Below are 70,237 nucleotides of genomic sequence, written 5' to 3'. Positions count from 1 at the left end.
ACTTTAGAATCTATTTTCGGCCAGGTGCAGTGGCTCACGCCTGTAATCCCAGCATTTCAGGAGGCTGAGGAGGGCGGATTACCTGAGGTCAGGAGTTGGAGACCAGCCTGGCTAACATGGTGAAACCTTGTCTCTACCAAAAATACAAAAAAATTTGCCGGTCGTGGTGGCATGCCCCTGTAATCTCAGCTACTCGGTAGGCTGAGGCAGAAGAATCTCTTGAACCTGGGAGATGGAGGTTGCAGTGAGCCAAGACCGCGCCACTGCACTCCAGCCTGGTCAATAAGAGTGAAGCTCCGTCTCAAAAAAAATAAAAATAAAAAAATAAAGTGCATAAAGGACAAAAGAAAAGATGTTCATGGGCCGGGCGCGGTGGCTCAAGCCTGTAATCCCAGCACTTTAGGAGGCCGAGACGGGCGAATCACGAGGTCAGGATATCGAGACTATCCTGGCTAACCCGGTGAAACCCCGTCTCTACTAAAAAAATACAAAAAACTAGCCGGGCAAGGTGGTGGGCGCCTATAGTCCCAGCTACTCGGGAGGCTGAGGCAGGAGAATGGCGTGAACCCGGGAGGTGGAGCTTGCAGTGAGCTGAGATCCGGCCACTGCACTCCAGCCTGGGCGACAGAGCAAGACTACTCCGTCTCAAAAAAAAAAAAGATGTTAATGTAATTTTTAAAGAAACGAGAAGATATATTAATCATGAATATATATAAACTCAACAATACAGCCTCACAATTTATAAAGCAACAAGTGAAAGAACTACAGTTAGAAATTGAGTTTTTTAAAAAATACATTTGATGATTTTTACAAACCGTCTCTCAAAAACTGATAGATAAACTAGACCCAAAAAGACAAAAAAAAAAAAAGAAAGAAAAAAAGCAGAGTTCTTGAAGAGCAAAACAATAAAAAATTATGTAAGTTCAAGCTAATTAATAAAACCTGAATAAATAAGAAACTGATAGACTCTCTCACATTAAAAATTACCAAAGAGATATGAAAACTTACCGAAATGCTTGATTCTGGATTGCAGGACAAGAGCGTGGGAGTGGCTGGAGTTATAAGGTTCTTTTTTTGGGAAAACTGGTAAAATTTGAATATGTACTGTGGATTAGCTAATATTATATCCCAGTTAAATTTTCTTAATATGACTGTTTTTCTGTGTTTATGTAAGAGAACGTCCTTGTTCTTAGGAAATACATTGAAATACTTAGCAGGAAAGGGGCATGTGTGTGTGTAACTTCAGACTTCGTAACCATTTTAAAGTAAACCATTTTTTCTCTCTAATGTTCTTTCATAACCATTTTAGAATAAGTCCCTAAAATGGACTTAGGAATATTAATTTTTTTAAGGAAAAAAACAGAGTGGGAAACAGAGACAGAGAGAAAAAGAAAGCAAATATGCAAAATGTTGCAAATCATTGAATTTGGACAAGTGTATGTAAGAATTCTTTGTACTACTCTTATAAAATTACTTCAAAATAAAAAATGTTTAAATGTCACAATAACCTGTGAGTTAAAAGAAAAATACAAAGAATACATACAATTAAATAAAAATTACAACACTGCATATCAAAATGTGTTAGATATGATTAAAGCAGAACTTAGAGGGAAATTTTTTACCTTTAAATACACTTACTAGGAAACACAAAAAAAGACCAAAATCAATGAGCTGAGTGTTCAACTCAAACGCTAGGTAAAGAGGAACAGAATACACCCAAAGGAGGAAGGAAATAGTAAAGATAAGGAGCTCAATGAAATAGAGAACTAAAAACAATAAAATAGATGAACAAAAACAAAAGCTGGCCTTTGAAAATATATTTCTATTCATTATTCCAGCAAACAGAATGAAGAACAAAATCTGCCTAGGTTGTTGTTTAGAGAAATTTGTATTACAAAAACAAACAAAGAAATACAAGAAAGGCAAGTTTTACGTCCATGCTTTATAAAAGTAAATACAACACCCTCAGTAAATATTAACTAAATAACACCAATAGTAAATGTGTAACTATAGGATGAACAAATAGGGTTTATCCCAGGAATGCAAAGATGTTTCACATTTTAAAAATCTGTCAATATAATTCACTATATTAGGAGATTAAGAAGAAAAATACAATGAAATAAGTCAATTCTGTTAAACTATTTTTTAAATGCAAAAATCCATTTATGTTTCAAAAATAAACTTTTAGAAAACCAGGAATAAAAGGAAACCTACTAATTGAGTAAAGGTTGACAGCAAAGACCTGGAAAAATTGAGTAGACATACTTTTTCCTATCTGTCTCAGTAAGTACAACTATAAACTCTGGACATTATATATAAAACAAACATAAGAAGACTCTAAAAGGTGGAGATGAGAAGGCAGAACAACTAGAATCTCAGGATCTGAGGAATGACATACTGGTGAGTTCCCTGAGCTTTCTTTTTACCACATATATGCCAGGCGTGGAGGTGAAGAAACTGACAATTTGGAAAGACCAACTGGCACAAACAAACAAACAAAAAGCCCCAACGACACTAACAACAAAAGCCCTAATATCACTAGCCAAAAGACCAACACAGAGGCAGCCTGTCGAGCCTAGAAAGTAACTGCTCAGTTCTAGGCAAATACCATAGCAATAACTGTGACTCTACTGCTGCTCACATCAGAAAGACCAAATGGGAAACCTAAGCGTTCACCCTCTTGAAGCTGTAACAAGGTGCTCCAACATCACTCTGCAGTGGTGTCCAAGAAGACCAATTAGGAAGCTAAGAATTTCATTGCTGCAAGCCAGTAATGAGGCCCCCTCTCTAAGATGTCAGTGGAGATGGGGGCGGGGGGAGAACACCTGCCCAGAAATAACGAAAATGGCTAAAAGAAGTTATCTAAACAGAATGGAAATGATAAAATAGGAACGTTGGAACATCAAGGAAGAAGAAAGAGCAAGGTAAGCAAATAGATGGGTAAATACAATAAAATTTTTCTTCTCAAGTTTTCTAAAGTATGTTTGATGGTTGAAGCAAAAATTATAACACTGATGTGGTTCTAAATGTATGTAGAGGAAACATTTAAGACAATTATATTTTCAGTGAGGAAGAAAAAGGGATGGGACATAAATTAGGAAGGTAAGATTTTTATTATTTACTCAAAATGGTAAATAATGACTCCAGCACACTGTGACAAGTTACATGTATATGTAATACTTAAAGCAACCACTTAAAAGTTATGCATCAATACACTCAAAAACACTATAAATAAAAGTGGCATTACAAAAAATGCCCAAGTAGGCCACAGAAAGTCAGAAAAAAGTTAACAGAGATGAAAACTGGAAAGAACAAACAACATAAATAAAAAAGAATTAAGCCCTTCATGTTACTACAGGCTGGATTGTGTCCCACAGAATCCTATGCTGAAGCCCTAACCACTAATGGGACTATATTTGGAGATAGGGCCTTTTTCAGAAATAATTCAGGTTAAATGAATTCATAAGGGTAGGGCCGTGATTCAATAGGATGAATTCAATAGGAAGAAAAACCAGGGTATGCTCTCTCGCTCTTTCTCCCTCCCAGCCTTCCTCTCTCTCTCTTTCTCTCTCACTCTGCCCCCAGAAGATGGCAACTCTCTATAAGCCAGGAAGACCCCTTACCAGAAGCTGACCATGCTGGCACCTTGATCTCAGGCTTCCAATGTCCAGAACTGTGAGATAATATATTCTGTTATTTAAGCCACCTAATTTTATTTTGTTATGGCACACCAAGCTAATACATATATCAATAATTCCATTATTCTTAATACAAAGAAATGATAAATCCTCGAGGTGATAGATGCCCCAATTACTCTGATTTGGTCATTGCACATTGTATGCCTGTAACTAACATCACATGTACCTCACTATATACAACGATTATGTACCCATAATAATTAAACATAAAAATTAAGAAAAAATTACACTAAATACAAATGGTCTAAATACGTCAATGAAGAAACCCAGTTCAGGTCAGGCATGGTGGCTTACACCTGTAAACCCAGCACTCTACAAAAGAAAAAAAAAAAGAAACCCAGTTAAAAATAACAGTATAGTCCAGGCTTAGTGGCTGTCAGCACTTTGGGAGGCTAAGCCGAGTGGATAATTTGAGGTAGGTTAGGAGTTCGAGACCAGCCTGGTCTACATGGTGAAACCCTGTCTCTACTAAAAATACAAAAATTAGCCAGGCATGGTGGTGCACACCTGTGGTCCCAGCTACTCAGGAGGCTGAGGCAGGAGAATCACTTGAACCCAGAAGACAGAGGTTGCCGTGAGCAGAGATTATGCCGCTGCACTCCAGCCTAGGTGACAGGTCGAGACTTTTTCTCAAAACAAACAAACAAACAAAGACACAACAACAAAACCACACAAATATAAACAGCTTAAAAGTAAAAGGATGGAAAAAGATACAACATGTTTTCCTTAATTAGAGGACTACAAGAGTGAGTGTACTATTCTCAGATAAGGTAAACTTCAGAGCCAAAAAAAAAAAAAAAAAAAAATTACCAGAGAAAGATAGGGACATTTTATAATAATAAAAGGGTCGGTCTACCAAGAAGATATTGCAATCACAAATGTGTATGCCCAAAACACCAGAGCTGCAAAATATGTGAAGCAAAAGCTGACAGAACTGAAAGAAAAAATAGAAAATCCACATTTATAATTGGAGACTTCGACACAACTCTCACAACTATTAATAAAACTAGAAAGAAAATTAGCAAAGATATAGAAGAGTTCAATAACACCATTAACCAACAGGATCAAATCCACATTTATAGGACACTCCACCCATCAATAGCAGAATACACATTGGTTCCTTTTTTGTTGTTTTTCTTTTCTGGTTTTACTAGGTGCAAGGGGTACATATGCAGGTTTGTTATATGGGTAAATTGTGTGTCACAAGGGTTTGGTGTACAGATAATTTTAAAAGAATTTGAATTATACAAATTGTTCTCTGACTATAATGGAATCAAATTAGAAATCAATCAATAACAGAAAGATAACAGAGGAAAGATGATCAGCATAATAACTGATAGGTACTTTTTCAATGGTCACCCTCCACCCTCAAATAGGCCCCAGTGTCTATTTTTCCCGGTTGTGTCCATGTGTACTCAATTTAGCTGGGTTTCTGCTCCTGCGGTAATTTGTTTAGGATTATGGCCTCCAGTTCCCTCTATGTTGCTGTAAAGGCCATGATCCCATTTTTCATAGCTGTGTAGTATTTCATGGTGTATATGTACCACATTTTCTTCATCCAGTGCACTGTCGATGAACACCAGATAAAGAAATCTAGGTTGATCCCATGTCTTTGCTATTGTGAATAACGATGCGATGAACATGCATGTGCATGTGTCTTTATGACAGAACAATTTCTATTCCTTTAGGTATATACCCAATAATGGAATTACTGGGTTGTATGGGAACTTTGCTTTAAGTTCTTTGAGAAATCTCCAGACTGCTTTCCACAGTGGCTGAACTAATTTACATTACCACCAATACCATGCAAGTGTTCCCTTTTTTCCAAAACCCTGTCAGCACCTGTTGTTTTTGACTTTTTAACAATAGCCATTCTGACTGGGGTGAGATGGTATCTCATTGTTTTGATTTGTATTTCCCTAATGATTAGTTATACGCAGCATTTTTTTCACATGCTTGTTGGCTGCACAGAATATACATTCTTTTCAAGTGCCCATGCAATATATGCCAAGTTGGACTATATCCAGGGCCATAAAACAAAAGTTGATAATTTAAAAGAATTTAAATTGTACAGAATGTGTTCTCTGACTACACTGGAATCAAACTAGACAGAGGAAAGTCAAGAAACTAAGCAAGCACTTTTAAATAATCTACAAGTCAAAAAGTAAATCTCAAAGGAAATTTAAAAATACACTGAACTGAAAGAAGATAAGAATACAACATATCAAAAATTTCTAGGAGAGACATCCCACAGAATGAGAGAAGATATTTGCAAACTACCCCTCTAACAAAGGATTAATAACTAGAATATATAAGGAGTTCAGACAACTCTATAGGAAAAAAAGTCTAATAGTCCAAACAAAAAATGAGCTGATTTGAATAGACATTTCTCAAAAGAAGACATACAAATGGCAATCAGGCTTATGAAGGGTGCTCAACGTTACGAATCATCAGAGAAATGCAAATCAAAAGTGCAACGAGATATCATCTCACTTAGTTAAAATGGCTTGTATCCAGGCTGGACACAGTGGCTCACACTTGTAATCCCAGCACTGAGGGAGGCCAAGGCGGACAGATCACCTGAGGTCAGGAGTTCAAGACCAGCCTGACCAATATGGTGAAACCCTGTCTACACTAAAAATACAAAAATCAGCTGGGCATGGTGGGACACGCCTGTAGTCCCAGCTATTCGGAAGCTGAGGCAGAAGAACCGCTTGAACCTGGGAGATGGAGGTTGCAGGGAGCAGAGATTGGGCCACTGCACTCCAGCCTGGGCAACAGAGTAAGACTGTCTCACAAACAAAAACAAACAAACAAAAATGGCTTGTCTCTAAAAGAGAGGCAATAACAAGTACTGGTGAGTATGCGGAGAAGGCTTTGTACACTGTTTGCAGGAATGTAAATTAATTCACTGTGGAGAACAGTTTGGAGGTTCCTCCAAAAAAAATTAAAATTGAGCTACCATATGATCCAGCAGTTCCACTGCTGGTTATATACCCGAAAGAAAGAAAATTAGTATTTCAAAGAGGTATTTGCAGTCCAATGTTAATTGCAGCATTGTTTACAATAGCTAAGACTTGGGGGCAACATAAGTGTCTATCAACAGATGAATGGATAAAGAAAATGTGGTACATACATACAATGGGGCACTATTTAGCTAGAAAAAAGAATGAGATCCAGTTATTTGCAACGACACAGATGGAACTGGAGATCATTATGTTAAGTGAAATAAGCCAGGTACAGAAAGACAAACATCACATGTCATTTATTTGTGGAATCTAAAAATCAAAACAATGGAACTAATGGACATAGCGAGTAGAAGGATGGTTACCAGAGCCTGGGAAAGGTAGTGGGTAGCTGAGCGGGGAGGTGGGGATGGTTAATGGGTACAAAAAAATAGAATGAATATGACCTACTATGTGATAGCACAATAGGGTGACTATAGTCAAAAATAACTTAATTGTATATTTTTAAATAACTTAAAGAATGTAATTGAATTGTTTGTAACTCAAAGGATAAATGCTCAAGGGAATGGCTACCCCATTCTCCACGATGTGCTGATTTCACATTCCACGCCTGCATCAAAACATCTCATGTACCCCAGAAACATATACACCTACCATGTCCCCACAAAATATTTTCAAAATAATAAAAAACATTATAGGACACAGCTAAACCTGTGCTGAAAGGGAAATTTTAGCATTAAATGCACACATTAAAAAGAAGAAAAACTGGGTGCTACTTGGGAGGCTGAGGCAGGAAAGGATCACTTGAGCCCAGTAGTTCAAGGCCAGCCTGGGCAACATAAGGAGACCTTGTCTCTTAAAAAAAAAAAAAAAAAAAACCAGTACTCAAATTAATAATCCACACTCTCATCTCAAGAACCCCGAAAAAGAAGATCAAAATACACCCAAAGAAGAAAGGAAGACCGAGCGCAGTGGCTCACGCCTATAATCCCAATACTTTGGGAGGCCAAGGCAGGTGGATCACTTGAGCTCAGGAGTTAAAGACCAGCCTGCCCAACATGGTGAAACTCTGCTTCTACTAAAACCACAAAAAATTAGCCGAACGTGGCGGCAGGCGCCTATAGTCCCAGCTACTTCGAAGGCTGAGGCAGGAGAATCACTTGAGCCTGGGAGGTGGAGGTTGTAGTGAGCTGACATTGAATCCTGCACTCCAGCCTGGGCCACAGAGTGAGACACAAAAAGTTGCTTCTTTGAAAAGATCAGTCAACAGATGAACCTCTAGCAGACTACACTGAAAAAGAAAAAAAGAAAGAAGGTAGAAATGTCCACAGGGAATATCACTACACACCCTGCAGATATCAGAAAAACATAAATGGTGCTGGAACAATTGAACATCCAAGGGCCATAGGAGGAGAGAAAGACAACGAGGAGGAAGAGAAGGAGGAACAGCAGCTTAACCTAAGTCTCATACCTTCTGCAAAAATTGACTCAATATGGATTACAAACTTATATGCAAAATGTAAAACTATACAACTTTTAGAACAAGATAGGGGGAAATCTTCTGAATCTAGATCTGGGCAACAAGTTCTTAGATTTGACACCAAAAACATGATCTGTAAAATGAAAAAATTAATATATTAGACCTAATTAAAATTCAAAACTGTTGCTCTGTGAAAGACTTGTAAAGGAATGGAAAGGCAAGCTACATAACGGAAGAAAATATTTGCAAATCATGTATGCAACGCAGGACTAGTATCTAGAATATATAACAAATTATCAAAACTCAGGCCAGGCCCCGTGGCTCATGCCTGTAATCCCAGCACTTTAGGAGTATGAGGCGAGTGGGTGACTTGAGGTCAGAAGTTTGAGACCAGCCTAGCCAACGTGGTGAAACTCTGTCTCTACTAAAACTACAAAAAGTTAACTGGGCATTGTGGCATATGCCTGTAATCCCAGGAGGCAGAGGTTGCAGTGAGCCAAGGTTATGCCACTGCACTCCAGCCTGAGCGACAGAGTAAGACTCCATCTCAGAAAAAAAAAGTAAAAAAATTCAACAGTAAAAAAAAAAAAAAAATTTTAATTAGAAAATGGGAAAAATTCATGAAGAGATATCTCATCAGAAGGGTATACAGATGGCAAATAAGCACATGAAAAGATGTTCAATATCATTAGCTATTAAGGAAATGCAAATTAAAACCACAATAAGATCTCACCACACGTATTAGAATGGCTGAAATAAAAAATAGTGACAATAAGCCAGGCGTGATGGCTCACGCCCGTAATCCCAGCACTTTGGGAGGCCGAGGCGGGCGGATCATGAGGTCAGGAGATCGAGACCATCCTGGTTAACACGGTGAAGCCCCGTCTCTACTAAAAATACAAAAAAATAACTGGGCATGGTGGTGGGCACCTGTAGTCCCAGCTACTCAGGAGGCTGAGGCAGGAGAATGGCGTGAACTCAGGAGGCTGAGCTTGCAGTGAGCCGAGATCGCGCTGCTGCACTCCAGCCTGGGTGACAAAGCGAGACTCCGTCTCAAAAAAAAAAAAAAAAAAAAAAATAGTGACAATACCAAATGCCTGTGAGGATGCAGTAAAACAATCACTCACACATTGCTGGTGCAACCACTCTGGAAAACAGTCTGACAGTTTATTTAAAAAACTAAAAATTAGAAAATGGGAAAAATTCATGAAGCGACATCTCATCAAAAGGATATACAGATGGCAAATAAGCACATACAATTCAGCAACCACCATACAATTCAGCAGGTATACTCCTGGGCATTTGCTCCAGAGAAATTAAGACTTATGTCCACACAAAAACGTATATAAGCCAAATCTGGAAACAACCCAGATGTCTTCAATGGGCAGGTGGCTAAACTAACTGTGCTATACCCATACCATATAATACAACCAGGCAATAATAAATTATTCATATATGCAACAACCTTGTATGATCTCCAGAGAAATACACTGAGAGAAAAAAAGTCAATCCCAAAAGTTTATATACTATATGTTTCCATTTATTAAACATTTGTCTTAAAATGACAAAAAAAATTTGTCTTGAAGTGACAAAGTCATAGAAATGGATAACAGATTAGTGACTGCTAGACATTAAGGGGGATATGGGATGGTAGGGAAGTGGGTGTGTCTAGAAAAGGGCAAGGTGAAGAATCCTTGTGATCATAGAAGTGTTCTGCATTGTGGCTGTATCCATGTATCCTAATTGTGATATTGTACCATAGTTTTGCAAAATGTTACCATCAAGGGAAACTGGGTAAAAGATACACAGGATTGTTTTTATTATTTCTTACAACTGCATGTGAATCTACAATATACAGCAAAAAGTATACTTAATGGAGAATATTTAGGTTTATTTCCTTTAAGAGTAATGCTCATTATCACCCTCCTGTTTGACACAGCATTGGAGATCCTAGTCAACAACATGAAAAAGAAAACACTAAGGATTAAGAGGGAAAACACAAAACTCAGTGTTTGCAGATGATACTATTATCTACCTGGAAAAAGAGAGAGACAGAGAGAATATCAATAACAACGACGACAACAACAACAACAACAACAAAAACCCCACTATAACCAATAAGAGAATCCAGCAAGGTTGTCCCATATAAGATCAACCTACAAAAATTGATTAATTTCTAATACTTGAAAACATATATCAATATTTGAATATCATACATCAAATAAAGGGTTAATATCCAGAATATATAAAGAACTCATAAAACCCAACAACAATTGTTTATACAAACAATTAAAAAGGGGGCAACGAACTTCAATAGACATTTTTCCAAAGATGATATACAAGTGGCAAACACATATGAAAAGAGGCTCAGCATTACTTATTATTAGAGAAGTGCAAATTAAAACCATAACATCATCTAACACTCATTAGCATGGCTACTATAAAAATGAAAGGAAAAAGGAAAGAAGAGAAGGACTGAAGGAGGGAGCAAATGAAGGAGGAAAGGAAAGAAGGAAGGAAGGAAGGAAGGAAGGAAGGAAGGAAGGAAGGGTTGGTGAGGATGTAGAGACATTAGAACCTTTATATGCAATGTTCGTGGGATTGTAAAATGCGTAACTGCTATGGGAAACAGTATGGCAGTTCCTAAAAAAATTAATAATAAAACTACTATATGACCCAAGAGTCCCACTTCTGGGTATAAACGCAAAAGAATTGAAAGCAGAGACTTAAGCAGGTATTTCCCTCCATATTCATAGCAGCACTATTCTCAATAACCAAGAGGTGGAAGCAACAAAAATGTCCATAGACAGACGAGTGGGCAAACAAAATATGGCATATACATACAGTGGCTTATCATTCGGCCTGAAAAGGAAGGAAATACTCTTACATGCTGCAACAAGTATCAATTTTAAGGACATTATGCTAAGTGAAATAAGCCAATCGCCAAAAGACAAAAACTCAGTGATTGCACTTGTACGAGGTATCTAAAGTAGTCAGATTCATAGAAGCAGAAAGTAGAGTGATGGTAGCCAGGGGCTAGAGGAAGAGAGAAATGAGGAGTTGTTGTTTAATGGGTGTAGAGTTCTGGTTTTGCAAGGTGAAAAAGAGTTCTGGATATTGGTTGCACAAAAATGTGAATATACTTAACATTGCTGAGCAGTACACTTAGATTGAGTACATTCTTCTACATCAGAAATTACTGATTCAAAAGTAGAATTGCAATAAGATACCAATCACAATAGCAGCAAAAGCTATAACATGTCTAACAATTAACTGAGCATACTCAGGACTACTATGAAAAAGTAAAATTTAAAAACCATAATAAAGAGCAAACAGAATGATTTGAATAAATGAGAAAACAGTCTGTTTTTGCATGGTATGATTTAGTAATAAAAACAAGTCAGTTAACCCCAAATTTCTATAAATTCAGTATAACCACAGTCAAACTTCAAGTGGGAAAGACAGAACAGAAGCGAGTGTCCTCCCAAATTCCCCAGTAGGAAACTGCAAACTTAGTTTCTGTTGCTACTATGCGTTCATCGTTGTCCAAGGCCAAAAGAAGCCCAATTTTTGCACCTCTCTCTCCATCCCGCAACATTGACATTTTTCCTTCTTGTTGTGAATGTGCTTCCTGTCCTCCATCTGTGCTTCTGGACCCACTCTCAATACTTCTGCACCTGGGGTCTGCCTCAGGCGCTGACCTGCATGGCATTAACTGCCTCCCATGCTCCCTGGCTGCTTCTTGCTTCCAGCATCAGCCTAAGAGCAGAGGGAGGAGGGGAGTGAGGTCAGTGTTTCTAATCCCTTGGCTTCCTCCCTACAAGGTCACCTTAAGCTGTTGTGCCCCTTGACTGAAGGGCACTGCTCTTGGCAAGGTGGTGACTGTACAGGGCTTGCCGTCCTTCTGAGTCCTGATAACCCCTTCTGTCCCTGGCCTCTTTGGACCTTGAGGTAGTAACAGCTATCCTCCACCCACTTCTTTGTAAATACTTTCCTAATGAATAAACTCTCCTTGAAATGTCCTACTTCGAGTATGCCATCTGTTTTCTGTTGAGACTCTGATACAATAAAAGCCATTTCTTTATTCCCTGCCCCAGACCAGCGTGGCCAGGGGCCCCTTGGAAGCCTCATATGAAATGGAAGAGGAAGGGTCTGGAGAAACAAGGAGCCCCCCCATCTGGGAGTAGTCTCCATAGGTTTGGGGCCTCTCCACTCTCTGAAACCCCTGGAGACTGGTCTGGCCAAGTAGCGGCAGAAAGCATCATGGAGAAATCCCCCATGCCTTGCTTCAAGGCAGTTGGAGGGCTCTTGGGAATGACAGACACTCAAGCCAAAAAAAAAAAAAGGCTTTGAGGATGGGGTTGAACTCCACCCTCATTTGCATCTAATTTGCCCGATTTTACTGTGGAAACAGAAAAACTTGAGAAAATGGCCTAAAGATAATTTTCATAAATAGACACTGGGATTAAATGTCAATTTTGTCCGTTTCTTTCACACGCATGTGTGCATGGGCAGGGAGGCAAAGAGAACCTGGAACCCAGGAGCATACTCTCCCTCAGGGAAAAAAAAAAATGCCAAGGATACCACCTCCCATGGTGTATTTGAGATTTATTCTCACTGTCTTTAATGGTCAATAGAAGAAGCTCAAATATGGGGTCAACACATTTCTCTAAAATATTGTTATCTGCCCCAAGTGTTGGAGGAACTCCCCGCACTGTGTGTGCCCTCGTTAACACAGGCCCAGTTCTTTCACGGGAGGGCAGTGGGACTAGATGACCTTTAAAACCAATTCTAGCTCCGAGTTCAGCTTTTAAAACAACAAGACATGGAAGGGAGAAAACAATTCTTTGTGCAGCTTGGATTATGTATAACCCAAAAGTCCAGCTCTCTCTCTCTTCCCTCCTTCCCTTCCCTCACTCCCTCTACGTGTCTCTCCTTCTTTCTCCTACTCCACTTCTCTCCTCTCGCCCCTTTTCTCCCTTTCTCCTACTCTCTTCCACTCCTTTTTTTTTCCTTTCTCTCACATGTGCTCAAGTGCGCGCGCACACACACGCACACACACCCCCGCATGCACTCCTTTTTTGGCAATCCATTATGTTTGACATTCCATTCTCTTCATGCGGCATCCATTTTCTTCTCCTCATCCTCCTACAGTTTAGTCCGCCATTACCCTTCTTCCACCTTCCTTTCAAGTATCACTCATTCCCCTGTGTAAAGACTCCCCTTTCTATCTATAGTATTCTGACTGACTGGATCGTAGGAGACCTACATATACTTTTCCCTCTTCCTTACCTGGAATGGTACAGCCTTTCCTATAAAACAAAAAACCTACAAAGTTAGGGCAGAGAAAAGCCTGCACTGGGAATTTCTAGAAAAGGAACTGGAAGCCGTCTCGTTAGCTAACTCTCTACTTCCTTCCTCTGGGGTCCTGTCACTTTGATTCTCACTGCTGTGACTAGAACTAGACCCTTCAGATCTGCAGCTTCGCCTTTAAAACTGTCCAAATAGGCCGAGTGCGGTGGCTCATGCCTGTAATCCCAGCACTTTGGGAGCCGAGGCAAGTGGATCACTTGAGGTCAAGAGATCGAGACCAGCCTGACCAACATGGTGAAACCCCATCTCTACTAATAAAATACAAAATTAGCCAGGCGTGGTGGTGCACGCCTGTAATCTCAGCTACTTGGGAGGCTGAGGCAGGAGAATCGCTTGAACCCGGGAGGCAGAAGTTGCAATAAGCCGAGATTGCACCATCGCACTCCAGCCTGGGCAACAAGAGCAAAACTCTATCTTGAAAAAGAATAAATAAATAAAATAAAAATAATAAATAAAACTGCCCAGTTATAGACAAGGCCCAAAGCCCCATTCCTAGACTAAACTAGAATTTAAAAAGGAGTTTGCTTTGTCAAACGAACAAAAATAAAAACAAAAACAGTGAATAGAAAAAAATGAATATGAAACATAAAAATGATAAAATATAGACATTAACTTCCTTCCACTGACTTCTGTTAACCCCTTCCAGAAGAGATGCTCTAATTCCAAGGATCCGTCTGAAGAAACTATGGATGTGTTCCAGATCAACTCATTTCTGGTTTCTTTTTCTTACCCACATTCTAGTACCTAACTCTAATTCCAAAAACAATTCCACACCCTAGCTTTCTGTGTCCAGCAGGTGTCGCCTTTCATGGGACAACAAACCACCAGCCAGCATCCTTTCTTCCATGGCGTGGAGTCCATTCCCCCAAAGGGTTCTCCTTGGGCTTGGGTTAGAAGGGAATAGAACGGAGGCCCTGAAGAGATGTGTGCTCACCAGCATGAGGGTCTTCAGAATAAAGTAATCTGCTACTTCCAGCTCAGGTAGACAAACATCCTACAGAAATCTGTTCTTTGACCTTGGACAAGTCACTTAAATGTCTCTGAGCCTCATATCCTTTGTCTGTAACATAGAGGGAAGCAATCTGTCCCTTGTGGGGTTATTGTGAGAAGAGAAGGAGCTACAAATATAAAGGTCTGAGCCCAGTGCCTAAGATAAAATAATCACTCAAGCTATGTTCCCTTCTGCATTCAGGGTATGGAAGAAATAACTGTCTAGAACTCAATCCAGAGTTAAACTCTGTTCCCTGAATCCTGAGGGGTCTGAGGGGTCTGCCTTACGGTTGTGATGAGGATCAAAGTACCTGGTACAATGCCTGGCCAGAAAGTTGAATAACTGAAAATAGCTAACGTCACTATTGCAGGCTGGCTGTGTGTCTGGCAGTGTTCTTAGCCATTTACAAGTATGAACTCATTTAATCCTTATAAGATCCTGTATGGGGTGAGTAAGCTGTTAATCCCCTTCCTTGCCCATACTCCGTGACTCCATCCCACCACAGTTTAATTTCTCCTTATGAATTATTAATCAGAAAACGGCCCCAAATTCTGTCATGTCTAAGTGGGAAAATGGAAGAAGGCACTGTTTCTCCCCCACTCAAGTAGAAGAGAATTAACCTCAGCCCCTGCTTGCCCATATTCCTTCCCCAGGCCCCCAGGAAGAAGACATGGAAAAACATTATTTCCACTAAAGTTTATTTCTCCGAAACAATCACCAGTGACTTGCTGTCCTCTATGGCACGCTGAGGGCCCCAGGAGGGTCTTTAACTCCCTTCCTCAGATTATATCCATCCCAGAAATATAGCCTTGGACAATAATTTGGTTATAGCATAGTCCCAGGAATGAGGTCCCCCAAGTTGCTAAGTTTTACATAGGGGAGACTGGGAAATTCAAATAATTGGATGGAGAAACCATAGGATCCAAGATAATGTCAGAGTGTTGAAGATGTTGGAGAGGCATGGTAGCATCATTGAGTCTGAATCTCCTTCTCACTTGGAGTGGAAGTTGTAGGATTCTGCCTCTAGGAAATGTGTCATCCTACAGAATAAATAAAAGGGAGATAATGAGGCTTGAACCCAACTTGCCCCCATCATTTGCCACTGTAACTATCCCATGCCTTAATACAGTGATATTGAGAACTCCAGGGCACCAACAACTAGTACAAAGGAAACACCTTCATCCTCCTGTCTGCAGACACCCCACTTAGTGGAAGAGAAGGATGCTCCTTCCTACTCTTAATCCTAGCAATGGCAGCTTAAATCATGCCCTTGGCTAGATCCTCATGGAAGCTCACCCATATAATAAGCAAGATTAGTTGAACCCAACACTGACCCTCTAACCTGTACCCCAACCAAAGGACAAGTAGGGAAGTAGATCAACAGAGATGTTACCTTCTGGATAATTGGACCCAGGAAGAGGAGTGTAACCTAAGAGAGGAAGATACTTGATTATACCAGTCTTTGTGGATGAAAGTATCTAGCATTATTCATAGCAAAGAGGGTAGGAAGGAGAGAGTCAATCACAAACAGAAAGTAAGCAGAGACTGGGACCAAGAGTGGGGATGGGAATTCAGGGAGTCACTCACTAGAGGAGCCAGCTCTCCGCCAGCTGATCAAACCAAGAGAGAAGATGATGAGGCCCAGGCCCAGAGTCACTGCAGACACAGAAACCTTCAGGGTCTGCATGGGGGACAGCCCAGGTGCTGCAAAAAATAGAAACTTACTTGAACCAATTTCTGTTGCTCACCCCCAGGGCAATTCCATTTATTGCAGCCACCTCTCAGTGGGTTAAAAGGTCCTTTATCCCAGCTCCAAGGGTCTAGCTCGCACCACCCACTCCCAAGAAAATGATCTTTCTCAAATCAAACCCTCGTCCCATGGGCCTCTACTCCTAGAGTAAGCCTGGGGAACCCATCTCCCCAGAATTAGTATCCTGGCTTCCAGGTCCTCTCTAATACAGTGGCGCCTCTCAAGGCATCCTCTTTCCTTTCTTTACCCAAAAGGCACTCTTATCAGGATAAAGGGCTCCTCACTGTCCTCTCCATTGCCCCCACGATGACAATGTTTGCTTCCTTACTTCCTCCAACTGAGCAGCTTCCTGTTACACTGTCTTACCACGTGTCTTAACCTCCAGTGGATCCATCCTGTGAGTTATCCTACTACTTGTGTATCTTCTACATCTAGATCTCCCATGGAGCTTGTCTCCATCCCACTCCACAGCCCCCGCACTTCCTTGGGCTGGTCCTGTTCTGAATCATGTCCCACTCAGATTCTTTTCCCATGATAAAATGAACACTCTATTACCAAAGGGAGGTTCTTGTACACCCTGTGAGGAGATGTTCCCCAGGAAAGTTCAAGTGAGCATGTGATTTCCACTGTCTTCTCTGTTCTCCATTCCCTTCCCAACTGCCCAGCAGGAAACAGCACTTCCCACAAGGGGAAACCTGGTTGCAGCAGCTGATCTGAGATCCTGTTCTCTGGCTTTTGTAGACACCCTTCCTCTTCCTCATTTCTTTCTCTTTCTTTTCCAAGAATACCCAAAACTGTGTGCAACTTCTCACAATACCTTTAACTACTCCCGACACTGAGTTCGAACAGTGTTTGAACTGTAATTAATTCTTTATCCATTAGCCCCTGAGCATGCACGCCAAATGGTCTGCCAGCCGTGGCTTGACTACTCCCCTATGCTTGGTAGAGCAGGCCAAATGTAGTACTGCCCCACACCAAGAAATGTCCCCCTTCTTCAACCTTCATCATTCCTTCAGCTCCCATCTGCTTCTGGCACCAGAATAGTTGAAATCTGAGGAGGCTAGAATAGTGTATTACAATGTGGGGTTCTGAAAATACGATTGCCAAATTTACATCCTCATTTCAAAGCAAGCACACTCCCCTGCCGCCCTCAAATCTAGATGCAGCAACATCAACCACACCACCAGAGCAACAATAGCACAGACTAAATATAAATATTAAATTGGTGCAAAAGTAATTGCGTTTTTGGCCACTAAAAGTAATGGCAAAAACTGCAAATCCTTTTCACCAACCTAAATATTTCCATTTCTTTATCACATTTCCCAATTCTGGTCCTAAGCCCCCCATAAGTTCCTCCAGACTCAGTCCCCATTTTCAGCACCTTGCTGTCTACTATGTACCATGTATCGATCCACATCTCATTTTCTCTGCTTTGACCCTAATTCCATCCATCTGCCATACACTTACTCCAGTCCCGAAGGATGGGCTCAGGAGCCCCAATGTGCTCCACCACACAGGTGTAGGTGTCCCCGTAAGAGGGGGTTAAGGCTAAATAGGAGAGGGTCTGGTACGTCCAGTCTCCATTGGGCTGGGCCGTCTTCTGGCCACTGCCGTGAGGGATGACAAGATTCCCGTTCTTCATCCACGTGATGGTCACATCTGCGGGATAGAAGCCCCACACATAGCAGGCCAACATCACAGGCTCCCTCGTGTTAAAAGGAGTGGTTTGGGCTACTTGCACAGATGGTGGCCCTGCATAGGAGAAAAAACATCTTTAGGAAGGAGGGTGACATTCTGGCCTCTTCTCCAACCTGGTTTCTTTTTCTATCGCAACTCTTCATAGATTTTGCAACCCACTTCCCACCCCAGCCCCCCTGCCATGCTGCCCCTTGAAAGGGAATCGTTAGAATATATTCCTGCATTCCTCTTTCTTCTCTCGCATTCCTTCATTGCCCCTTTCTTTCTTTCCTCCTCCAGAGTTATGTTTGATTACAATTAGTAAAAACCAGATCTGAACTGCAAGCTGTTCTGGAAGTCATTGTATTATATTTCAAGTATGTAAGCTGGAAAGTATTTGAAATAAGTAAGCTAAGAGTAATCCAGAGTTGTACATTGGGTTTTTTTAAGGTGGAAAAGGAATTTTTCTCCAAATCTTGTTTAATACATTAATTTGCTAGTTAAAGCCTTTTCTCCTCACATAGTTTAAGGAAACAAGCCTAACTTAAGATTCACTCTTAAATTTGGAATGAATGTAGTCAAATTAATGAGATTGCTAATACTGCCATATTTTACTGATTTACTCTCCTAGGTGACCCTCTTGCTTGCCTCTATCTTGACATTTTTCAAACACAATCTTAAATAAAAATCCAAGAAATTATGTTAAAATGCAGATTTCCTAGCCTGTATCCCCAGATACTTTCTTTCAACAGATCTGGAGTGGTACCAAGGGGCTTGCATATTTAACAAGCACCTCCTCCAGGCAATTCTGAGAAAGGTGGTTCAGAAACCACCCTTGAAACACACTATTCTGTACTGTGGAGAGCTTCAAGTTTACTTTTACAAACTTCAAGCCATTGTCAATGCAAGAGTTTAAGTGTGAGAAAAAGCATGTGTCAGGATCCCCTAGGATTCCGAATATTCCCCTGCCTGGGCCCACGTCAGATCTAGAACACCAAAATCTGGGATAAGAAGGCATGAACATCTTGGGTACCCATCCTGAGATGCCCTGGCCTCTGCATAAGCTCCCCTCATGATTCCTCGCAGTTCAAACCTCACCTCCCCTTCTCTACTCCTGTTCCACTCAGGTCAGCCACCTTGTTCCCCTTGAGGTTCAATCCTCCCTCTTTCTACATTTCAGATCCACACATTTTCTCTTCTTTGCTGCTCAAATCTCAAACCCCTGGGCCACTGTGGGATCCTCCCTGGCCTGCCCTCTTAACTGCACTTCCTGGTAGCCCCTCTGCATCCCTCTCTCCTCACGTGTCCTGTGGGTCAGTGATCCCCAGAAGGGCTGGGTGTGTGTGGTACAATTCTGAAGCCCATTGCGCAAGCGCTGCATCAGGGTGTCCTGTTGGTTGAGGTAATGTGAGATGCCATTGGCCAAGGGATTCAGCACCCCAAATGTGCAAGGGACCATCTTGTTCTCCTCTGGATCCCAGCAGGTCAGCAGACACTTGTTGAAGGAGATACAGTATGTGAAATCCTTTGCAGTCCCATCATCATCCAGTAGACAGGTGCTTTCCACATGGGCCACAAAGCCACCTAGAGGAGCCAGGGAAGGGAGAGCAGGTCAATGTCTTCTATTGGCCTGACAATAAATAAATAATAAATATACATAAATAATAAATATATATAACATATAGACATATATTTAGGAGCTCTGCACTGAGCTCTTAAAACCCTTGTAATTTCCTGAGTGATAGGGACGCTAGGTGCATCTTTTGTTTTTGTTCTAATATTTTGTCTTTGACCCTGATTCCTGAGATATAATTGCTTAGAATTTCCTAGATAACAGGAGTGTCTTTTGTTCAAATGGGGTAACTCTTGGTGGGCTCCTAGAGGAGGGGCTGATCACCAGAAAGACCAAGCCATGATTAGAAGCCTGGAACTTTTAGTCCCTTCCCCCATCCTCCCTGAAGGGGAAGGGGCTGGAGATTGAGTTAATAATCAGTCATGCTTATGTGATGAAGCCTCCATAAAAATCCCGGAACTGTGGAGTTCAGAGAACTTCTCAGTTGGTAAACACATCCACGTGCCAGGAGGTGAAGTACCCCAATTCTGTTGGGACAGAGCTCCTGTGATTGGGACCCTTCCAGACCTGGTATTTCTTCATCTGGTTGTTCATTTGTATGCTTTAAAATATCCTTTGTTAAAGGATGCAAAATTACAATCTAGTGTTCTATACCACTGTGGGATGACTATCATTAACAATAATACATTATATCATTTCAAATCACTAGAAGAAGGATATTGAATGTTTCCAACACAAAGAAATGATAAATGAGATGATGGATATGCTAATTACTCTGATCTTATCACTGTACATTACATGTACTAAAACACCATTATCCACCCCAGGAATATGTATAATCATTATCAATTAAAATAAAATATCCCTTATAAAAGTCTACAATAGTAAGTAAACTTTTCCTGAGTTCCATAAGCCACTTTAGCAAATTATCAACCCCAAGGAGGGGGTCATGGGAATCTCTGATTTGTAGCCAAGTTGGACAGAAGATGTAGGTAACTCGGGAAGCTACTACTTGTGATTGGTGTCTGAAATGGAGGCGGCCTTATGGGACTGAGTCTTTAACCTTTGGACTCTATGTTAACTCCAGTTAATGTCACAATGGAATTGAATTATAGGATATCCAGCTAATATAGGATAATTGGTTGCTATGAGTTTAAAAAAAAAAAACCCCACACAATTGGTCAAAGAAGTGTTGAGTGTGAGCATATAGAAGAAAAAAAGTTGATTTTTCTTATATTCAGCTGAGAACCTAAGCCTTGGTGACATCCAGTTAGTCTGGCACAGATTTCCTGCTCAGGGACCATCTACTGACCAAGCTCATACCCTGAAGTTTCTGAAAGCCTGATTTGAGGGAGTCTATAGACATAGTAGATAAGTTTTTAGATCCAGTCTCCTCTTTTTGCAAGACTAAGCACAGGGATAGGAGTGGCCCCCCGAGATCATTTGCATATTTAAACATGACAATCTGCCCAGAACACAGACCTTCACTATGGCAAATTATTGAGAGAGAATAAGGGTCAAGAGAAAGAGTCAGCCTTGTACTGTGCTGGAAATATTAAATATTCAGTTTGCACATATTTGCAAAGCACTTGCTGCATGCAGGCACTGTGCTAGGAGCTGGGGATGCAGCAATAAATAAGATGAACAATGTCCTTGCCTATATTCCAGCAGGGAATATACACTGCACAGATAATTATACAGATTAATTACATTAAAATTGCTACAAAGATAAAGTACAAAGTGCTATAGGAATACATACCAGGGAGACAAACTATCCAGGGGGTCATATGCAATTACAAAACGGAACACCCTTATCCTGAAACAGGAGCAGGGGAAGGGAGAGTCCCCGGAAGAAGTGTCCTTACCTGCTCTTGTGCAGCCCAGGCTGAGCCCCAGCAGCAGCGGCAGGAATATGATCATGCTCTGCTCTGTAGAGATGCCGGGAGTTCAATCCCCTGGACCAGCTCTTCCAGGGTCCGTGGGTCCTCACCTGTCCCAGAAGCTCCAGCCTGGGTAGATGATCTCCAGACACTGAGCAGAATACTATATTGCCCGGGTCCCTTGATCTCCCCAAATGAGTGATTTGGGGATACCCAGCCCCTAGATATTAAACCTGTTCCTCCCAGCTCACGGGAGTCCAGTGTTCCAAACAGGGACAGATTTGCTAGGTAGGCGGGGACAGATGTAGAGACAAATCGCTGAGTGCCTCAGCCTAGCGTCATCAGTTACTAGGTAAACCTCATCCTGCCTTAGGCTTAGACAACAGGTCTCCTGTTCTCTCTTAATTCTTTTTCTGCAGAACAACCAGTAGATTTCCCTAGATTACTGGATAGAATAATCACAATATTCCCAGGATGTATGCAGCCTGGGCTGCCCACTGGTTTAACTTTTTCCTCTCAATGCTCTCCCAAAAGACCAGGACCAGATAACCTCTCCTATTCCTTACAGAGAGGTTACCCAAGAAGATAATTACAAAAATCTTTGTCTGTCCTGAGATGAGAGGACCCAGAGCCCTTCTGGGGCAGGTGGCAGAGGCAGGGCTGCTGAGAAGGAAGGAGGCACAGACAGAGTACAGAATTGTCTGGTCTCAAAGCAAGACTGCAGAATAAGGGAAGCAGCGCCACTTTAGAGATCAGGAATATAAGGGAAGCAGCGCCACTTTAGAGATCAGGAATAGGGGCCTGGAAAATCCCTCCATGGGCCTCCATTGTTGCTTCTGTTCTAGCCGGTCAAGCTTCATTTCCTCCTCAGTTATAATAGCTGCTTTCTGGAGCCAGTAAACCATATCCTCCTACACTCTGAGCAATCTCACGGGGTAGACTGCAGGTTAACACCACTCAGACTCCTTGAAAAATAGCTGGTGACGGGTCAGTGCCCAGAGCTCACCTGCCTTCCCCCAAACTCTAAACACCCCTATGTGTTTCCTCTACTGTACCCTGTTTCCTGGGGGCAGGTCCCTGCATTATGAAGCCACTAGGAAAATGAGATAAAGCTTTCCTACTTTTCTTCCCCTGAAAAGACAGATTTTGTTTTTTATTTTTTGAGAATACCAAGTAAGATTTTATATTTTATTTATTTTTAATTATTTTAACCTTTGTTTTAGGTTCAAGGGTACATGCGCAGGTTTGTTATATAGGTAAATTGTGTGTCATGGGGATTTGGCATACAAATTTATTTCATCACCCGGGTAATAAGTATGGTATCTGATAGGCAGTGTTTTGATCCTCTCCCTCTTCCCAACCTCCACCCTCAAGTAGGGCCCAGTGTCTATTATTCCCTTTTTTGTGTGTCCATGTGTACTCAATGTTTAGTTCCCACTTATAAAAGTGAGAACATGTAGTATTTCATTTTCTGCTCCTGTGTTAGTTTGCCTAGGATAATGGCCCCCAGCTCCATCCATGATGCTGCAAAAGACGTGATCTCATCTTTTTTTGTCTGTGTAGTATTCCATGGTGTATATGTACCACATTTTCTTTATACAATCTACTGTTGGTGGGCATTTAGGTTGATTCCATGTCTTTGCTGTGATGGATACTGCTGCAGTGAACATTTATGTGCGTATGTCTTTATGGTAGAACAATTTATACTCCTTTGGGTATATGCCTAATAACGGGATTGCTGGGACGAATGGTATCTCTGCTTTAAGTTTCTTGAGAAATTGCCAAACTGCTTTCCTCAATGACTGAACTAATTTATGTTCCCACCAGCAGTGTATAAGCCTTCTGTTTTCTCTGCAACCTCTCCAACATTTATTTTTTAATAATAGCCATAATGAGATGGTATCTCACTGTGATTTTGATTTGCATTTTTCTAATCATTAGTAATATTGAACATTTTTTCACATGCTTGTTGGTCACGTGTGTGTCTTGAAAAGGCAGATTTTATGTATTTGCGTATTTATTTTTTCACGGCTTTTTTTAAAGAGTCTCACTCTGTTGCCTAGGCTGGAGTGCAGTGGAATGATCTTGGCTTACTGCAATCTCTGCCTCCTGGGTTCAGATGATTCTCATGCCTCAGCCACCCAAGCAGCTGGGGTTACAGGCATGTGCCACCACGCCTGGTTAATTTTTGTAATTTTTTTTTTTTTTTTTTTTTTTTTTTAGTAGAGACGGGGTTTCACTATGTTGGCCAGGCTGGTCTTGAACTCCTGACCTCAAGTGATCCACCCACCTCAGCCTCCTAAAGTGCTAGGATTACAGGCATACATTGTGCCTGGCCTGAAAAAGCAGATTTTAAATGGCAATTCATTCTTCTATCCCATTGTGAACTATACAGTTGATGGATTTTCCATTACTAACTTGAAACTCTAAATTGGCTTCCTTCTGCTCCTCAGTAGGTTTCAGGGCTGCCTCTCCACATCTTAGTTTCTGAGGACTCTTGGATTTCATTAAATAGTGAGCTAAACAAAAGAAGATGTGGAGGGGTCCCCTTGATACCACACTTAGCTGCCCTCCCCCAAAGTCCCTGATCTCAGGAAAATCTAATACCTACGGAGAAAATGGTTAGAAAAAAATACATACAAAGATCATTACCAAAAACAAAAGACTCCTCGTGTAACTAATTGAGATTAACTGAAGCTCTGCCATAGCTCCCAGCCACTGCCCCCACTCACCTTGATTATATACTCTAACTCTGCTAATGAACTGTCAAGTGTGTTGGAGTGGGCAGAATATGGGGTGGGGAGTGCATAATTTGTAGAGCTTCTACTTTAGAACAGATACAATGCTAGGTAGGTCCATTATATACTATCTCATCTCATCTTAAAAGACTTGTTGGCCAGATGTGGTGACTCACACCTGTAATCCCAGCACTTTGGGAGGCCAAGGCAGGCACATCGCCTGAGGTCAGAAGTTCGAGACCAGACTGGCAAACATGGTGAAACTCTGTCTCTATTAAAAATACAAAAATTAGCCGGGCATGGTGGCGCGTGCCTGTAATCCCAGCTACTCTGGAGGCTGAGGCGGGAGAATCGCTTGAACCTGGGAGGCAGAGGTTGCAGTGAGCTGAGATCGTGCCACTGCACTCCAGCCTGGGTGACAGAGTGAGACTCGTCTTAAAAAAAGAAAATCACACACACAAAAAACTTGTTAATTGTCCTCATTTCCCAGGTTGGAAAACAGGTCCAAAGATTCACACCCAAGGTCTAAAGGTTGTAACTCCTCTTCTTATACAGCTCTTACACATGCATGTGCGTACACACACACACACACACTTGAGCATGCCCACACACTCACTACATCCTGGAACTGGGATGGCTCAGATAAAGGGAGTCACTGAGGCCTCTGCTGAGAAAGGGAGAAAGAGAAGAGTCACAATCCATAACCCAGTTCACCCAAGTCTTATCTTTCCCGTCCTCAGAGTTCCTTCTGCTCTGCGAACCACCGTCCCTTCCACTTTCTCTTTTGACAAGTTTTAAAACTGAATTTTCCCCTGCGCCCCCCACTCCATACATTTCCCCCTCACATTCCTCCCCATCCTGTCCAGGTAAGCTGTTATCCTAACCTTATAGGAACCAAGTCCTGGGATCCTTTTCAATGTCTACAAAGCCTAGCCCTGGCAAGGGGGCACTGGCTGTGTGGTCCTGTGCCAGCACTGAACATGGCCATAGCCAGTAACAGTGAGGCTGAATGTAGTTCCCTCTTATGTCTAGATCTCTGCTCCAGCAGTCAAAGGAGATGTGAAACCTTCTGTGAGGCCACAACAGGAGATGACAGGAGAAGATTTCACTTCTCTATTAATTCAAACACTGAGGGAGCTTTTTAGAATAAAGAAGGACAGAAAACCCAGACACCTGTGCTCAGCAGTGTTTTCCTTCCTCTCCTCCTCCCAACCCTTCCATTTTTACAGCTATAGCTCTGTCTTCCCACCTCCAGCCAACCCAAAATAACATCTCAATTGCTCTGTCCATTGTTGCTTTTTGTTAATTATTGATATAGCACCGGGACTGAAGAGGCATGGAGCCCCAACCAGGTTCCCACATGTTGCCTTTCTTTTACTGACTCTACACAACCACCCAAAGAGTGAGTCCTCTCCTTTCCCACTGCCTCTGCCCTTAGCCTGGCCACCACATGCCTGCAGTGGACTAGTCCCAGGGTCTGTGTGCAAAGCATTACTGGGAACATTCAGAATGAGAAGATATGGATTCTGCTCCCGTATCACTTTGCTTGTAGGTCAGTTGGGGAGTGAGAACAAACACTTTAAATAGTTTATATTAAAGCAAGTAAGCAATAAGAGAGCAATAAGGCCAGTGGTCTTAAAAAAGAAGAGAGAAATCACCATGGGCATAGTAGACAGGGAGTACTCTCAATCAAGAGGACCTGGAATGAGCCTTGAATACTGGGCTGGATTTGTGCTGGAGAGGAGGAAGGCAGTTGGCATCGTAGGTCTGGTGTATAGCTTCACAAGCTTGACAATGCTGTGAGGTGCCATCAGGGAGGAGGTGTCCTACGAGGAGCTTGGGGTAGCTAAAACAAAGACAAGCTACAATAACATCACTGGCACTGCACATTGGAGGAAGTCACAAATGCAATCTCTTGTGTTTTTCTGAGAGTATGGCCATAATAATAAATCTCTTCTAGGCACTTCCTAAAGTTGCTCCATGTCAGTTCTCAGGTTCCTCTTTGGGGCAGATGGTTTTAACTGAAGTCTCCATTTTATAAACACAAAATTGCTCAACCAGTTAATCATGCCTCATAGCATAAGACCACATTCGTGACTTTGGTGTCTTTTCAAAACTACCCACACCTACATCCTGCCAAGATTATATTACTTGCCCAATCTGTCCAATCCCCACCCGACTCCTACCATCTACCCCTTACCTCACCTCCACCCACACATACACCCTCCTACCCTGTCAGGATTCACTGCTCTAGATCTGACCTTTGGATTATAGTTTCTGTAGTCAGTTCACCATCCTTCCATCCTACAGCCAAATTACTTGAACTACTAGGGGATAGTCTATCTGATTTGCCACCACAACTATTTTTCCTTTTTTATTTTTATTTTTTAACACCACAACTATTGAAGAATGCTATCTTCATCTTACCCATGAGAAAATGGAGGCAGAGGGAGGTTAAGTGGTTGCTGAGGTTTACCCAGATACTAAGTAATAGAATCATTACTTGAACTCAGGATTTCTTACTTTAAATCCTGTATTGCTAATAATCAATTGGAAAATAACTGCAAATTGCCTTTTATAATAACAATAAAAACCATAGCATATTTATGAATTAACATATCAAATATAAGAATTTTAAGAAAAAAGAAAACTTTATTGAAGTGCACAAAGACCTGAGAGGTGTAGAGATATACCATATTCATGGATAGGCCATGCTAACATAACGACAACCTCTCCCCACATCTCTAACCTAAATGCTACCCCAATTAAAGTAACAGTAGGATTTCAGGAGAATTTAACAAACTGATTATAAAATGTACATGGAAATATAGTCCAAGAGTATCTTAGAATATTTTGATAAAGAAAAGAAAAATAAGTTTTTTGGGAAGATGGTAAAGGAATGGAGACTAGTTCTACTAAATAGTAACACATATTAAAAAGCCAAAATCATCAAACAATGTGATACTGATTAGTAATGACAGAAAAGCAAATTAAAACAACAAAATACCACTCTATACCCACCATGCTGCCAACATTTAAAAGTCAAATAATTACAAGTATTAGTGAGCATAAAGGGAAATGTGAACTATCTTGCTCTGTTGGTGAGAGTATAAACTGTTTATGATCCCTGAATTACAGAAATTATAAACTAGTTGGGTGAAAAAAAATTAACATAGGAAATAAAGCGGCATATCCCAATCCTTAGGTTGAGTGCTTTAAGTCTTGGAAGATTTCAGTAAAGAGAAATTAGGGGCAGGTTCATGGAATAAGTTGAACTGGAGTTGGACCTATGGAGTGGGTTAAGACAGGAACAAGACAAGCAGAATAAAGAAGGCATTCCTGTGAGAGGAAAGAGCCTGGGCAAATGCCCTAAACCAAAAACAGATATAATACCTCAAGAAAGAGTGAGGAAAAAAGATTCATTCAAGAACATAATTCCTGCTGGGAATAGTGACTAATATTTTTTATTAGAAAAGGGGCACCAGACTAGAGAGGATACTGAGTGCTTCTAGAGTACTTAAGTAACAGTATCATAGAAGGTTTGTTCAGAGAGCATCTAATCTAAGCCCATCATTTTATAGATGAGGACTTTGAGGCCCAGAGAGGGGAAGTGACTTGTCTAAGGTCACACAGCATAATAAAACACTTTTAAAGCTTGCCTGACAGGAAATATCTAGATAAGTTGGAAAATAGAGAGCGAGAGAGAGAAATTAGGAAGAACTAGAAAGCACCATATCTAGAATTAGTAAAGTAAGAATAAAAAGAAAAACATCTAAAATGGAGAAAACACAATACTTGAAGCTAGTATTAAGGTGTATTTCAGAAAAGAGAAAGAAGTCTACAAAGCAACTAAGTTTTCCTCTGAAGATCAAGACAAGTAATGATAAGATTAGGTTATTGAGCACATTTTGTATGTGCCAAACACTATTGTAAGCATTCTATAGATATTAACTTATTTAAGCTTCACAGCATGAGGATATGCTGCCTTATTTCCTATATTAATTTTTTCACTCAACTAGTTTATAATTTCTGTAATTCAAGGGTCATAAACAGTTTACAATCCCACCAACAGACCAAGATATTACAGTTCACCTTTCCCTTTATCCTCACTAATATTTATTTGACTTTCAAATGTTGGCAACATGGTGGTAAGGTGGACACCATTGTTATCATCATCCTTTTACACAAAATGATACCAAAGCACAAGTTAAGTAACTTGCTCAAGGGCTCACAGCTAAACGCTGACAGTTACAATTGAATCCCCAGCAGTCTGGTTCCAGAGCCGGTGCTTCTTAACCGGCACACATGATGCTGTTAGAAATGAGATGGTTCAGAGACAGTGCTAACTTCTTTTAGGGGGAATTTTTATTTTAGATTAGACTCTAATACAATGCCAAGAACAGAAACTCCCTCACCAAGTAATTGCCCTCTCAACTTTATTGCCACCGTGTCATCCAAAGCAAATCCCAGACCCTAAGGAATGCAAGAAAGAAAGCACATGCAAAGCAATTTACCACCAGTGGTCATGTGCCACCAGCTTTCATTATCTGCCCAGGACAGCACCTGTGCAGTTCTCCTTGGACAGTTCACTCAGGCCAAGGACAGATTGTCAGGAAAGACATGTGAATTCTTTGCCCTTCCAGGCTGTTTTCACTTCATGTTAGGGGCTTCATGATACTGTTTTCCCAGAACTGACATGACTGGAATTGCACCTGGGGGCTTACTCTACCCATCCCTGAGCTTCCGTTTCCCAGTTACGGTGAGGGTTGAAGGGAGTTATATGTTCCTCAGGGCAGCCTATACAAGACATAAACATTTTCACAAACAGTAAAATACTCACACACACACACACACACCCCCCGCACAAGCAGCTTCCTTAGCCATTTGGTAAGCAGATTATTAGAAAATAACTCTTCCTTCATTTCTCACATATTTTCCACAAACCGATAGAAGGAAAAGCATCATGTACCGCCGAGACCAGGGAATAAGAACTCAGCCGGCAAATTAGGGGTTTTCGCTATTTCCCTCCCTAACGAGGGCAAGCTGTGTTCAGGTTAAGGCATGCTGAATTTGAAACGACAACCCACTAAAATCGAGCTATCCAGAAACAAATACTGTGAGTTAAGAAAGAAGCCACCCTGATATAAAGAAATGAGATGATTTATTGTCTTGTGCAGGGAAGGGATGTGGTTGTGATAGGCAGGCCACTCTGGGATCCCTGGGATGCAAGCCCAGGGATAGCAGAGTCCCCAGGTGGGAAATCTACACACACACCCCAGGGATGTCCCAGAGACTTCTTCTACCCTGAGAAGAAGAGATCCTGAGAAACCTGAGCATCCTCTGTTTGGATGGCCGAAGCTGTTGGCATCAAACTCTGGTCTGGAAGAATCAGTCTGGGGAGAGACAGGGATGGAGGAAAGGCATCAGGGGATTCCTCCTCCTCCTCCTCCCCCTCCTCCTCTACCTCCTTCTCCTCCTTCTCCTCCTCCTCCTCTTCTTTCTCCTCCTCCTCCTTCTCCTCCTCCTTCTCCTCCTCCTCCTCCCCAAAGGCTTTGCTCGCCCTGCCTTCAGCATACCCTGCAGAGGCTGATCTCTCCTTGTTCCCAGATCATCTCCAAGCACCCTTCCTACAGCACCCCATGATTCCTTTTTTCACTCAAAGCCATTCTTGTGACCCATAACTGTATGTGTGTAACTGGGTCCCCAACTGGGAAGATGTGCTCCCATGGTGCTGGATACAGGCCCCCACACCCAAGAGCCTGAGGATCGCTATGTGTCCCCCCATGCCACAAAATAATGCTGACACATGCACACATGCACCACCGTATCTGGCTCCCACGGCTCACCCGCCCCCTCCAGATGACATACCACCTGAGCAAGGCTTCCGGAAGTAGATGATGAGAACAATGCCCACGATGATGCCCAGCACACCTAGACCAAAGGCCACGCCACACAGCACATTCTCCAGCAGATCTGAGGGTAGTGCGTTCTGGGGCACTGGAGGAAATAAGGAGCGGCTCAGCCTGGGGACCTAGTTAGGTAGCCTCCCTCCCAGGGGAATGACTTGGGTGTCTGGGATGACATGGGAGAAACTGAGGCATGGCAGATTGGGATGGGCTTAGGGTAGGAATTGACTAAACAAGGTACCAGTGGAGAAAGAAGACTCCTCCCATGGATCTATCCCTTTTTGCCCCCAAAAGGACCAGACTTCCAGGGAGAAAGCCTCACCCCAATAGGCAATTGCTGTGTAGCGGTCAATTTCGTGAGTCACAATGCAGGAGAAAATGTCAGAAGGTTCCGGTGTGATGTTTAAGTAAGAAAAGGCCTGGAAGCTGAGTCCATCGACAGCTGAGACAAAAGTAGGCCCAGATCCTTCCACAGGGACGGAATGATGCTGCCAGTTCACTGTCAGCATGGGTGGGAAGAGATTACTGACAAAACAGACCAACGTGTTGGGTTTGCCAAACTCCAGGGGCTTCAGCGTGAACACCTCAGCGATAGGAAACCCTGGTGGGGGGATTGTGGTGTGGGGGAAAAAAGAGACTAGTTTAGACGGTATCTCTGTGTTTGGAGGGTGCATGGCATATGGAGGGGAGGGCAGAGAAGAACACAGTGGGTCAGGCTTTGGGAGACAGAGATGAGGGAGGAGCTGGGCTCCCAAGGGAGGTCTTCTTCCAGGCAAGGACTGCAGCTAGACCTAGAAGCAGAGCCCGATCCAGGCTACTCTGGACCCCTCCACCATGACTTCCTTCAGTACTTCCTGTCTAGAGCTCACATTGACATCTAACCATGCACTGTCTTCTCACTAAGACATAGTCACATCATCAGATATTTCCACTCTTCCCATCCATCTTGCTGGGCGTAGCAGCACAAGTGTTAATATTCAGTAGGTATCAACTGGTACCTGTTGAATTCATCACATTCAATACATAGTTCTGAATGCCTACTACATGCTAGGTACTTCTGCCCACCAAAAAACACAGGGTGCAGACCAAGGCTGGTGGAAAAATTAAGGTGATGGAGAGAACCAGAAGGTATTTGAGATGGGGAGCTGGTATCAAGGGGAATTATTCAGTGTACAGATCAATGAGGTTAAGAATGCAGCCCTCCTTCCTTCACTCCCCAGAAAACTCCTGACCTCTGGACACCGGGATTTTCCCATCAAGTTGTGGCCCTATTTGCTGGATCATCATCTCGCAGAATGCTTTGTCAAATAAAATGGCAGGAGCATCTCCCTGTTCCTGAGCCCAGTCAGCAAATTCAGGCAGGCGAGGCACCCGAGTGTTCTGGGAAAAGTCGAAGAAGAAAAGCTGGTCCTCATCGTAGGCCTCAGAGAGTCCCATACTGGGACTCCCATCCTGGCAGTACACTGTGTGCAGGAACGTGTGGTTTTGCAGGTCATCTCGCCACACTGGAGTAGGAGCTGCAAAGGACATAGGGTGAGGTTCAGGGAGGTGGGAGCCTTCTCCTTCAACTTAAAAAACAGCAAGGTGGGGCTGGGCGCGGTGGCTCATGCCTGTAATCCCAGCACTTTGGGAGGCCAAGGCAGGCAGATCACGAGGTCAGGAGTTAGAGACCAGCCTGGCCAGCATGGTGAAACGCCGTCTCTACTAAAAATACAAAAAATTAGCTGAGCACGGTGGCGGGCGCCTGTTGTCCCAGCTACTCAGGAGGCTGAGGGAGGAGAATTGCTTGAACCAGGAAGGCAGAGGTTGCAGTGAGCTAAGATTAAGCCACTGCACTCCAGCCTGGGTGACAGAGTGAGACTCTGTCTCAAAACAAAAAACAACACCACCACCAAAAAAAAAAACAAGCAAGGCCTGCTTCAAGGAGCGTGGGCTGAGGTGAGACCCTTTCCCGTGTCTGTTATTTAGACTCCCCCTCCCAATGGGGGTGAAGAACATATTATAGCATCTCTCCAAGCTTCCCTGGCCTATAAAAAGGCCAGTTGTCTAAAGTTGGCAAAAGTAAAAAGAGTTCTACTGTCTAAAGTGACAGATTCAGTCCAGGCATGGTGGCTCAAATCTCGACCCTTTGGAACGCTGAGGCAGGCAGATTGCTGGAGCCCAGGAGTTCAAGACCAACCTGGGCAACACAGCGAGACCCTGTCTCTACAAAAAATACAAAAACTTAGCCAGGTGTGGTGGCAAGCACCTGTGGTCTCAGCTACTCTGGAGGCTGAGGGGGGAGGATTGCTTGTATCTAGGAGGTTGGGGCTGTAGTGAGCCGTGATTGTGTCACTGGACTCCAGCCCAGGTGACAGAATGAGCCCGTCTCAAAAATATATATATATAAAGGCCGGGTGCAGTGGCTCAAGCTTGTAATCCCAGCACTTTGGGAGGCCAAGGCAGGTGGATCACCTGAGGTCAGGAGTTTGAGACCAGCCTGGCCAACATGATGAAACCCCATCTCTACTAAAAATACAAAAATCAGCCGGATGAGGTGGCGGGTGCCTGTAATCCCAGCTACTCGGGAGGCTGAGGCAGGAGAGTCTCTTGAACCCTGGAGGCAGTGGTTGCAGTGAGCCGGGATCGCGTCACTGCCCTCCAGCCTGGGTGACAGAGAGAGATTCTGCCTCAAAATAATAATAAGAAGAATTAATTAATCAAATTAAAATTTTAAAAATGCATATATATAAAATAAAGTGACAGATTCAGAGTTACTCTGTTCGTTGTGTGTTTGTGGGCTGCACAAAGACACCTAGCCAAAGCAGCAAGTGGAAGCCTGCATTCTGCTCACCACGCCACACATCCTGGCATAGGGCTGTATCCTCCCAAAGATTCCTTTGTCTAATTCACACCAGGCCACTGTATTGACTAGAGAAGGCCATGGATGGGTTTCTCACTCTTAGAAGGGAAGGAGGAGGAATGGCTACAGCCTCCCCAAGCCATAGATGGGACTGCCTCCCACTACCCCCAGACACAAATGGTAAATTGGAAAACCAGTCTCCAGACATTTCTTCAGCCACTTCATTGGCACCAAGCCTCTCTGAAAATGTCTTCTGTTCCTTAACCTACCAGGCCTCCCAAAGACAGCACTGGGAGAAGTGACCCCATAACTGCATAAAATAATCCCTCTTCTTTGAAGCGCTTGGCAGGAATCGCTCAGCGAGCAGGAAACCTTTAACCCAATACCCAGAAAAACAGACATTTGGAGGAAGAGCGACCTTCCAGATTATTCTTCCATTCTGGGCCATCCTCTACAGAGAATGAAACTAAGAGACTTTTCAAGAATCACAAGATAAGTTAATGATAGAAGCAGAGTAGAATCTTGAGTGGAGGAGTGAAAATAACATCCACTTTGTTCAAATCCCAGCTCTACCACTTTCCAATGTTGTGAACTTGCACAAATAACTCTGAGTCTCACTTTCTTCATTTGTAAAACGGAGAGAACAATCTCCACTTCAAGAGATTGTCTTAAATGGAACATGTAAAGCATCTCTGATATCGTTTACCAACCATACATAGTAGCTGTCTTTCCCCACTCCCCTACTGTTTCCACTGCCTCAAAAGACTTCCCACCACTCACAAAGCACAGAGCTTTTCCTCACAAACGCTGGGTGGGCTCCCTAGGTTCAGGATGGAAGTAAATGGGAGTACCATCTTACCTTCTGGGACGGCCCAGGAGTGGGGTAGCAGCCACAGAAGTGGTAGCATCTGTAGCAGCGCAGCTCCTTGGTTCTGTTCATGACCCATACCTTCTCACCACACAGTAGGTAGGATCTACCAACCCAGCCAACCCTTGCACTTCCCCAACTCCTTCCCCCAGAGGGTGGCCTTAGATCATGTTTTGCCAGATAATTTCCAATAGCTGCCCTTGTCATTTTGTCTAAACCAATCAGAGAAGTGTAGGGTTTAACATCATCAGTCACTGGGGAGATGCCTGGGGCTAGCAACCTCCTGAAGACTTGGCTGTTTGACCAGGGCAGAGTATGGCATGTAACTGGGCTGGGAAGCACAGTGGAGGAATGTTGCTTCGTGGTGGAGTTCCCTCTTTGGTTTCAAGCTGTCAACCTCAGGCTGTAAGCCACCAGCTGGCTCTTCAGAGCAGTGCCACCTCCTGGCAGAATGCTGCAGTGGGGAACCGCATCTTCCTGAAGTAAACTCCCAGAGCTCTTCAGATCCTGCCTTCTCCCTCCTGGCTCTTCCTCTTTCTGAAAAAAAATCATTCTCCTTCAGGCATTAGCTCTAATTCATTTTGCAGAAATATACTGAAAATACAAGAAATGCTGGGTGTTGGGCCCAGGGCTAGAAATACAAAGATGAATAGGCATAGTCTGCCTTCAAACAGCTTAGAGTCTAGTGCTTGGAGAGAGGGCCAAGGGATAATTACACAACAATGTAACGTATTCAATAAGAATGTGCCAAGTGCTTTGTAATTTTATGAGGATGCAGTAATTTTACGAGGATGCGGAATAGGAGGAACATAATCAGGCAGGCTCCTAAGTCTTGAAGGAAAAACAATTTGATCAGCAGAACATAAGGGAAGAGAAAAACATTCCAGGGCAAAGGGTAGGCAGAAGTACAAAGATCACAGGCATCCAGAGGTCCTCTTTGGAGACCCTGTGTACTCGCTGATATGAATGTTGTGAAGGTCACTTGTGTGTTCCTGTATAATAGGAGGTAATGGGGGGTAGAGGGATGTTGTGATGAGCTACAAATTCAGGCAAGGGCCAGATCACATGGGCCCTGCTACGCCACAAGGAGGAGCTTGCTTTTACTTAGCAGATGATAGGGATATTAAAACTGGGGGATGATACAATCATTTTAGCATTTTGGAAAAAATGTTCTGATTGATATTTCAAACAATGAACCAGAGTTTTTAAAGAATTGAGGCAAAACTGCTGGGCAAGAGTCTATAGCATACCAAGATGAACATTTGCACATACACACACCACTCCTGTAGCAATACAGCAATAATTTAAATGACAGATGATAAGAGCCTGAATTAAGTCATAATTAGAGGAGGTGGAGGAGATAGAATATCGAGATAATTAGGAAGTAGAATCTAAAGGGTTTAGCTACTTATTAGTTGTGGGAGTGAGAAGGTGGAGGAATCAAGGATATCTCAGATTTCCAGCATGGGTGGCTGGGTGGGTGGTCAGGGATGGACGGAATTGAAGTAGGAAAGAATGCCATGGGAGCAGGTTTACAGAGAGAAAGAGCTTGATTTTGTACATGTTGAATTTGAAATGCCAGTGGAACAGCCAGCTAAAACTGCACGGGAGCACAGTGAGTCATGTGGGTATGGACCCCAGGTATGGTCTGAAGAGCCTGATTTGAGAGTCATCAGCACAAATGTCAAAGCAGAGGCCATGAATAAGATCACCCAAGTAAACTGTGCAGAAGGAGTGGGAAGTGAAACAAGGACAAAAGTATGCATGGGCTCAACCCCAAACTTCATACCAGTTATCCAGGATCCAGTCAGGAGCATTTAACTACTTTATGTGCTTCAGACTGAAAGAATTTAATATAGAGAATTGGTTAAAAGGTTAAAAAAAAAAAAAAAAAAAGGAGCGTCCTAGAAATGTAAATTTAAAAAAAAGATTGCTATCTGGAAATCAGAAGCTGCCATCATCCCTGAGCTGGAATCTGGAAATCTACTCATTGCCTTGTGAAAGACATTGTCATAGTCAGTTCCAATCTACTAAAAAGGTGCCACCTCCTTCAAGGCTAGAATCCTTGAGAAGGTACTTCTTTTGCTCAGGAGGCTGGAGTCCTGAGTCTCCCATTCTTCCTGCTGCTACATCCACCAGCTATTCCCAGCAACTGTCACTCTGTTTAGAGGCTGAAGCAGGACGCTTCTCAGTTTCTCTTGCCTTCTGATCTCCCACCAGTGCCTCCTACTGGCAGAATCTAACAGGAAGCCAGATGTCCAGGAAGGCTGGGAAATACACACCTGGCTAATTCCTAAGCTGAGCAATTCAGAACACAGTAGAGGAGGGTGTGTGTGTCACTGAGACAAAAGATAATAACGAGTATACTGAAATACCCTGGTTTGTGAGAATCTGGTGGCATGAGGACCATCCAGAGCACTGAGAAAAGAACAAGGTAGAAGCAGATCAGAGAAATAAAAAAGAGGTGTGCCACAAAGGAGGGCAAGGTCAGCATTTCTAAATGCTACTCAAAAGTCAAGGGAGGATTGAAAAGTGTCCTTAGATTTGGTGATTATGAGATGGCTGACAAATTTATTGAGAGCAGTTTCAGTGTTGTAGTGGGAGTTGACTCCAGATTGTGGTGGGCTGAGAAGTAAGTGGGAGGTGAGGAAGAAACTGTCAGTGTATATGCTTCAAGTTTGTTAGACAAAAGAAAGAGAAAGACAGAAGGGGTGGGGGAAGAGGCAGTGAGAAAGTTCTCATGTGGCAATCAAGTAATCTGAGAAATTAATATATGTGAATATTATCCATCAGTGTTTCTGAGACTTTCAAAATTCGTACTTTCCATCATTTTTTTTTTTCTTTTAGACAAAGTTTCCCTTGTTGCCCAGGCTGGAGTGCAGTGGCTACTTACAGGTGCAATCATAACTCACTCCAGTCTTGAACCCCTGAGTTCAAGCGATCCTCCCGCCTCAGCCTCCCAAGTAGCTGGGGACTACAGGCACATGCCACTGTGCCTGGCATCATACCCTCTTTTGATAAACAAGTAATAGTAGCAGTAATAGCCAAAAACAAAAACAACTCCATGACCTCCTAGATATTCTGGAACAGCCATGTGTATACATGTGTGTGTGTCTGTGTGGTGGAGGCAGGGTGCCAGGGAAGGACTAGGGTTTGGAAATCATTGTAACCTTCCAAAAACCAAAAGAACATTTCCCAGTATCCCAACATTCAGGGACTAACCCATCAGTGGTTCTGGCAGTGGGGAGATTCAGGCCCCTCGGGACAGCAGAAAAGAAGTTTATGAGACTACCAGTGGGGAGACATATGGGACACAGCCACCTAGAGTCCTAAATCAGGGGTTAGCAAACTTTTTCTGTAAGGGGCCAGATGGCAAATATTTTAGGCATTGTGGGCTATCCGATCTCTGTCATGAGTACTCAACTGTGGCACGAAAGCCTCCATGCACAATATGTAAATGAAGGAGCGTGGCTGTGTTCCTAGTTTCCTCCTAGCTTTTCCTCCCACTTCTTGAGCATCTCCTTCTCAGTCTCCTTCATAGACTCCTTCCTTTCAGCTACTCTTTAAATACTGGTGTTCCCTGGAGTTTTGTCCTCAGCCCTCTTTTTATTTATGGACACTAAAATTCAAATTTCATGTAATTTTCATGTGTCACGAAATATTCTTCATTTGCTTTTTTTTTTTCCCAACCATTTAAAAATGTGAAGACCATTCTTAGCTTTTAGGCCATTTTAAAACAGGTGGTAGGCAAGATTGTGCTAAAAGCCCATAGGGTGCTGAATGATGCTCTACACATGTGGTCAGAATTGATATGGAAACCCCACATAAACCCACCCTTCAAAGAAGAACCTCAGTCCCCTTATTATTGGATTGGCAATCAGTTAACAAACATTTTGTGCCAGTTACACCAGTCTGTTTGGAAGGAGATCTGGGGAAGAACAGGAGAAATAGGCTGGGTGGAAGGGCATAGGAATAGGTACAACAGACACTGCAATTTCTCTGGGTGAGAGGAACAAGGCAGAGGGGTCCAAATTCTCCATAGGGAGCACAGTGTAGACAAGACCAAGGTGAGGAGAAACATAACCATCCCTCACCAAGGCTATGGTGAGTGGTGGTTAACTCCATTCACCCCTTCTATAATCACAGTTTAAATGGTAACAAGTTCAAACATGTATAACTACTCTTCCTTCTATGTAATCCTTCCCCACCAGGACCTCCCAACTACCTCCATCATAAGTATCTCAGGAATAGTCTCTCATCAGTTTGGAAAGTGATAATTGTGGGCAAGAGATGAGCAAGGCAGCCAGTTCTGCCTTGTAGTAGTTCACTGTCTACTTTGTCATTAGCTATGAATGCCTCTGAAAATAATGGCACAGCACTGGTAAATCCAGGAGGCTCTGGTTTTCTAACACTCAGCTCTGCTATCCCTCTCTAGCATTTAAAAATGGACTCTCTTTGGCCGGGCGCAGTGGCTCACGCCTGTAATCCCAGCACTTTGGGAGGTGAGGCGGGCGGATCATGAGGTCAGTGGTGAAACCCCATCTCTACTAAAAATACAAAAAAAAAAAAAAAAAAAAATTAGCCAGGCGTGGTGGAGGATGCCTGTAACCCCAGCTACTCGGAAGGCTGAGGCAGGAGAATCGGTTGAACCCGGGAGGCGGAGGTTGCAGTGAGCCGAGATCGTGCCATTGCACTCCAGCCTGGGTGACAGAGCAAGACTCCGTCTCAAAATAAAATAGAATAAAATAAAATAAAATAAATAAAATAAAATAAAATAAAATAAAATAAGACTCTATTTTTCCCCCTAGCAGAGTCAAATTTCTTGGAAAAGTCATGGGCAACTGTGGCCCGGTTCTCATATTTGCCATTTAATCTTTTAACTCTCAACAATGCAGTTGTTCACCAATACTTTTGTGTTGCCAAATCAAATGAACTACAGTCTCTGCAACATTTGACACTGTTGGCCATACCCTATCTCCTAAATTGGTCAAATTTTTGGCATCCCTGATGGCACTCTCTCCTAGTTTTTCCTCCTACTTTTCTGGCATCCCCTTTTCAGTCCCTTTGGGACTCCTTTCTTTCAGCAACCCTTTAAGTACTGGTATTCCCTGGAGTTTTGTCCTCAACCTTTACTCTTCTTACACTATACACTTGCCCTGGATGATCTCATTTACTCCCACATGCCTTCAGTTACCACCCATTTGCTAATGTTTTCCAAGCTTACCTCTTCAGCTCAGATCTTACTGAGTTCCACACTACCCATATCCCAACCGCTTCTGGTCAAATTCACTTGGATGCTATGCAACAGCAGTTCTTAAACTGTATTCTTCACAAGATAATAGCGTTCCTCAAGAAATAAAAAAAGTAAGTTTGATGATGGCAATCATTTATTTTTGAATTTATTTTCACATAGACATAATGCAACATCAAACACATTTATATTTTTATTATGCAACAATTTATTATATTTAATAAGTCTATTTTATTTGCAAGCAATAGAAACCAATTCTGGCCAACTTAAATTTTAAAAACGAGGATTTATAGGAAAGATACTGATCTAACTCATGAAATGAAAGTAATAGTTGAATAAGCTAACCTCAGGTAGAATAGCCACAGGGACCTTAGAAGCAGGAGTTGAGTTGCCATTAATATGCTCAACCTGCAAAGGCCTCATGCCTCTTTATCTTTCATGTTTTGCTTTGCTGGGAGAGACTCTCTGACTGGCTCAGCTTGTATTAGGTGTGTACCACTGGATTCATTGGTTGTGGCCAGGTACAGTATTAGCCCTACGGATTAGAGCTATTCCTAGAGAAGGGAGAATCCTATGAAAAGTAACCACCTCGGCCGGGCGCGGTGGCTCAAGCCTGTAATCCCAGCACTTTGGGAAGCCGAGACGGGCGGATCACGAGGTCAGGAGATTGAGACCATCCTGGCTAACACGGTGAAACCCCGTCTCTACTAAAAAATACAAAAAACTAGCCGGGCGAGGTGGCGGGCGCCTGTAGTCCCAGCTACTCGGGAGGCTGAGGCAGGAGACTAGGGTAAACCCGGGAGGCTGAGCTTGCAGTGAGCTGAGATCCGGCCACTGCACTCCAGCCTGGGCCACAGAGCGAGACTCCGTCTCAAAAAAAAAAAGAAAAGTAACCACCTCAATACAGCTATTTTCAACATATGGCATCTCAGATATTGTATGAGATCATCCGAGGCATAAACATAAGGTTAAATCTGTGTATTAACGCTCAAACAGCATTTCCTAACTAACTACTTAGGTGACATTTGTCATCTACTTGATGATCTCTGGTCTGTCACTTGTCTTACCACATATTCAAATTACATTTATCGTATGATTCAATATTGATTTATTAATTTAAAATTATATATTCCACTAATTTCCTTTGAATCTGACTAAAAAGTTTTTAAAATTTTACTCTGAAAAGCTCCAAGCGCACACAGAAGAGAAAAATCTAATAAACTCCAATGTACTGTCATGAATTTCAACATTTTTCAACATTTACTATTCTTCCATTCTTGTTTCATCTATTGTTCTGCATTTTTTGGAGTATTTTAAAGAAATTCTGCCATTACATTTCACCAGAAAATATTTTTAGGCATATCTATAATAGATAATAACCTTTCTCTTAACATAACTATAATGCCATCACCACAACCAACAAAATTAAAAGTTACTTAACTTCATTTAACCCAATCTGTTCATTTCTCCTAATTATCTCAAAAATGTCTAAGAGAATGAAGTTTTAGATGAAAAGCAGTATCTTATAATTTTCAAACTGTGCCATTAGTTTAAAAAAATTGGTGAGTTTTCTATTTTATATTATGTTTCATAAAACTGATGGTTCAATAATGAATTCTAATTAGGTATTCCATAGGCAAATAAAGTTAGGAATTGCTACTCTGAATGTATCTCCATCGCAAGATTACAAGAGTACATTCATCACTTTCCCTTCCCAATATATTCCAACTCCTCTCCTATATTTAAGACTTCAGTGAATAACAAGATGTCCACCTGAGCTACAAACGTGGGTCATCCTTGACAACCCAATCTTCCTCAAACCTTCCCATTCAATTGTCCTAAGAATTCTTTTTTTTTTTTTTTTTTTTTTGTTGAGACGGAGTCTTGCTCTGTAGCCCGGGCTGGAGTGCAGTGGCCGGATCTCAGCTCACTGCAAGCTCCGCCTCCCGGGTTTAGGCCATTCTCCTGCCTCAGCCTCCGGAGTAGCTGGGACTACAGGCGCCCGCCACCTCGCCCGGCTAGTTTTTTTTTTTATATTTTTAGTAGAGACGGGGTTTCACGGTGTTAGCCAGGATGGTCTCGATCTTCTGACCTCGTGATCCGCCCGTCTCGGCCTCCCAAAGTGCTGGGATTACAGGCTTGAGCCACCACGCCCGGCCTCTGTCCTAAGAATTCTAATAGCTCTCAAACCTTCCTTTCTTTTCTTTCCATTCCCACTGGTCCAGGCCTTCAATGGTTGGTTTTCACTGGATTATTGCAACTTTCTTATAATTGGTCTCTCTCTCTCCAATCTTATTATTTTCCACAGTGCTGCCAGAAGGATATTTTTATTATGCTTAGTTGATCATATTATACTTCTGCATGAAAACCCTCCATGATTCTTAATGATCTACTTTCCTTGTCATGACCCTTAATGACCTGAAGTCTACTTACCTACTTCTATATGTCCTTTCAGGTGAAATCTCGCTCCTCTCAGGAAGCCTTCCTTGAACCCCGAGTTGAGATTAATCGCCTCTTCAGTACGTTTCCAAAGCACCCTGTGTTATACTGTTTTAATTGTATTATTCTCTTCCATTTATGTCTGTTTCATAGTCACCTCATTTCTACTGCAAGGACCTTAGGGGAGGGTGTTCTCTCTCTCTCTATATATAATGGATAGTAGATATATATATATAGTGGATATATATAGAGCGGTTATATATATATAGTGGAGATATATATATATATATAGATATAGATATATATATATATATGTATGTATGTATCTATATCCACCACCAAGTGACCTTTCACTCGATGAACAAATGGGCTACCAGTCTCTGAAGGTGCTGAACTGAGAATGGAAGAGCCTGCAGGTGATAGTGATGGATTGTCTCTTCTAACACAGATGTTTCAAAGGTAAATCTTGTCATCTTATCAGGCTTATCTATGAGCCATTCTTTTTTTTCTTTTTTTTTTGAGACAGAGTCTCGCTCTGTTGTCCAGGCTGGAGTGCAGTGGTGCGATCTCTGCTCACTGCAACCTCTGCCTCCCGGGTTCAAGTGATTCTCCTCCTGCCTCAGCTCTGGAGTATCTGGGACTACAGGCGTGTGCCACCACACCCGGCTAATTTATATATTTTTTTTAATTTTTAGTAGAGATGGGGTTTCACCATCTTATCCAGGATAATCTTGATCTCCCGACCTCGTGATCCACCTGACTCGGCCTCCCTAAGTGCTTTGATTACAGGCATGAGCGACCGCACCCAGTTTCTATGAGCCATTCTACACCTCCACAGCCTTCCCTATGTACTCTACTACCCTTCCAATTCCATTCTAGGTCCTTCCCAAGCTCCTTGTCAACTACCGTTTTCTTCCTACTCCCTGCCACCTCCTGTTTGAGAGAGCAAACCTAGCCATCCAGCTCCCACATTTATTCTTATTTCTACCTCAGTATATTTCTCCATACCCATATTCATCCTTCCCTTTTAGTGACATTACTATGATACAGTAATCTTTACAACTACTCTACAAGGTTATAATGTATTATCTCCATTATATAAACAAGAAAACTGCGACTCAGAAAAGTTCATTTATTTAGCAAATATTTATTGGCCACCTTCTATGGGTCTAGCAGTATGCTGTGTAACAGATACCTGCCATCATCACACTTAAAGTCTAATGAAAATAGACATTAAACAAGTAAACATACAAATCTATAAACTAAAAGTTCCACATACACACACAAAAACTTCTTAGAATTGATAAATTCAGTAAAGTTGCAGGATATAAAATTATCATATAAAAATTAATGATGCTTCTGGATACAAACAGTAAACTAGTGAAAAAAGAAATCAAAGAAAGTAATCCCATTTACAATAGCTACAACACCCCTCCACCACCAAAAAAAACACAAAATAAAATATCTAGAATAAACCAAGAAGGTGAAAGATCTCTACATGGAAAACTATGAGACACTGAGGAAAGAAACTGAAGAGGTCACACAAAAAAATGGAAAGACATCCTATGTCTTTGGAAGAATTTGTATTGTGAAAATGACTGTACTACCAAAATCAATCTACAGATTTGTTGCAATTACTACCAAAATACAAATCCATTATTTGCAGAAAGAGAAAAAACAAACCTAAAATTAATATGGAACCACAGAAGACACAAATAGTCAAGGTAATCCTAAACAAAAAGAACAAAGCTATAGGCATCATACCAACTGACTTCAAAATATACTACAAAGCTACAGTAACTAAAAGAGCATGGTACTGGCATAAAAACAGATACATAGACCAACAGAACCAAACAAAGAACCCAGAAATAATAGATCCACATCTTAACAGCCAACTGATTTTCAACAAAGGTACCAAGATATTCAATGGGAAAAGGACACACTCTTCATTAAATGGTACTGGGAAAACTGAATAACAATATGCAGAAAAATACAACTAGACCCCTATCTCTCATCAAATACAAAAATTAAATCAAAATGGATTAAAAACTTAAATGTAAGACCTGAAACTATAAAAATTACTGTAGGAAAATACTGGGGAAATGCTCAAGACTTTGAGCAAACATTTTTTGGTTAAAGACTTCAAAAGGACAGGCAAGAAAGCAAAAATAGACAAACGGAATTACATCGAGCTAAAAGGCTTCTGCCACAGCAAAGGAAACAACAGAGTGAAAAGACAACCTTCAGAATGGGAAAAAATATGTGCAAACTATCCATTTGATAAGAGATTAATAACTAGAATATATATCAACAGAGTGAAGAGACAACCTTCAGAATGGGAAAAAAATATGTGTAAACTATCCATCTGATAAGGGATTAATAACCACAATATATAAGGAACTCAAATTCAACAGCAAAAATCCTCCAGATAATCCTCTATTTGAAAATGGGCAAAGATCTGAATAGACCTTTCTCAAAAGACATACAAATGGCCTACAGGCATATGAAAAAATTGTCAACATCACTAATCATAAGGGAAATGCAACTCAAAACCACAATGAGATATCATCTGAATCTACTTAAATTGGCTATTATCAAAAAGACACAGATGAGATACTGATGAGGATGCAGAGAAAGGGGAATGCTCATATACTGATGGCAGAAATGTAAATTAACATAGCCACTATGGAAAACAGCATAAAGATTCCTCAAACAACTAAAAATAGATCTACTATCTGATTCAGCAATCCCACTGCTGGGTATATAGCCAAAAGAAAGGAAATCAATATATCAGAGATGTGTACATGTCCATGTTTATTGCAGCACTACCCACAGTAGCCAAGACATGGAATCAATCTAAGAGTCTATCAAGAAAAGACTGGATAAAGAAAATGTGGTGTATATATATACAATGGATACTATTCAACCATAAAAGAGAATGAAATCCTGTCATTTCCAGCAACATGGATGGAACTGGAAGTCATTATGTTAATGAAATAAGTCAGGCACAGAAAGAAAAATATCACATGTTCTCATATGTGGGAGCTAAAAAAGTTGATCTTACGGAGGTAGAGGGTAGAATGATGGTTACCAGAGGCTGGGAAAGGGTGGAGGTGGAAGAGGGATGAAGTGAGATTCATTAATGGTCAAAAAATATAGTTAAAATGAAGGAATAAATTCTATAGTGTTTGATAGCACAGCTGGGTGACTACAGTTAACATTAATTTACTGTATATTTCAAAATAGCTAGAAGAGTAGATTTGAAATGCTCCCAACAGAAGGAAATAATAAATGTTTGAGGCGATGGATATCCTAATTACCCTGATTTGATCATTACACATCATATGCATGTATCAAAATATCACATGTACCCCCTAAATATGTATAATGATTATGTATCAATAAAAAATTTCTAAAAGAAAAAGAATTCAGAGGTCCATAAACTTGGATGGAATAAAAAAAGTCAACTTTATTTTCAAAAAACTCTCATTGAAATTTAATTTTAAGAATGTAGAAAATAAATCTTTGCAGTACCAGCCAGCAGCTGTAACACTGTCATCAATAGAAAACACCATCAATTAATATTTTCATGTCACATTATAGTTGTTACAGACATCTTAAAATATCACTTAAAATTATGGGAGTTGTTAAACTTGCCAATAAATCATGCTTTTTAATGTATTAATAAAGAAACACTATTGTATTAATACAGAAACACATACTACTAGATCACACATTTCTTTAAATATAGTAGTGTCCCCCACATAGCACCAAATGTAATTACACAGTTTCTCCTATCCATAGATATACCTATGATAAAGTTTAATTTATAAATTAGGCACAGGAAGAGATTAACAATAGGACAATTCTACTGTAATAAAAATTATGTGAATATGGTCTTTCTGTCTCATACACAAAGTATCTTATTGTACTTATTTTCAGACAAGGTTGACTTTGGGTAACTGAAATCACAGAAAGTGAAACTGCAGTTAAGGGGGGACCACTGTATTTTGATAACTATAGTTTATATTTTATTTTATGCATTTACAAATATCATCAGACAAGATCCAAAGGCTTCACCAAACTGCCAAAAAAGCTAATGGCACATAAAAAGCTTAAGGAGTCCTGATTTAATCAGTCATTCAATAAACATGAAATCCTTCCTGGAACCATCTCCTGTTCTAGCTTCCTCACATTATATTGCTCTGCTGCTTCTTGTTTGAGATTTTCCACTGGTTCCACTTCCTATTCTTGCTCCCTATATGAAGATGTAACCCAAAGCTCAATCCTTTATCCTAAATTGTTTTTATACCCGCTCCTTTATAAACCTCGGCTACCTTCACGGTTGATTCAAATATCATCTCAAAGGTGACTCTCAAATCTACTCTTCCTAATCTTTTTTTATCTAACTTCAATCTTGGATCTTAAATTCCCTGTTGTGCCTAGTAAACAGAATAATATACCACCCAGAGTCAGCTGGGTTCAAATCCCAGTTCTGCTACTTACTAAAAGTGTGACCTTAGGTAAATACTATCTGCTATGGTTTGAATCTCCCCTCCAAAACTCTTGTTGAAATTAACTGCCATTTTGACAGTTTTAACTGGGACCTTTAAGAGCTAATTAGGTCATGAGGGCTCTGCTCTCATGGATTAATGCTATTAATGTAGGTACGTACGGGTTCCCATTTAAAAGGGTGCGTTCTGAGGCAGGGCATGGTGGCTCATGCCTGTAATCCCAGCACTTTGGGAGGCCGAGGCAGGCGGATCACAAGGTCAGGAGATCTAGATCATCCTGGCTAACACGGTGAAACCCTGTCCCTACTAAAAATACAAAAAATTAGCTGGGCGTGGTGGGCGCCCATAGTCCCAGCTACTCCGGAGGCTGAGGCAGGAGAATGGTGTGAACTCGGGAGGCGGAGCTTGCAGTGAGCCGAGATCGTGCCACTGCACACTGCACTGCAGCCTGGGCAACAGAGCGAAACTCCGTCTCAAAAAAAATAAAATAAAAAGTAAAATAACAAACAAACAAAGGGTATGTTCTGGCCCCTATTCTCTCTCCATCTCATGTGCTTGTTTGCCCTTCTGCCGTGGGATGATGCAGCACAAGGCTCTCACCAGGTGCCAATGTCATGCTCTTGGACTTCCAAGCATCTGGAACTGAGCCAAATAAACTACTGTTTATAAATTACCCAGTCTGTGAGTATTCTGTGATAGCATCAGAAAACAGACTAACCCGTCCTTTGCTTCTGTTGTTTCATTTGAAAACTGAGGGTGATAATATTAGTATTGACTTTACAGGGTTATAAGGATTAAAAGAGTTAATACATGTAAAGTACTCATCACAGTACCCAACACATTTTAACTACTCAATAAATGTTTTGTATCACCAATCACATCTCTTTCCGACCTCCTAACATTTTAATTTGATGTTTATTAACATAGACAGTGCCAGCCACTGGAAGACAGAGTTCCTATCTAACAACATAACTCTGATCAAGTCATTACTCAAAAAATTTCAGTGGTTCCCCACTGGTTCCAAACTTAACAGCACCGGAAACCTTCCATAATATGTTCTCCAATATACATTTACCTCCCATTTTCTCTTCTCCTGCTCTACTTCTTGTAGCTTATGTTCTGGCCAGATTGGACTAGACTACTCTCTGTGACAATAACCTGTGCTGTTCTACTTCTGTCTTTCCTCACATAATTCTAATGTCTCAGATATGTCTGAAGGCAATAATTTTGTCTATGATTCTTCCCCTATACATGGCACCCCATAAAATATACACATTTCAATCTTACCTAAGTCACATACTTACTTACACATCAATTCACCTCAATATTTGCTCAACTTGTGAGAAGCTAATACTGGCCAGATACTGTGCTAGGACCTGAGGATATTTAAAAAAAAAAAAAAAAAAAGCAAAGCAAGAAAAATATATCATGGCCCTGCTCTCAAAATCAAGGCCTAGTACTGGAGAGAAACATGTAATCACATAAATGCCATTCACTGTGGAAAGTAAAATCCTAAGGGTAAGGGACACCAAAGAATGAGCAGTCAGCTCAACTTCAATGATAACAGAGATGTTTTCAGAGATGTTATTTAGGCTTACATAGATTGGGGAAAAGTCTACTCCATAAAAAAAGTGCATATGTGTAAAACACAGAGGCATGAAACAAAATGATGCGTCTGGGAAACAGTTCAATACAGCTGGAATATAGGGCCCAAGAGGAAGTGGTTAGACATGAGGCTGGAAAGCTAGGCAGACTGTTCTCGCAAACACAGGAATTTGGACTTCATCACATAGCCAATAAGGAATTAACATAGAGTTTAAAAGAGAGCTATGGCCAGGGCTATATTTTGGAAAGCTTTCTCCTGGCAGTATTGTGGCCGAGGCAGAGAGGAAAGTCTAAAGCAGCACTGTCCAATAGAACTTCTTGCAATGAGGCTGGGCGCAGTGGCTCACACCTGTAATCCCAGCACTTTGGGAGGCCGAGGTGGGTGGATCACGAGGTCAGGAATTCGAGACTGGCCCGGCCAACATGGTGAAACCCCGTCTCTACTAAAAATACAGACATTAGCTGGGTGTGCTGGCGGGCGCCTGTAATCCCAGCTACTTGGGAGGTTGAGGCAGAATTGCTTGAACCCGGGAGGCAGAGGTTGTAGTAAGCCAAGACCGCGCCACTGCACTCCATCCTGGGCAACAGAGCAAGACTCCGACTCCGTATCAGGAAAAAAAAAAAACTACTTGCAATGACACAAATGTTCAATAATCTGTGCTTTCCCATATGACAGCCACTACTCACATGTGGCAATTGAGAACTTAAAATATGGCTAGTATATTGAGACACTAAATTTAAAATTGTATTAATTTAAATCCAAATAGCCATGTGTCTAGGAGATAATTTAGGACACTGTTGGTACAGCTCAGGTGATAGAACTAGGATAGAAGGGTGAGTTGATGCATAGTTAAGAGGCAAAATGATGAGTCTGTAAGGGTATGAGAAAAGGAAATCAACAACAGGCTCCCAGATTACAGGCTTTGGGGTTAAATAGCCGCCATTACTCGAGATAACAGAAGAGAAAGAGCAGGTCTAGAGTGTATAGAGATTGCATCAATTTTGAACATATTGGTGTCTGAGAGTTATCCAAGTGGGAATATTTAGTAGGAAGTTTAGCTTAAAGAGCTGTGTGAACTAAAGATTCAGACTTGAGAGGCTTTGAGCCATGGAGTCAGATTACTTAGAGAAGTTGAACAGAATTAGAAGCAAACAAGAATCACGGCAAACATCAACACATAAAAAGGGGCTAAGGAAGAAAAACCCACTGAGACTGGAGAGGAACAGTTAGACAAATAGAAAAAGAAACAAGTGAGAGTGGTCATAGAAGTCAAGGGTACAGAGAATGTCAGGAAGGAAACATGATCAAATGTCTAATGCCTCAGAGGTCAAATAAGGTGAGAACTGTAAAGTGCCTCCTGACTTTGCCACTTAGGAGGTTCTTGGTGACATCTGCCAGAAAAGTTTTGGTGATAGCAGCCTGACAGAGGTGGCTTGAGGAGTGGGGATGGGGAGAGAGAGGGTGACAAAGAATTGAGATAGTAAGGATAATTTCAATTTCAGGTCTTGGCTGTGCAAGGGAGCTGAGAGAAATGAGTCTCTAAGAGGGCAGGTGATTGAGAGGGTTGTTCTCTTTTTGTCAGCAGGGAAACCAAGAGAAAAGTTAAAAAGGTCAAAGGGCGGAGAAAGGAAGAGAGCCTCCGGGTAATAGAGAAGGTTGACCAGGTCAATAGTAAAGGATTTCCTTAAACCCAAGGGAGGACCTCTAGTGAAATGGTAAAGGAATACACACTTGACCCAGTTTGCAGGTGGGAAATGGGAAGCCAGTTCTGCAAGTTGGCCTTTCTGTTCTGTGAGGTGCCATCTGTCGGTGAGGAGAGATTAGGGTCTGCAGCGTGAAAATCTAGACCTTACTCTGGGTAATCAAGGGAGAGGTTATCGGCTAAGGACAAAATAAAGGCTTACTTTTTAGCTGGCAACTGAAACACCATAACATTTTATGTTACCAATTCCAAAATTTTGGGGGGATTCACTCAAGATTGAGAGAGTAGAGGTCGTAACTTTAAGAGTATAAGAGGTTTAAACGGTCCACTTCGAGATAGAGAAAGAAAAGTGATCAGCTGGTAAATATCGTACAAGATAGAGCGGTCCAGGGACTCACAGGTCTCACTAATGAAAAGTCTAGCGTAGGTTCATGGCACGGAGGAATTGTAAGGCTGCCTAAGACCAAAGCCGAATACGAAGTCCATGTCTGCGGTCCGCACCTCATCTCTCCGCGCGGCAGGCGCGACGAGGGCGAGAAACGCCCTGTCCAGTGGTCGCACCACACGACACCAGGAAAGGGGCCCCTCTCTGCAGACCCTCAAATCTCCAGGTCCAGGCCCCATTCTCCTCCGCTGACAAGTTTCCTGGCGCGCGCTTCCGCTGGTTTCAGGCCAAGACCAGCCAAGGTGCACTTTACACCCACCTAGAAGGAAACAAGCCTGGTCGCCCGCGGCTACCCAGCTAGGCCGCGGGTAGTGGTGGAGGGGGCGCTGAGGCAGGCGGTCGGCGCCAGGGCGCCGGCTCCCCCGCCCAACCAAATTCGCGCGCTCCGAGCCCCGCCGCCGGAGCTGCGATTCCGGCCCGGACGCCTGCGCACTACGGCTCTCCCCGCCGCCTCTGGCACTCCTTTCCCCTCCCCCAGTCAGGGCGCACCCTTGCGCCTGCGCTGTGCGTGTTCCTGGTCTGCGGCAGCCATGCTGAACCCGTATGGAGAGGCGAGTGGGGGGGACAGAGTCGAGGACTGCGGGATAGGAAGCTGGGGATATGGACAAGCAGCAGCATTATAGCGCTCTGGGTTTCAGGACATAGGCCTGGGCCATGCGGCCCCCTTGGCCCCTTGCGCGACCCCCAGGAACGTTCGGAAAACTGGCCCTCGTGGCTTGGGGGGGGGCAGCGGGCACGTGACCCCCGTCAGCCAATCTGGGCGCTGCTGACGTGGCCGCGCGGCCCGGGTGCTCTCCCCACCCCCCAGCCCGTTCGGGAAGGGAGGGGCTGGGGGCTACGCCCCCTCCCCCAACACGGCTTCGTTTTCCGGGGGGGGTTGACACCCCGGATTACATACCCCGTACCAAGCCGAGGGCAACTTTGGAGGCCCCCTGGAAGGCTTTAGGATCCAGGTGAGAAGGGGCCCTTGTGGGGCGGAGATGTTGTCAGTCAAGTGCTTAGCCAATGGTGGGGAGTCCGGGAGGGGGATTCTTGGGGTTCAGAAAAGAATGCTGAGAGTGGGAAGATTTGTCTTTCAAACCTTTTACAGCCAATGGGAGCGTAGAGGGGGGCGAGCGGGAGAGGGCCACTGGGGGGGGGATGGGAATGGCCAGCCTCATGCCTCCATACCAATTGGAGGGCAAAAGGGTTAGGGGGCGGTGTGGCCCCCCCATTCCATTCGTCCCCTGGGGGTACAGCAGCCGGGAGCCAGGTGAGAAGGGATCCATCGGAGGCCGAGGGAGGGGTGACCTGGCGGTGGGCTGAGGAGTGGTGGCTGTGGCCCCTACCCGTGGATGTGAATGCTTTAGGAGTTGGCCACCCAGGCTGTGAACTGAGGTGGTTCCCAGGCGCCAACTTCTTTTCTCCCCAGAGCCTTTGGAGGGAGCATTGCTGTGCGCCCTTTGTGTTCGCGGTAGGGGAGCTCCAGTGGTCACACTGCAGGCTGGAGGTTACGCTTCGAGTCGCTTACCGAATTTGTGTGCATTCACGTGGACACGGCCTGTGGGGCCTTTTGCCCCTGTAGGATCTTTACTGAGCACGTGTCTACTCCAGGCTGGGGGTCTCACAAGCTGAAAGCTTGAGGTCTGCTTAGGAACAGAAACCAGGCCCAAGGTGGGTGCTGGCAGTAGGGGGTCTAGAAAGCGTGGTCTGAGATGCGAGGGAGGCTCGGGACCTGGAATGATTTCACAGCTCCCAAGGTTTCGGGTTTCTCCAGGGTGGCCTCTTCCCTCGCCTCCCTCATCCCCTCCCCCAGTCCTGAACAGTTCTCTCCTTGTGTACTGCGGGGGAGGGAACGGAAAGGAGGAAAAGAGTTACTTTCCCAAATTACTGAGTAGCAGTAGCCTCCCTGGTGACTCATGTGGGGGAAGGGAGGATAGAGGATCGGGAGGCAGTGATTTTCCGGAATGCAGGGAATAAACGAGAGCAATGTCTGGCTGCCCTTTTCCTTTCTAAGGCCTGGTATTTTCTCAGCCTGCTAAGTTCTTCTTCCACGGCCGGTCCCCTGATGGGCCTCTGTCCTGGCCTGCAGAGCCCGGGTGGAGAAAAGCGGATTTGGGCGGTTGGGCCACTAGGGGGAGGGGAGGAGGCCTCTGCAAAGTTGCTGTGTCATTGCCCTCTCTGCTGCAGCCACCCGGACGGGGCCGCTTGTACTTTTGGGGGCCAAGGCCTGATCCCTGGCTGGGGGAAGGGGACTCTGCTCTCCCGATGCTCATTTTCCCCCGCCCTCCCCGGGTTTGCCCTACTAGGGGGTAAGAAGACAGGAGACTGGCGGCCATTTTAGACGCAGTAACCGAGGTTGGAGCTGAAGGGCTACTGCAGAGGAGGGAGGGTGGCATGGTTGCAGCTAAAGGACCTAGGCCCTCACGAGTCCTTCCCGGGGGAGGGGGAATCTTACCGTGTATTTGTTCACCTACGCTGATTACTTTTCCCTGATAGGTACACAAGTTTGCTTTCTCCCTGGTAGCGAAGAAAGGGGAAACGGGGGAGGGGACGCCCCGCCAAAGCCCAGGTTTTCTCGGGTGGGGGAAATCCTTTCACTCTCTTGTAAGGGGGTGGGGACGGCCCCAGAGATGCTCTGGAGATCCAGACTTTGGGCTCTGGTTTATTCATAGAGTCTGTACCCTTATTTAGATAACCAAGTTATGAGGAAGACTTGAGTAAGTTGGGGGGAGGGGGCGAAACTGAGCTCCCAAAATGGCTCCTGCCCCTCCTCGGAGGCGGACGGCCGGGGGGAGGGGAGGAGGGGAGGAGGGGGAGGGCTAGTCTGAGCCGCAGCCGCCGCCTCCTCCGCTCGCCCTCCTCCCTGGCGCTGACCGATGGACCAGCCGCTCCGTGGGGAGGACTCCGGACCCTGGTGGGGGGGCGGGGGGGTTCTTTCGCCCCCGTGGCGGAGGGCCCCTAAGAGGCGGATATCCTTAGGGGTGGTGTGGCGTGTGGGGAAAGGTCCGAGCCCGCCTGGAGGGGGAGGGTTTTTCCCTAAGTCACCCCTCACAGGACTTGTTTTTTCTGCTCTGAGCCAGACGCCGGAATGGAGTTTGAGGAAGAGGTGAGGTGGGTTACATTGGATGCGTTTGGAGATTTTAATCCCACTTCAGGGTTGCCGAGGTTTTTTCGAACGAGCAGAAATGTATTGGTAACCGTAGGTGTGAGGGGGAGGGATTAGAAAGGCGCTTGGACGTGCAAATTTGGGAGACGTATTCTAGCTTTTGTAGTCTTTGGGACTAAACAGTAAATAATGAGTGTTTTGCTCTTGTCTTTCCATATTTGGTTTGGGGGAGGGAGTGGAGTATTTTAAGACTTTAGCAAGCCTGTGTTTTACATTGTGGGGCATGGAAACGTTAGATCCCCTCGTCGCCGTTCTGAAGCCCGTAGCTGTTAGCCATAGAGGAACAGGCCGCGGCTTCTAAGATGGCGTCGTCTTCTTCGTTTCAGATTCTTCGCTGCAGCTGCCTTGCCGCCGAGAACCACCACCCGCCGGGCGTCTTGCGGCCACACCCCTGGAGGGCCCAGGCAGGCTACGCCCACGCGACCCCTCCCGTTTCCCTGCCGGTCTGGCCAATGGAGGAGCTACGAATGGCACGACCTGCCCGAGCTTGGCAGTCTCCAGTTGTGCTGTGCATGGAAGCCTGGGAAGACTTTGTTGGAAGGGGAGGCGGGGAGAGGGTGCTGGAGGCTGTGGGGCGATGGCTTCCGCACCCCTTCCAACCATCCTCTTTGCCTGGATTCGGCGGACCACAGCTCAGCCAATTGGCTTGGAGATGTGGCGGGTTGCCACTTCCCTGTGGGTCTCTGCGGCACTCTTCTGCCTGGTGACTGACACCTTGGAAATGAAGTTTATGACGTCATCGTTGCTGCTGGCCAATAGGAAAAGCTCCCGCGGAGAGGTGTTCCTTCCCCTTCGACTCAGCTTCTTAACCCGCGTGAGCGAGCGCGCGCGCGCGGAGGGGGTGGGGGAAATCTCGAGCGGGGTGGCGCGCATGAGCGGCGAAGCTCCTCCTCCCCGCCTATATATAAAGGGCTGGCGCGGGGCTCGGCGGCGCCATTTCGCGCTGGAGTGGAGCAGCCTCTAGAACGAGCTGGAGGATTCTGCCTACTGATACAGAGCCTTCGAGTCGTCCGGGGCCGCCATTACAATCCACCTCCATCCGCTTGGAAATGGCCTTCGTCCCGGCCTATGACTGGTCCCAGCGGACAGTACAGACCCCATAGAAGCCCCTGAAGCTCCCCTTTTTCGGGCCCCGCCCAATCCTCGGAGTCTGTCCTCCCCTTCTACTCCGCCCTCAAGAGGATTTCAAAGATGGAGGCGGCGGCTCCCTAAACCACTTTTCGTGTTCATCCGCCTCCATCCGAGAACGAAACGGGACCTCGTCCGCCCCGTAGGCTCCCGACAAGAAGAGGGGATCCCTGCAGAGCAACAGCGGGCTATATCGACGACGGTGTCTGAGATCGGGGACCGTCCTTTGAAGAGTCAGTCCCTCCTTAGTCGCCCGCCTCAGCGGAGGCCGCCGCCATTTTCTTGCTGTCCGCCGTCTGCAGAGCGCGCCAAGCTGCCTGGAGCTCTCCGAGAGGCCCCAAAGAGACTGCTTTCGTGCCGGTCCGGCAGGGGGTTTGTTGCCTGGAGGCCCAGGAGGAACGGCCTCCCCCGTACTTACCGGGTTATGCTGGACCGGGCGGTGAGGGGAACCGAGGCCACCCGGACTTCCCGCGGCTGAGGGCAGCGCCGGTTCCCTGCGGTCAAGATGCTGCAAAACGTGACCCCTCACAACAAGTACGTTCCCGGGAGCCGCGTGTGGGAAGGGGATGTTGCGGGCGGCGGCACAGGGGTGTGGGGCGCCGTGCTCGGGGGGAGTACGGAGCGGCCCCGGCGCGCTGCTGTTTGGCGGCGCGGCTGTTGACTCGGCCGCGCGGAGGGCATTGAGCGACGGTTTTGGAACGGTGGTGGCGGCCCGGCTACTGCGCATGGAGGGGAATACAGGTTGTCATTTTATACACTTGATGCCGCCGTGGCCCAGTCTTCACCGAGTCAGGCAGAGCTAGTTTGGCGGTGGAGTGTAGTGAGGGTGGACAGCAGCTCTGGCGTTTGATGGGGTCTGGTGTCTAGCGGCGGTTTGTCATAGTTTTTTAGGGGGGATTCACGGCCACCTCTAGCGCTCTGTAGGGTTGCCATGGTGATAGCTTAAGGGACTGGCAACGGGGATTCCCGGAGAAGGGTAAAGGGATCACTCTCCAAGTCTGCGGGTTCCTAATGCCCAGGATATGGCATTAAATCTTTTGTTTTCTTTGGGCGAGTGGGTTGTATGTGGTGTTTGTTGGTGGAGGCATTGTTTTTTCCTAATGTTAGGGGTTTCGTTCGGAGCAGGAGGGTAGATCTAAGGTTCCTCGTTCAGCACTGCGTTGTAAACAATGAGATTCCCATATAATGTCTTAAATCTTAGGTGGTAGGAAACTCATCGGAGGAGCACCTGAGGGACTGTAGATGAACCACTGTTGGCGTTTGGTGTCTGGAGTTGGTGCTATAGTGGGGAACTGGTAGTGGAATCGTGTTGTGTAGTGGGTGGGTGGAAGGGGGCTATCACTTGGTGACCTTGACTGTTTTGTACGGGTTTTTGACTTTCTTGGAGTGAGGAGACTTTCATTTGGTGCGAATAATTTTGGGGGCTTGGCAGTTTCGGGCTGTGAAGTCTGACAAATGCTTCCTTGTCTGGGTGTTTTTTAAGTTGGTATGGTTTTTCATTTGAGTTTTTAGTCCATGTTCTGTTGTGGCGTTAACTACCCAGACCTTGTGGAAGATGGTGCTCTCTCTTCTATCTAGGTGGATTATTCGATGTCTTACCAGCATTTTATGGAATTTTCTATGTCCATAATTTGTTCTCTTCCTCTTTTCACCAGCGCTCAACCACCATGGCAACCACCAAACCCCCCAGTGAGGAGGAAGCTTGGGGTTTGAGTTTCTTAGCTCCTCCCATCTTGCTTAAGCCCCATCCCCATAGGGCTGTAGTTCTGAGATATTGTGCCCTATCAGAAACAATTTTAGAGTTTAAAATACGAAAAAGAAGTCATTAGAGTTCAGAAGGTGGGATCTAGATAGTATACTAAAAATACTAATAAAAGAACGGCAGGGCCAGCAATAAAAGCTCCACAGATTGTTTGGATATTGTTTCTGCTTAAATCACTTGGCATAAGTGCAACCACCTCACTAGGGCCAACACCTGGATTTATTAGACCTTTGTGCAAATGCACTTTTTTCTGATTTGCACGATATTGCCCTAATTTTGTTTCCCATCTTTACAGGCTCCCTGGGGAAGGGAATGCAGGGTTGCTGGGGCTGGGCCCAGAAGCAGCGGCACCAGGGAAAAGGATTCGAAAACCCTCCCTCTTGTATGAGGGATTTGAGAGCCCCACAATGGCTTCGGTGCCTGCTTTGCAACTGACCCCTGCCAACCCACCACCCCCAGAGGTGTCCAATCCCAAAAAGCCAGGACGAGTTACCAACCAGCTGCAATACCTACACAAGGTAGTGATGAAGGCTCTGTGGAAACATCAGTTTGCATGGCCATTCCGGCAGCCTGTGGATGCTGTCAAACTGGGTCTACCGGTGAGTAGAGACATTGGAGCCTGGGAGGTATGGGATGAGCAAGACTGCGTGTGAATGGGGGTGGTCTGCCTAGTGTAGATGCTGCGGCCCCTAGGGAGTTCCCATTTCTCCCCTGTAGGGCAGTTAGCCACCAGATTTCTGGATTCTTGGTCCTTTGTGATTGATCCGACCGCTTGCTGTAACTATCTTGGCATCTTTCCTTGTGCCCTCCATGTGTCCTTCCTTAACTTTTGTGCCCTGGCTCCATTTTACAGATTCCCACCTCGGGTTGGGGAGAGGACCACGGTGGCCAAAATTCTTAGCTTCTTCCTTTCCCTCATGCAGCCCATGGATAGCCAGCCCCAGAGGTAATGTCACAGGATGGGAAGTTTCCAGAGTGGGTGGGAGGTGGGTGGTTAGAGAAAGGCAGCAGGGGCCTCCCTGTGGGTGTCAAGAATATTTATTTATTTTGTCCCACAGTTTAACTGGGGCCGCAGTTTAAGTAAATATTCCTTTGATGCTTAGGGGGGGGGTGTGTGTGTGTGAGAGAGAGAGTCGGGGATCCGTAGTGTCTGTAAGCATTTATTTTCCTATGGTTCTGACCTAACATTTCTCTATTTAGGATTATCACAAAATCATAAAACAGCCTATGGACATGGGTACTATTAAGAGGAGACTTGAAAACAGTTATTATTGGGCTGCCTCAGAGTGTATGCAAGATTTTAATACCATGTTCACCAACTGTTACATTTACAACAAGGTGAGTTTTTCTGTGTGTTCATTTAGCAGATGCAGATAAACAGTGACTTCTATTATTGCTAGACACTTTGTCTACATAAAGCTTAAATGCTTTGCTAGTAAGGGTGTTACCCAGGTAGAGTAGTCAGTTTTCAAAACCTGATTCTAGATGGTACTATTGAACACAGTGATGTGACTTCCAGAGCTCCAGTTAAAGGTTATTTAAGTAGAACACTTCATACTTGGGGGGGTGGTGGCCCTATTTCTTAGAGAGCACCAGAGACCTGAGTAGACTAGGGATCTCTTTTCTTTTCAGCTCTTAATTCCTTCTGAACTTTAAAGGACCATGTAGTTTTTTCTTCTTCAGTATTTTGGGAGACACAGTTAAGAGAAAGTGGAAATTAGTAGTGGCCTGGAGTAGGAAATTTTCTTCAAGATTTGATGACAAGGTGACTTGCGGGGGGTATGGTAATGGCCTAGAGTCTGAATGCCTCTGAGAAAGATGGTGTATGTCTATCTTCTGTTGGCATTTTTTTTAACTTTCTTCATTGTTGTCTGTGTTCTTATAGCCCACTGATGATATTGTCCTAATGGCACAAACTCTGGAAAAGATCTTCCTACAGAAAGTTGCATCAATGCCACAAGAAGAACAAGAACTGGTGGTGACCATCCCTAAGAACAGCCACAAGAAGGGGGCCAAGTTGGCAGGTAGGAAGAGTAGGAGTTTTGCAAATGGACACCTAAAGATAGGGGAAAGAGAATCAAACTATACTTGCTTTTTTCCTTTTTCCTAGCACTCCAGGGCAGTGTTACCAGTGCCCATCAGGTGCCTGCCGTCTCTTCTGTGTCACACGCAGCCCTGTATACTCCCCCACCTGAGATACCTACCACTGTCCTCAACATTCCCCACCCATCAGTCATTTCCTCTCCACTTCTCAAGTCCCTGCACTCTGCTGGACCCCCGCTCCTTGCTGTTACTGCAGCTCCTCCAGCCCAGCCTCTTGCCAAGGTATGATCTGTGGATTTCCTCTGGGCAGCAGGGAGGCAAGGGTCTTAAGTAAGGTGGGCTTGGAGTAATAGATTCCTTATCTTTCTTTCTGCAGAAAAAAGGTGTAAAGCGGAAAGCAGATACTACCACCCCTACACCTACAGCCATCCTGGCTCCTGGTTCTCCAGCTAGCCCTCCTGGGAGTCTTGAGCCTAAAGCAGCACGGCTTCCCCCTATGCGTAGAGAGAGTGGTCGCCCCATCAAGCCCCCACGCAAAGACTTGCCTGACTCTCAGCAACAACACCAGAGCTCTAAGAAAGGAAAGCTTTCAGAACAATTAAAACATTGCAATGGCATTTTGAAGGAGTTACTCTCTAAGAAGCATGCTGCCTATGCTTGGCCTTTCTATAAACCAGTGGATGCTTCTGCACTTGGCCTGCATGACTACCATGACATCATTAAGCACCCCATGGACCTCAGCACTGTCAAGGTACCCACTGCATGGGCAGATGGGATGCTCAGGCAGTGATGGGAGCCTAGGTGCAAAACATTAAGTAGCCTTATGTGGGCACACAGCAGTCTTTGGTTCTTGGCAGTTTACTTTTATAAAATAGTAGAACAGAAAAAAGGTCTGGTGTTTGAGAATTCATATTTTCTGGAGTTTGAAACAGTAGGGTGGGGTTTCTTTGTCTTGGGAACAATACTGTTTATAATTAAGTACTAATGTTGTGGCAGTGTTGGGTTAAGGAAGTTATGGGGTGGAAAGACAGTCATAGGCCACCTCTTCTCTGTCACTTAGAAATGATTTCTTTTTCTAGACATAAATATCTCTTCAACCCACCCAAATTCCTTTGACTTCAAACTTGAACCCCAGGGCACAGATCCTTAAGGTCATCCCCACTGTGCTCTCAAGAGAGGGCTCTTCTTGTGGTGTCTGGGGTTGGCAGGGAAAGGTGAGTCTTCCTGCCTGTGCAGCTTCTGATGCTGCCTCCTTCTGCAGCGGAAGATGGAGAACCGTGATTACCGGGATGCACAGGAGTTTGCTGCTGATGTACGGCTTATGTTCTCCAACTGCTATAAGTACAATCCCCCAGATCACGATGTTGTGGCAATGGCACGAAAGCTTCAGGTGAGCGGAAAGGTTGGAGTTGGAAAAATAAATGGTGTGGGGAGTTATTTTGTCATCTGTGCTGCGTAGCCTCAACATGAGGGTCTCGCTGTTCTGTACAGTTGTAAATTGGAGCTGTATCACTTGGTGGCTGGGTATGCAGGGCACCCACTGTTCATCAGCATAGTTTTGAGTTTGTGCCTCTTTATAGGATGTATTTGAGTTCCGTTATGCCAAGATGCCAGATGAACCACTGGAACCAGGGCCTTTACCAGTCTCTACTGCCATGCCCCCTGGCTTGGCCAAATCATCTTCAGAGTCCTCCAGTGAGGAAAGTAGCAGTGAGAGCTCCTCTGAGGAAGAGGAGGAGGAAGATGAGGACGACGAGGAGGAAGAAGAAGAGAGTGAAAGCTCAGACTCGGAGGAAGAAAGGGCTCATCGGTTAGCAGAACTACAGGAACAGGTATTTTGTCACTCTTAAAAGTTTTTACTGGGTAAGAGGTTCATGCTTTTTGTCCTGATTTTTTCTTCTTGTCTTTTTATCTTTATTTACTTTTTCCACTTCTTTTTTCTGTAGCTTCGGGCAGTGCACGAACAACTGGCTGCTCTGTCCCAGGGTCCAATATCTAAGCCCAAGAGGAAAAGAGAGAAAAAAGAGAAAAAGAAGAAACGGAAGGCAGAGAAGCATCGAGGCCGAGCTGGGGCCGATGATGATGACAAGGGGCCTCGGGCACCCCGCCCACCTCAGCCCAAGAAGTCCAAGAAAGCAAGTGGCAGTGGGGGTGGCAGTGCTGCTTTAGGCCCTTCTGGCTTTGGACCTTCTGGAGGAAGTGGCACCAAGTGAGTTAGAGTAGGAAGCAGAGACTAGTTGGGCTATTTCTCTCTCTCCAGGGGATGCCATCTCTCTTTGCAAAGATTTTTCTAAATGGCCAGTTAACAGATACAGTAGGCTTTGAGCATTGGTCCCCAACCTTTTTGGCACCAGGGACCAGTTCCATGGAAGACAGATTTTTCCACTCGGGGTTTGAGGGGATGGTTTTTGGTATGAAACTGTTACACCTCACATCATTGGGCCATTAGATTCCCATAAGGAGCATGCAGCCTAGATGCCTACCACATGCAGTTCACAGGTTCATACTCTTACAAGAATCTAATGCTTCTGCTGATCTGACAGGAGGCAGTGATGCCCACATGCTTGCTGTTCACCTCTTGTGTGGGCCAGTAATAGGCTACAGACTGGGTAGTGGTCTGGGGGTTGGGACCCCTGGCTTTGGGAGTCATAGGGTCTTTCACAGCTACTCTGACAATGAACTCTGAAAGCCATAAGCTAGAAACAAATGAAGATGGCTGTGTTTCAATAAGTTTATTTGCAAAGACAAGTGGCAGATAAGATTTGTTCCCTGGGCCATGTAGTTTGCCTGTTACTCTAAATCAATGAGTCTAGACTTTTGTTTTTAGTGGCGTATCAGTTTTTGGTTTTTTGGTGTGTTTTTGTTGGTTGTTTTAGACTCTAAGCTGGAGTGCAGTGGCATCATCTCGGCTCATGGCAGCCTCGGCTTCTTGGGATCAAGCGGTTCTGCCTCAGCCTCCCGAATAGCTGGGATTACAGGCTTGCGCCACCAAGCCCAGCTAATTTTTGTAGTTTTAGTGTTCGGCTGATTTCTGTAGTTTTAGTAGAGACGGGGTTTTGCCACGTTGGGCAGGCTGGTCTTGAACTGACCTTAAGTGATCTGTCAGCCTTGGCCTCCCAAAGGGCTGGGATTACAGATGTGAGGCACTGCACCTGGCCCATGGTGTAGTTCGGTAGTGTTTTAGGGAGTGGAAAGACCCATACCAGTATACCTAAATGGGTGTACCTTGTTTTATTGTGCTTCACCTCATGGAGATTTTTTAGAAATTACAGCTTTTTTTTAATTGAAGATTTGTGACAACTCTGTATGGAGCGAGTCAACAGTTTTTCCAACATGTTTTTGTGTCACATTTTTAGTAGTAGTTTTTCATTAAGGTATGTACGTACATTGTCTTTTTAAAGACCTAATGCTATTGCCCACTTACAGTCAAGAACATAGTGCCAAACAACCAAGTAATGTGACTCATTTTATTTTGGTACTCACCTTATTGCAATGGTCTGGAACCAAATTCAGAATTTTCTGTTTCCAAGAGGTATTCCTGTATAAAGTTTTGAAAGCCTAAAGTAAATGTAATAAAATGCTTGGCAGGTAAGAGTTCCATAAAACACTGTTTCACTATACAGTGTCCCAGTACCCCACCTCTGACTTGGCCATTGAATGGAAAAGCAGAAGCTCCACTCTGGGTAGGAAATAGGATCACTGAATTATAACAGTGGGAACATACTAGGAGAGGTTAATGAAGATTCTTTGGCTGACAACTCTTTTTGCCCGTAGGCTCCCCAAAAAGGCCACAAAGACAGCCCCACCTGCCCTGCCTACAGGTTATGATTCAGAGGAGGAGGAAGAGAGCAGGCCCATGAGTTACGATGAGAAGCGGCAGCTGAGCCTGGACATCAACAAATTACCTGGGGAGAAGCTGGGCCGAGTTGTGCATATAATCCAAGCCAGGGAGCCCTCTTTACGTGATTCAAACCCAGAAGAGATTGAGATTGATTTTGAAACACTCAAGCCATCCACACTTAGAGAGCTTGAGCGCTATGTCCTTTCCTGCCTGCGTAAGAAACCCCGGAAGCCCTACAGTACGTATGAAATGAGGTTCATCTCGTGGTTCTGAGGACAGATTAGGAAAGATAATGGGGTCTGTTTGCTTTCAGGATTGTCAGCTCCCGGGATAATGGGATGTGTTGGTTGACTCCTCATGTTCAGGAAAGGAACTTGGGAACCTAGGGACCCATAATAAGATACTGGGGGCAATCTTAATGTATCCTGATAAATTTCTTTCATTAGCCATTAAGAAGCCTGTGGGAAAGACAAAGGAGGAACTAGCTTTGGAGAAAAAGCGGGAATTAGAAAAGCGGTTACAAGATGTCAGCGGACAGCTCAATTCCACTAAAAAGCCCCCCAAGAAAGGTGAGTACATACTTACAGGCCACTACCGATTGACTGCATCCTGCCTTCCTGACTCTTACTGACAATTGAAGATTCAGACTTGAACGTCTTTAACTTTCAAATTTGTTCTGCAGTGAATGAGAAAACAGAGTCATCCTCTGCACAGCAAGTAGCAGTGTCACGCCTTAGCGCTTCCAGCTCCAGCTCAGATTCCAGCTCCTCCTCTTCATCGTCGTCCTCTTCAGACACCAGTGATTCAGACTCAGGCTAAGGGGTCAGGCCAGATGGGGCAGGAAGGCTCCGCAGGACCGGACCCCTAGACCACCCTGCCCCACCTGCCCTTTCCCCCTTTGCTGTGACACTTCTTCATCTCAAACCCCCCCACCCCCCTCTAGGAGAGCTGGCTCTGCAGTGGGGGAGGGATGCAGGGACATTTACTGAAGGAGGGACATGGACAAAATAACATTGAATTCCTAGCCCCATTGGGGAGTGATCTCTTGGACACAGAGCCCCCATTCAAAATGGGGCAGGGCAAGGGTGGGAATGTGCAAAGCCCTGATGTAGAGTTACCTGAGGCCATAGCTGCCCTATTCACTTCTAAGGGCCCTGTTTTGAGGTTGTTTGTTCTAATTTATTTTAAGCTAGGTAAGGCTGGGGGGAAGGGTGGGGCCGTGGTCCCCTCAGCCTCCACGGGGAGGGAAGAAGGGGGAGCTCTTTTTTTACGTTGACTTTTTTTTTCTACTCTGTTTTCCCTTTTTCCTTCCGCTCCATTTGGGGCCCTGGGGGTTTCAGTCATCTCCCCATTTGGTCCCCTGGACTGTCTTTGTTGATTCTAACTTGTAAATAAAGAAAATATTATTCAAGTTTTGAGTTACCTTAATATTTGTTTTTGTAGTGTTTCAAAAGGAACATCATAAGAATTGTCTTGATAATTTTGAAGAAAATATTCTTGCAATGAGAAAAGGCAATAGCTACCCTGTAATTGGATTGTTTTAATTTTTAAACCAGTAGGCTTTTGCTGTGTTTTTAATAAATCCATCTCACTTTTGTAAACTGAGTGCTTAGAACTAATCTTTAGGTCTACAATTTGCTCTTGTTTAAATGAAAAATAGTTCTGTGGGCCGGGCGCGGTGGCTCAAGCCTGTAATCCCAGCACTTTGGGAGGCTGAGACGGGTGGATCACGAGGTCAGGAGATCGAGACCATCCTGGTGAACACAGTGAAACCCCGTCTCTACTAAAACTACAAAAAACTAGCCGGGCGAGGTGGCGGGCGCCTGTAGTCCCAGCTACTCGGGAGGCTGAGGCAGGAGAATGGCGTGAACCCAGGAGGCGGAGCTTGCAGTGAGCTGAGATCAGGCCACTGCACTCCAGCCTGGGCGACAGAGCGAGACTCCGTCTCAAAAAAAAGAAAAAAAAATAGTTCTGTGGCTCATTCATGCTTTAACCAAGAACTCAAAATGTTGAGGTAGGCTTTAGGTTTTTCTCTGTGGCACTGGATGTGTGAATTTTCTCCTGAAAAGATGTAAAATGTGAGAAAGGGGTGGGAGGTAGCCGAAGGTAAAGTACTTTATGCATTGAGTTTATTGCCTTATAAAAGGCAATTGGGCCTACTTCGTTGTTAAATTTTGCTGCCATGGTCACACATTGCAAATTTACAGATAGTTTATTAGAATACTAGAGTATTACAACAATTAAATGGCAAAACTATCCTTTCTGCATACCACCTTGTCTTGCTAAGGGGAGGGAAGGGTTGTATGTTGGGGGGTTGGGATGTCTGCATTCTGGAATTCGGGGCTTTAATACTGGAAAAGTGAGACATTTGGCTTAGTATAGTATACCATAGTAGGAAATGAATAGAAACATGGAAATTAGAATCAGGAATGTAGTAAAGCAAATGGTTTATTCTGCTATAAATGGCACCAGAAACAAAGTATAGGGTGGATTTTGGAAGCAATAAATTTTACTAGTGATTCTCAGCCCTCTTTAGGGAGTCCGACTAAACGGGCTTGAGCAACAATTTTCAAAAGCTCAGGAGATAGTAATAAAAAATTAGGTTTGTGAGCCACCTGCTATTCTTTGCCAAACAGTTTTAGAGGGGAACAAATTCTTGTTTCGACTTTTTCACTAACTGGTGTGCACCATTGAAAGTTCTTGAGCTCTGGTCCCCTTTTGAGAACAGATGTTGAGGATTCATAAGTAATAGACATGTTGGGCAATAGGTGATGAGACAGTTCTGAAAATCGTAGTAAATAGATTTAAGCTAAGTGCATGTCCTGTCAAGGACTACATCTCATTTCAGAGGGAATTTAAGGATTGAATTGGCTTAGTTTTGGGACAAAATACAGAATATTTTGTCTGACTGCAGCCCCTTCTGCTCATGTACTTTTTTTGTTTTTGTTTTTTTGAGACGGAGTCTCGCGCTGTCGCCCAGGCTGGAGTGCAGTAGTGCGATCTTGGCTTACTGCAAGCTCTGCCCCCCCGGGTTCACGCGATTCTCCTGCCTCAGCCTCCCGAGTAGCTGGGACTACAGGCACCCACCACCATGCCCGGCTAATTTTTTTTTTTTATGTATTTTTTAGTAGAGACGGGGTTTCACCGTGTTAGCCAGGATGGTCTCGATCTCCTGACCTTGTGATCCGCCTGCCTCGGCCTCCCAAAGTGCTGGGATTACAGGCCTGAGCCACCGAGCCCGGCCTGCCCGTGTACTTTTAAGGTTTGTATTCTGTAGTTGGGAAAAATAAAAGTTTCAATCTGACATTGGAGGCCCGTTAGTACTTAATTCCCTATAAGTTGAACCCAGACCACCCTAAGTGCTTTAAAGAGGGAGAAGGCCTGGCTCATCTGCTTGACTGCCGACCTGGCTGACACGGGCTTCACACCTGCCTTAAACCAATTGGACTAGTCTCTTTTGATTGACTTACTAGTTTGAACTTATTTCAAGCCTGTCTCACTTAGGGATTGTAATTGTTTTAGGACTTTGGTTGAGTTCCATCTTGGTTGCCAAAGGACTTCATTCCAAAATAGCAGTCTCCAGCACAACTCAAAAGAACTAGTTGTGGAGTCCTGTGGGCATGATTTCCCCCTATGCTCCTCTCCGCAACTGGAATCATAGGTTCTATTGCTGCTGCTTTTTCTCTCTCCCCTCATGCTGCCATTTACTCCCTTTTATTACATCCATAGGAAGCGTTTTGTTGGGATGTGGGGGAAGGTGAGAGTTGGTTTTATTCAGTCACACATTGAGTTCCCTTGATTGCCTTTTCAGCAAACTTAGGCCCATAGACCTGGGCATTGCCAAGCCAGAGGGTATAAGGTAAAGATAAGGTCTTATCATGGAGTTTGCTTAGCACAAATAGAGTGCGATTATTAACCATCATGATGTGATTATACTGGTTGAATCCAAGATACAGGCATGACTTGGTCTTCACAGACTATCCTTACTGTGCACCCATATGTGGACCCCAGTTCCAGCCTGCCTGGAACCTTACCCAAACTCCTGCTCTTAAGTTCACTCAGGACTACCTTGATTGGAAGGCCCTGCTTCCATGAGTGACCAGCATGAGGGACTCCCAGGACAAGGACCGAGCTGACTGGTGTTACTCTGGGGCTTGGTGCAAGACTGGAAGAAGATTTTCCTGAGCAATTAGAGAGTGGCTGTAATAGAGAGCTGGGAAGGAGATGTGGGAATGATAGCATGGGACTAATGTGTTGTCACCATGATTTCATTTTTTCCTGGGTCATCACCCTAAAGATCCTCACAAAATCCTACTAGTTGGTTTCCAGCACCAAATGAGACAACAGCTTCTTGCTCTCAGAATTTATATTCTAGGTTCAGGGAAAGGGGCAGCATTAGACAACTAGTCACACGATTTTTAGCAAAAGTAGGTAATTCTAACAGGACAACGTGCAGAGATCTAGCAAGAATTCCGAAAAGAGGGTTCTCTTTTCTGAGAATGTGAGAGCTATTCAGATATCTCAGAAGGATGAGTTCCTTCCTGTTTGTAAGGGGTGGATGGGTGTAGTGAACATTGCCAGCAGAAGAAACAGCAACTGAGAAGGTAACTAGGTGATGCTGAAGCAGCAGGGATGAAGGTGGTGAGTGCTTCCAGATAAGGCCGGAAAGCAGGGAAGCTAAATCAAGGAGAGCATTTCACCTGCGATAAGGACTTGAATTTACATCTCAAAACACTAATAGCTAACGTTGAGCACTTAGTGTGTCCCATGTACCGTGCTAAATAAAAACCCTGTAAACTCACTTGGTCCTCACTATAATCCTGTGAGGTACATCTTGTCTGCGTTTAACAGATGAAGAAATGAGGCACAGAGAGATTAATCAATTTACCCAGTATCACCACATTGTCAGTGCTGGAGGTGGGTTTTGATACTAGGCGATCTGGCTTCAGGGTCCACATTTATAACTACTGCACTAGACTTCCAGTGCTGTGGGCCAGTAGGGAGCTAGGAGATAGACACGCTTTAAGGAAATTGCACTAGGGATAATCATGTTAGGGTTGGTGGGGTGTTGAGAGTGGATAGTTTAGAAAGTAATTGCAGCAGTTAATCCCAGCAAGTGAGAATAGTGGTGTAGAAGAGAGAGGCAGCAATGTAGATGAAGAAATGTAGGTAGATTTGAGAGCTATGTGGGAGATAAAATAGATGGGACTTATTCTCAAAATGTTCTTGTCTCCACACATTAAAGGAACAGCAGAGCACACGGGCACTTGCAGACATACACCTCTCAGAGTATCTAGCACAGAGCTTTCCAATAGTGGAAGCTTGATATTTTGTTGACTAAAGGAGTGCCACCTGGCTGACTGGCAGATTTGCATGGAGCTCCCTCCAGTGAGGCTTGCGGAAGGGGCAGGGGTTCTGAGGCTCTCGGAGACTGCCACTGAAGTATTTGGCGCCACCTGTTGGGCGTGTTACCCACGATTTCCTCCTGAATCTATTGTCATTTTTGTGCCCTGTCCCCGAAGTTAGGTGGTTCTTCCCTTCTTTCCTATACTTCAACTTTTAAAATGTGAGCCTTCATTTTTACGACCCAGAGGGTCATAGAAGAAGGAGATTAGGCCTTTTTAGTCCTTATCTCCCTTTACCTCTGAAGCATTCCATGCAGCTTCCCTAGCATTTTATTTTTATGTATGTATGTATTTATTTTTAAGAAAGAGGATTTGTGTCACCCAGGCTGGAGTGAAGTGGTGTGTAAAGATATAAACTTTGAAATTTATATATTTATAAAGATAAAGATCACTGTAGCTTCGACCTTCCGGGCTCAAGTAATGCTCTTGCCTCACCTCCTGAGTAGCTAGGATTACAGGCATAAGCCACCGCACCCTGCATCTCCTGGCTTCTTTGACTTGACACCACTTGTTCCTAGCTCTCATACTTTTCAGACACCCATTTCTTAGTCTGCTGCTTTAAAGACTCTGCCTCTGCTTCCCATAATATATTGTTCCTTATGACACCTTCCTTTGTCCTCTTTTTATTTGCACAGTATTTTTAAGCAAGTTTACCCATTCCTCTGGAGGCTGGATCCCACCCATAAAATCTCCCACCCATAAAATCTGTGTCTCTGTTTAGACCTTGTATTAGTCCATTCTCACACTGCTATGAGGAAATACCTGAGACTGGGTGATTTATAAAGGAAAGAGGTTTAATTGACTCACAGTTCTGCATGGCTGGGGAGGCCTCAGGAAACTTACAATCATGGCAGAAGACACCTCTTCACAGGGTGGCAGAAGAATGAGTGCCAAAGTGAAGGGGGGAAGTCCCTTATAAAACCATCAGATCTCTAGTCCCAGCTACTCGGGAGGCTGAGGCAGGAGAATGGCGTGAACCCGGGAGGCGGAGCTTGCAGTGAGCTGAGATCCGGCCACTGCACTCCAGCCTGGGCGACAGAGCAAGACTCCGTCTCGAAAAAGAAAAAAAAAAAAAAGAAAACCATCAGATCTCACGAGAACTCACTATCACGAGAACAGCATGGGGGAAACTGCCCCCATGATTCAATTATCTCTACCTTTGACACATGGGGACTATTACAATTCAGGGTGAGATTTGGGTGGGGACACAGAGCCAAACCATATCAAACCTTAAGCCAAAGTTCCAACACCTAATGCCAAGTTCCCATAAGCTCGTGTACACAACATGTCTAGAAAAGATTCTACCTTTTTCCCCAAAACATGTCCCTCACAGTGAGTTCTCTAAGTCAGCAGTCCCCAATCTTTTTGGCACCAAGGACTAGTTTCGTAGAAGAAAACTTTTCTATGGATGGAGGTGGGGGGAATGGTTTCCAGATGAAACTGTTCCACTTTAGATTACCAGGCATTAGGTTCTTAAAATGAGTGTGCAACCTAGATCCCTCGCATGCTCAGTTCACAATAGGGTTTGCGCTCCTGTGAGAATCTAATGCTGCTGCTGATGTGACAAGAGGCAGAGCTTGCTCGCTGCTCACCTGCTGTGCACCCCAGTTCCTACCAGGCCACAGACTGGTAGTGGTCAGTGGCCCAGAGGTTGGGGGACCCCTGCTATAAGGAACAAGCACTTTTATAGAGCTTACCATGTACCAGACACTTATGAGCACTTTTGCAATTTAGTCTTCATAATAATCCCAAGAGGTAAGTACTCATCACCATTTTATACATGAGGAAACAGACATTTAGTAACAGTTCCATAGCTGCCTAGTTTCTTCCCCTTATTTTCCCCCAATTCCCTGTTCAACCATTGAGATCTATTGAGCCTTCCTCTGTCCCTTCTCTCAGTGTCCCCCATCAGCTTGGACTCTCACACAACTCTCTCACTAGTCCACGTCTTTCAGCTATACTGTGCTGTTTCAGGGCCCATCATTCACCTCTCCCTTCATGCCCTGCCCTATTCCCACCACACCAGTGAAGGCCTCCCTTCCTGGCTTATCAGGCCTGTCACTTTCAGTGAGGCCTCACCTCAACTAAGGAGGTCAAAAGAAGAATAGCCTCTCCTGTGAGTAAGAGGAACTCATCATCCTTGCCAAACTTTCCATCAACCCCAAACTTCAAGTATTTTTGTGTCCTTGTATAGTAAGTGAATATTTCTACATAATAAAATATTTCTTACAACTCTTTGCCAAATGAGGACATTGCTCATTTTGTCAGACAAGCTAATGTTTGATTTGAGGTTGAAGGAGAAAAGGGATTTATTCTCCAGTGATAAGCATTTTTGCTGGTGTTTGACAAACAAAAAAAGAGCAGTTCTTCTATTAACCGCCACTGTCAGACCTCATGGAGTCTGACAGTTGCTATTCTAATTGCTCAGACTATGAGAAGGTAACACTGGTTCACTGATGAATACTTTCCCCTCTTCTGCCCCTGCAGAAGATGTATTGGAACTGGCTTCTCTGTGAAGGCAGGTTGTAGAGACAATGACAGCTCTTCCAAATTACCTTGTCCTCCTGCATGGTTTTGTTTCTCACCCACCCAGAGTTACTGAAAAAAAAAAAAAAAAAAGAGACATTTTGCAGTTTCATCTACCCATTTTCTTCTCTCTCTCAAAAATAATTTTTTTAAAAGACAGAGTCTTGCTCTGTAGCACAGGCTGGAGTACAGTGGCACGATCTTGGCTTACTGCAACCTCTGCCTCCCAAGTTCAAGCAGTTCTCATGCCTCAGCCTCCCAAGTAGTTGGGGACTACAGGTGTGTGCCACCACACCCAGATAATTTTTGTATTTTTAGTAGAGATGGGGTTTCACCGTGTTGGCAAGTCTGGTTTCGAACTTCTGATCTCAAGTGATCTGATCCACCCACCTCTGCCTCCCCAAGTGCTGGGATTACAGGCGTAAGCTGCCACGCCTCACCCAAAAATAATTGTTTTTAAGCAGTTCTCAAGGTTTTCTAAGTTTGCTCATATTCTTTTAACTCTTAAGTAACTCCAAGTAAGTGGAAGCTGAAAAGTTACAAAATGATAGTTGCAAGGGCCAAGCAGTCCTGCCTCCCTGTCAGAGTGAAACTTTATTCTCTCTGATGCAAAATAAAATGATGGTTGTTCTTCCAGATCCATGGTTATCGTGACATATTGTTCTATATTCTTGATTTAAGAAAG

General features: G+C 44.0%; 4 protein-coding genes across 15 annotated transcripts; 2 read left to right on the top strand and 2 right to left on the bottom strand.

Moving 5' to 3' along the window:
• Window positions 1–15,192: 15,192 nt before the first annotated feature.
• Window positions 15,193–21,672, bottom strand: MAMU-DMB (major histocompatibility complex, class II, DM beta). Of its 4 annotated transcripts, none has more exons than XM_077998279.1 (6): window positions 21,374–21,659; window positions 19,238–19,519; window positions 17,726–18,010; window positions 16,096–16,212; window positions 15,902–15,937; window positions 15,193–15,548 (listed from the first exon to the last, which is right to left on the bottom strand). In XM_077998279.1, the coding sequence occupies exons 1-6, from the start codon at window positions 21,426–21,428 to the stop codon at window positions 15,544–15,546; spliced, it is 780 nt and encodes a 259-aa protein (XP_077854405.1). In that variant the 5' UTR covers window positions 21,429–21,659; the 3' UTR covers window positions 15,193–15,543.
• Window positions 21,673–24,592: 2,920 nt separating this feature from the next.
• Window positions 24,593–33,871, bottom strand: MAMU-DMA (major histocompatibility complex, class II, DM alpha). Of its 8 annotated transcripts, none has more exons than XR_013416087.1 (6): window positions 33,734–33,853; window positions 31,265–31,549; window positions 30,355–30,633; window positions 29,995–30,123; window positions 25,785–25,972; window positions 24,593–24,793 (listed from the first exon to the last, which is right to left on the bottom strand). XR_013416087.1 is itself a non-coding variant. In XM_077998971.1 (5 exons), exons 1-5 carry the CDS (start codon window positions 33,819–33,821, stop codon window positions 25,953–25,955), a joined length of 801 nt encoding a protein of 266 aa, XP_077855097.1. In that variant the 5' UTR covers window positions 33,822–33,853; the 3' UTR covers window positions 24,593–25,952.
• A 17,726-nt stretch (window positions 33,872–51,597) lies between these two features.
• LOC144340457 (uncharacterized) lies at window positions 51,598–54,019 on the top strand. Its single transcript, XM_078000320.1, has 3 exons — window positions 51,598–51,990; window positions 52,762–52,787; window positions 53,174–54,019. The coding sequence occupies exons 1-3, from the start codon at window positions 51,747–51,749 to the stop codon at window positions 53,552–53,554; spliced, it is 651 nt and encodes a 216-aa protein (XP_077856446.1). The 5' UTR covers window positions 51,598–51,746; the 3' UTR covers window positions 53,555–54,019.
• On the top strand, window positions 53,777–63,032 carry BRD2 (bromodomain containing 2). Of its 2 annotated transcripts, XM_015136093.2 has the most exons (13): window positions 53,777–54,509; window positions 56,033–56,336; window positions 56,591–56,683; window positions 56,938–57,075; window positions 57,623–57,761; window positions 57,848–58,062; window positions 58,157–58,531; window positions 59,042–59,170; window positions 59,361–59,612; window positions 59,727–59,989; window positions 61,555–61,859; window positions 62,068–62,190; window positions 62,304–63,032. In XM_015136093.2, exons 4-13 carry the CDS (start codon window positions 56,965–56,967, stop codon window positions 62,438–62,440), a joined length of 2,049 nt encoding a protein of 682 aa, XP_014991579.2. In that variant the 5' UTR covers window positions 53,777–54,509; window positions 56,033–56,336; window positions 56,591–56,683; window positions 56,938–56,964; the 3' UTR covers window positions 62,441–63,032. The 2 variants fall into 2 exon arrangements, with proteins under 2 accessions (XP_014991579.2, XP_001115854.2); XM_001115854.4 differs by lacking the exon at window positions 56,591–56,683.
• Window positions 63,033–70,237: the final 7,205 nt, after the last annotated feature.

Source organism: Macaca mulatta, chromosome 4 (genome assembly GCF_049350105.2).
Source record: "Macaca mulatta isolate MMU2019108-1 chromosome 4, T2T-MMU8v2.0, whole genome shotgun sequence".
Lineage (NCBI taxonomy): Eukaryota > Metazoa > Chordata > Mammalia > Primates > Cercopithecidae > Macaca > Macaca mulatta.
The sequence above is the reverse complement of the archived record's forward strand: the minus strand, read 5'-3'. Positions and strand labels throughout refer to the sequence as shown.

What these genes read in the sequence shown, in the direction of transcription:
- MAMU-DMB (XM_077998279.1), bottom strand. Translation starts at nt 21,428, where the DNA reads ATGATCATATTCCTGCCGCTGCTGCTGGGGCTCAGCCTGGGCTGCACA. An exon ending in CCTGGGCTGCACAAGAGCAG is followed by an intron (nt 19,520 to 21,373) that starts GTAAGGACACTT and finishes TGGCTCCTCTAG; the next exon opens with GTGGCTTTGTGGCCCATGTG. An exon ending in ATCACTGACCCACAGGACAC is followed by an intron (nt 18,011 to 19,237) that starts GTGAGGAGAGAG and finishes TCTCCTATGCAG; the next exon opens with GGCCACCATCTGTGCAAGTA.
- MAMU-DMA (XM_077998971.1), bottom strand. Translation starts at nt 33,821, where the DNA reads ATGGGTCATGAACAGAACCAAGGAGCTGCGCTGCTACAGATGCTACCA. An exon ending in CTCCTGGGCCGTCCCAGAAG is followed by an intron (nt 31,550 to 33,733) that starts GTAAGATGGTAC and finishes TGTCCTTTGCAG; the next exon opens with CTCCTACTCCAGTGTGGCGA. An exon ending in GAAAATCCCGGTGTCCAGAG is followed by an intron (nt 30,634 to 31,264) that starts GTCAGGAGTTTT and finishes TCCCCCCACCAG; the next exon opens with GGTTTCCTATCGCTGAGGTG.
- LOC144340457 (XM_078000320.1), top strand. Translation starts at nt 51,747, where the DNA reads ATGGGCCTCTGTCCTGGCCTGCAGAGCCCGGGTGGAGAAAAGCGGATT. An exon ending in CGGGTTTGCCCTACTAGGGG is followed by an intron (nt 51,991 to 52,761) that starts GTAAGAAGACAG and finishes GCTCTGAGCCAG; the next exon opens with ACGCCGGAATGGAGTTTGAG. An exon ending in GAATGGAGTTTGAGGAAGAG is followed by an intron (nt 52,788 to 53,173) that starts GTGAGGTGGGTT and finishes TCTTCGTTTCAG; the next exon opens with ATTCTTCGCTGCAGCTGCCT.
- BRD2 (XM_001115854.4), top strand. Translation starts at nt 54,481, where the DNA reads ATGCTGCAAAACGTGACCCCTCACAACAA. An exon ending in TAGCAGAACTACAGGAACAG is followed by an intron (nt 59,613 to 59,726) that starts GTATTTTGTCAC and finishes TTTTTTCTGTAG; the next exon opens with CTTCGGGCAGTGCACGAACA. An exon ending in GAAACCCCGGAAGCCCTACA is followed by an intron (nt 61,860 to 62,067) that starts GTACGTATGAAA and finishes TTCTTTCATTAG; the next exon opens with CCATTAAGAAGCCTGTGGGA.